Here is a 61,225-nt window from a genome sequence, read left to right as displayed (position 1 = left end):
TTCAGGGCTTTGTCTGTGTGAGAACACCTGAGCTAAGGAGAATACACAGGTACCAGTGCCAAGGTCCTGCCCTGCCCTTAGCTTGGCAACTTGCAGGCCTTGGCATCCTTCTAGCCTGCCTGTATATCTTCTGAGGGAAAATCCAGCCAGTGTATTCCTCCAGGCTGAGGCAGTGGCAGAGTTCTGAGGTAGCAGGAGATGCTCCTCACCTTTCCTGATGCAGCTGGCATGCATGTGTGTCTGTGGGATTTTGTGTGGGGGTTTGGAGGGGAGCACTTCAGACACCTGCTCTGAATCAGATCCAGCACGAACCTGGAGGAACCACTGATGCCTGTGAGTGAGAGGATTACTCCATGACAACGAGTTCTTCAGGGATGTGCGTGCTCCCAGAGCGGCACTGAGAGAAAAATCCTTCCTGCCAAGGACTGAATCAGTTACCTTAGTGGTGTTCAGCAGTGGAAAGCTGTGGGCATGCCTTGACAGAAATGGGGAGCTTCCCCTCTTAGAGCCATAACTAAGTTTCTCTTTCATCTCTTTATGATAAATAGCTATTTCTTTACTTTATTTTCTCCTTTCTTGTAGCAAAATCAATGCCACTTGCAAAAGAGATTTTGTATTTTTAAGTCTTGCTGCGAAACTCTTCATGTTTTAGCCCTGTGCAGTTTCATATTTTTAAATATCTGGAGGATTAGGAAAAAATCGTAGTGTTCTTTAAAAGTATCCATGCCAAACCTGTCTTTCTTTATATTATATTGGACATATTGTTGGGAGTTTCAGATTCCCAAAGATGCTTCTAATGAAATCTGTTGCTATCACAAGAAACAAACCAGTGAGGAAAATACTGCAGATGACTCTTTTTGAATTCCAGTTGCAAAATTTATGAAGAATATTATGGTTTAATGTGGTGCCTAGGAGACAGGGAATGAAGTCAGTGGCCCAGATCCTTGCTAGTGCTGTGACCATGTTCCATATACCACTTGGCATATAAAATTTTTAAGATAAACAGGACATAAATTGTAAAAATGAAACAAAACCACAATTCAGACTTTATGACTGTTTTGCCCTTTGCAGAGGGCGTTGGCAGTACAGTCAGGAGAGGAAGAGGATTACACCTGGGGAGCAGTGGGGAGTAGGAGCACCATCCATCTCTTAGGCCACCTCACTGGATGGGCCATGTAGAAAATGTCCTGCCAGTGGCCCTTCCCTGGGGATTGAGCTTTGCTGAGTTGGGTTTTCCTAGGATCTGAGCAGCTGTGGTACTGGGTGTAGCAATGTATCAGAGGCTGAGGCTGCCTTGGAAGCTGGAGGCAGAATTTTGCCACACTGAAGGCTTCTGAACTCTCTCCCTTCTGCTAGAGCACTGATTTTAGAAAGCTGGCATTTTGGACTCCTTAAAAGCATCAACCTAAGAGGTGCAAAACAAATGAATATTCCTTGGGAGGAAAAAAAAAATGCTTTGATAAATAAGATGACAAAGTTAAATAGAAGAGATTTTATCTGAAGGTAAAAGACATTTTTCCAGAGAGGGAAATTATGTACAAACAAAGCAGCTAAAAAAACCTAAAAACTAAACAAATTTGGCTTAAAAATATAAATGAAGAGTTTGTAGAACAACTTGCTAAAGGCAAGTATAAAAGTTACTCATAAAACCTTAGACCACAAGAACTAGGAAGTTCTGCAGGGCTGAGGCATTACCAAGGAGTAGGAGGATCTCAAAAAAGGCCATGAAAGGGTGCTAATGCAACTCTTTATTTGCAGTTTCTCTACCAAGGAGCTCGGAGACATTATTATCCATCCACTTTCTTTTTAAAAATCAGATCTGCAGAGTTATCCCATATTGAATGGTTGGAAGGAGGAAAAAAACTCATATAAGGAAAATGGATAATAAAATCAGCTTGCCCAAGTCCTATTCACCTTGAGAGTTCAGGTATTGAACAACTGTCCCACTAAGTTTGAGGTAAATTTGCCATCCAAATACTTTTTGAACTCAGTCAAATAGACAGGTACAAAATCTTGAGAAGGGCTCCAGAGGGTATTTGTATTTGAGACAACCCACTTTAAAATAACCTAAAAATAGTATTACTTGGCATATGAATAACTCTGACCTAATCTTGTACCATCTTGCACCAGCAATAGTGTGGCCAACAGCAGCAAGGCAGTGATTATTCCCTGTACTCAGCACAGGTGAGGCCACACCTCAAATGCTGTGTTCAGTTTTGGGCCCCTCACTACAAAAACGACATTGAGGTGCTGGAGTGAGTCCAGAGAAGGACAATGGAGCTGCTGAAGATCTGGAGCACAAGTCCTGTGAGGAGCAGCTGAGGGAGCTGGAATTTAGCCTGGAGAAAACGAGGTTCTGGGGGGGGACCTTATCACTCTCTACAACCTGAAAGGAGGCTGTAGCCAGGTGCAGTTTGATCTGTTCTCCCAGGAAACAAGTAGTAGGATGAGAGGAAAATCAGGAAAACTTCCTTCACCAAAAGGGCTGTTTAGCATTGGAAGAAGTTGCCCAAGGAAGTGGCTGTGTCCCCATCCCTTGGAGATGTTTCCAAGATGTGGAGATGTAGTGCTTAGGGACATGGTTTAGTGGTGCACTTGGCAGGGCTGGGTTAATGGCTGATCTTCTCAAAGGTCTTTTCCAATGATTCTAAATGATTCTGTGATCCTATTGTATGATTCTATTGTATAATTCTTATGAGGAAGTCGTGCCTCTTCCCATCTCCCAGAGGTTTCATCAAACTCCTTCATATGTAAATTATCCACTTCGTATAGACTTCTAAATTTCATTAATACTTCTGTCTAGGTCTTTCTGGAAAGAACTGTGAAGACCTTTATGAGGAGCCTCAACTTCCTTGAGATTAAAAGGATTAATAACTACTTAAAGGTCGATCACAGAATATTAAAGAAAGCCATCCAGATTCAACTTCTGTCTCAAAAAACAAGAAAAGAGTCACTGAATGAAATCTTTGGGCATTGTGTTTGAAACAAATAAAAATAAATACTTGGTCCATACCACACGTTATTAAATGACACTTTGCCCACATGGTTAGAGAATAAGTAGAAACAAAAGTCATAAATGGGTAAAAAATAATATGGGAGAAATATTTATCAGGTGCAATTAAAGATAAAAATTGAGATTCCCAGTTATTTATATATATGAGGCCTCTAATAAATGAGGCATACATAAACAACAAGGCATATAATAGGGTACAGAAAAGAAAAGCAAGTGCATCCTCTGTGTCTCAGCTTCTTGCTGACCTATGGTCTTTTCTTGAGGAAAGCACAGACTCTGGAGACATTCAGAAATCTTCTCAGAGAGAATGTTAGTTGGGAAAGGTGTTCACTAGGAATACCAGATTTTAAATTTACTTTTTTTACCAATATTTCCCTTAAAATACCTGCAGCATGAGCACTGCATGGAGCCCTCCCTAGTTTGCATAGCACAGTTACTCTAAATGACAGCATCTTGTTGCCATCATACCCTCACATTGATCAGAAGCAGGACAGGGCCTCCAACATGCTGGCCTCCAGCAAAAACAAGAGTGAACTCCACAGAAGTTGAAAGCAACTGTGAAGCAAAAATCACACTTCTGACTGATGAGATTGATTACATGCGTGCATCCAAAATACATGGAAACTTCCCCATGCAGACATCCTGCAGGCTGTGACACAGCACTGAGCCTCACGTCTTGCTGTGACCTGGAGCAGAACTGACAGCTCTGAATGCACTTTGAGTTAAAGCACTCTAAGGAGAAGGGAGGAGATTACATTGCCCAGAGGATCTGCAGCTGAAATGTGTGTTTGTATCATGGTGACAAAGCCAGGCTTTGAACAGAGATGCTGCTTTCTCAGCCCAGAGTTGGCCCTGACAGGTTGCATGTGAGATGTGCCTTGCAGATATCCTGCCTCCTGCAACTCCTCATGTCCAGGCTTGCACATGAATTCATAAAAGCCCTCGAGGATTTAAATAGCCTGGTTACAAAATTGTATTGAAACACAGATACTGATGCAAATTGTGCAGCCTGTTGGCACTGCATGAATCACGCCGGGCCTTGAAAGAGTCTACATTAATTCCAAGTGTGCTGTATTTCCATTTCCAAACTGTTCTCTTTTCATATTCATATTGTGTGTTGCCTTCATTTAGATTATTATCTTTTTTTTTAGTTTTCTTCTGCATCTGTTAATGTTTTTGCCAAGTCTCTGTATACATATCTAATTTCCAAAGCTTCCCTCATCCTGTTCTGTTTGATCTCCACTTCTTCCAAAGAAATACATACAATGGCAATCAGAAATTGAGATAAAGAAATAAGCATCTCTTGAACTAGCTGTTACAAACAAATTCCTATTATAAACAGAATAAAATAATAAGGAAAGGGTTTTTCCCACTATAAAGTTGTTTTTTTGCATCCCAGATTTACACACAGTGGATTGGTGTCCTACCATTTTGGTCATCCCCACTAATTCTGTGAAACTTGTGCTACCCTTTGAAGGCTGTCTCCGATTTCCAACTTTGGTGAATCTGATGCCTGTGGAGATTAATGGCAAGACATGCAGCTTTGCATGCTGCAGGAGCTGCCATGAAGTCACTGTTGTTCGATGCTTGCTTCCAAAAATTACAGAAGCACTTCATAAAGTTGTTCATAAATCCCTGGAAGAGCCTGCTGGGTGAAAAGTTCATTAAAAGTCACATTCAATTAACAAATGACTGTCACAGCCAGATGTGTATATCCTGAGGTACAGTTTAATATATGTCAGACACAGACAACATGACAGACTAAATGATGATTAATGCTTAGCTGACAATTTCACAAAGCATCACACTAAATAAAAGAATGACTCTGAAATCCTAATTTACATAGCATCAGCTAACTTGGGTGAAAACATGAAATAAGGAAAAATAGATGATATTCAAAAAAAAAGGAGAAATGCAATGTGCTTGCAGTCATTCCAAGTCTATATTTCTGTTTGACCCAGCTGGGGAAAAAACCTCTTGGGTCAATAATTACACAAAGATTTTGTTTGAAGTAATGAACCAAAGCAACAGAGCTGTAAGTGCATTCCCCAAAAGACAAAAAAGGCAAGGTAGGGTGTAAAATGTGACTGACTGGGCTTCTGAAGAGAAACAGGATCACACAAAGGCTAAGAAGACCCAAAGTGGAGGTGTTCATGAGCCTTTCCAGAGATTTGTGAAATGTCCTCCAGAACTAACAGATATTATTGTGATGTTACAATAGAAAGACAGGCAGCTGAGACTGTGCTTCCATTATATGAATGTGCTGGCAACAACACTGAGTAAAGGATTTCTTCTGCCTGCTTCACAGATGGCCATTTTAGCTCCATGTAAAGGTGCATCATGTCCCACAAATGGCTGTGGGCTCATACTGGATCCAGGAGCAGCAAATGGAGCATAGGGTGGGCCACAGGCATTAGTGAATATTGCCAGAGGGTTATCATGAAAGCATGGTCTCCACTCAAGCTCTGCTCCACTGCAACCATCAACACGTTCTCTCATGAACTTGATACTTCTGTAAGTGTTTTGCAATATTACTGTCTCAATTTTTATTTTTTAATTTTTTTTTTAAAGTAAAGCAAATAATAACTTCTCTTTCAGCTATAACTTCTCAGCTCTGGGAATTTGCTTAGGAGAACTGCTCTTTTCAGATGGCAGACCCAGCTAAATGTTTGGTGTGTGTTAACGTACCCAGCTCACCCTGGTCATCTTGAAAAAGCTAAGTTGTTCCTCAGACTTTTGTTAATTAGAGAGCACTCTTTAGTTAGCAGTGTGTAAAGGAGCTGGAGCTTTTAAAAGGACACATTAGCAGGACTCTCAGTGGCTGCAACAGCTGGAAGAGCAAACAAGCCCTGAGATGTGTCAGTGATAAATGAAACACAAATCAGTAGACAGAGAAAAGACAAAAGAAACAGCATTGGGGAGAATTATATGGTTGTCATCACAAGGTGATTGGAGAACTGATATGACAGGCATCCAAATACATCACTATCTATTAATTTGAAGTTAGTTGTCATTTAAATTTAGAATCTGAGTAATCTGGACTAAAATTTCCAGATAGAGAAGACAATAAATGAAAGTAATTTAGACAAAAGGAAGTCAGACAATGGAGTGGACTTGAATCTGAGTTCCCACTTCAGATGTAGGGATCACTATGTCAAGAATGATGTAAGTAGTAATAAGTTTGCATTGTGTCTTCCTGGGAGGTACTGATTTCATGGCTGGCTGAGAGACGTCTCCAGGGAGAGAGCATGTGCATGCTGAAAGGCAGAAATAGGAAAATGAAATAGAGAAAGAACATTTTGTCTTAAAAAAGGAAAAAAAAAAAAAAGGTCAAGAGATGTTTAACAAAAGAACCTCTCAGAATGAATCAGCTCTTTGGAAGGCATAAAGTTATCTTTACAAAACAGACTGTTTCTGTGTATTCACCACTCCTAGTTCTCCACCTAGGGTTAGGGTTACACCTAGGGCTAGAGCTATGCCTAGGTTTAGGGTTTAGAGAACCACAAAGCCAACACTGAATCTGCAGAAGTCATGCCAAGGGAAACACAGGACCACCACAACGTGGCTCCCTCTGCACCTTTCTGCTTGGCAACAGCCTCACCTTCAGTGATTCAGTGAATTAATTTCTTTCAGGAAGTTTCTCAGAAGTTCCTCACCAACATTACTGCAGAATTAATCTTTATAATTCAGTTGTCAAGCCCTGTGACTGATCATCTATAGTCCAGTTCTTGCTCCCTCATTAAATGGCCTGCGTTTCAAAAAGACATTTTCCTGTAAAAAAAAAGATTATCGCCTAGTCACAAAATTAATCTCAAATTTAAGCAGCCTTGAATATCAAAATTCTTAACTTTGTGTTCATTAGTCTCAGGAAGTGAACATGTCTAGGTCATAGACAATGGATTTGGAGATACAGGCTGACCCTTTTAAATAACCTTGTATAAGATTATCCAGGCTTTTGTAAAATGGGAGAATTAAAAAATCAGAAAATCTTTAAGATCTTTAAGAGAATGATGGATATGGAGGTCCAAAATATCATACCAGGTAATGAGACTGTAGAGGAAGAGATTAAGGATGGAAATATCTGAGATTTGATCAGTTCAGAGCTAGGCAATTTGAGCAAGAATCTATCCAACAGAAAAACCATCAGTGAAGGGTTGAGGAGAGAGATGAAGTTTTAGAAAGCAGAACTGAAATATGTGTCCCCTGATGGTAATTAAAATGTGAACTGTCCAACCAAACCTATCAAAAGAACTGCAAGAGGAAATCATATAAATAAAACAAAAATTGGGTGTGATGAGGTGGTGCCAACTACAAATCATGTTCTTATCCAGAGCCTTTGAACAGGCCTATCTCCAATCTATTTACACATTATTAGGCTGCCAGAGCAGCACCTCCATTCACAGATTCCCTGATTGTGAGAACAGCTGCGATGATTCACACATAAGTTTGATGAACACAGAAATGGTGCGCGCGGTCTTTCCGTAACTCAAACTTACAATGAAGTTCCTTCCTGCCACAATGATTTAGCAACAATAAAGGCCTAGGTTACTGTGGAACGCAAAATTTTCAAATCATCACTTTGTAGGGGACACAGCCTGCGGGTTTTTTGGTTTTTTCCACTTACATAATCCCTGAAAGACACATTTCCTCTAATTGTCCACTAGAAAATATTACTTCCTCTTCATTTTTGTAGGCACACTATGAGACAGTTTACAATGTGCAGAGATGGCTGGTCTTCTACATTAAGAAAACATATTATTTGAGGGGCTGTCATTGAAAAGTTAACTTGCTATATTGTTTAGAGTTTATGCAATGTTTACTCACTTGAATGTGCTTTTAAATTTAATAGAGTTGCTACTATAATCAAGTCTCCAAATAAAGGACGAACAATATGGTTCTTGCTACATGGAAAGCACTAAATATTGACTTACATATATATTCTGTTGTGGTTTCATGCAAGAGAACAGGGAATTTCCTCTACTACACTACAGATGTGAAATATGCAGCAAAAAAAGATTTTTCCCAACCAGAAAGCCTGACAATTTTTTTTTTTTTTTAAGTTTGTGTATGTGTGCATGGGGTGTTTTGTGTCTTTTTGGTTTAGTTAGTTTAGAACAATACAACTTGATCATGAGAGAATAATGTCTGGAATCAGACGTGAAAAGAACAAAAGGAAAAAATGCTTTTCATTGAAACACTTATACACAGTGAAAAAAAAAATTCCAAACTTTAGTTTTAATTAGCACCTATTAAAGTACAGCTCCACATCCAAAGCAAAAGTATGACAATATCTTATTCCAAAAAACCTAAATGCTGATATCAAGATATAACTTCCATTGGGGTTTTCTCCATTTTTAAGGAGCTTCTAAGGAAGCTTAAATGTGAATTAATCTCCTAATAATTTTGCTCTTAAGCATTAACTGGATAACCAGGTAATGTGACAGATTTCAGGAGCAAAAAGTAAAATACATGGTACTAAACATAAACAGTTTGAAGGTGAAACTACCTTAGACTTGGTTGTTCATTTTTGTTGTACATTTTTGTTGTACATTTTTGTTGTAGACAGTTCTCCTTCAAATTCATTATATTTCTATTTCATCTAGGTTTTCTTTCTCTCCTAGATCACACAGTGAAAATTGAGGAGGTGTTGCTGCCTTAAGACTCCCTTCCACAAAATCCCCATGAGATGGCCACAGATGTGCCAGCGTAGGAGTACAATGGATCTATAGTGTGCTCCCTTTTATTCATTCCCTGGAGCATGAAAGTTTCTGGGTCTGATCTTTTTCCTTTCCTGAAGCCACCTTTAAAAGCCTCACTTTTTCTAAAATGGCATAGTGAGTCTTGACATGAGAATGACAGAGTGATCCATGAAATGGTGCCAGCCTCCCCAGCTCAACTATCTATTGTGCTTTCTTAAGGAAATGTGCATAAAGACTTGTATAAATATGAGTTCCAGCACTTATACTGTTGCATATGAAAATACCTGCTATAACTAAATTAAATGATAGGAATGTTACCTGGGGCTCAGGACAGCAGCTGTCTCTAGCAAAACTGACAAGGATAAAAACATAACACTGTAAATTCAATCTATAGGCATGGTATAATAGAAAATATTCATTATGGGTTTCATGTATTCCTTTTGCACTAATGTCTGTGTTTTATATGAAAAGATGCTGTATGCTATATATGCTGCATATTTATAGGCCCAAACTACATCACACACATATTGGACACCAGACTGTGCCTGCTTGGATGTGCAAGTCCAAAGTCATCCCATCCCTGGCTAGATGGAGCTCTGAGCAATCTGGTCTACTGAAGGGTCCATGGCAGGGATATTGGAACTAGAGGACAGTTAAGGTCTCTTCCAACTCAAACCATTCCATGATTCACTCCAACTGATCATGACCTTTAATCCACCTGCACCACCTGGACCAGTACACTTGGACCTTTCTCTTCCACCATCCTCACTGTCCTAAAACTGTACCTGACCTCCTTCAGACCTGTTATATCATCTGCCTCACTTGACACACTGCTGGCACAGATTTTACCACTCCAGAAATAAGACAAATTCCATTTTATTCTTTTTCTTGGAGCATTGAAATTGAAGTCTGCCTCTGTTGTTGAGTGGCTTGGAGCTGGCTCTTCTTACCTCAATTTCAAGTGGGTAGGCAAGAACATTTTTATTCTCAAGCTCTGGCTCACTGCTCAGAGCTGGCAGAAAATCTCATTGCCTTTTTTAATAGACCTTCCATGCCCACCTGAAATAGGTTTGCTGCAAGGAGATAGGCAATTTCTGTCTTGGCTTAAGCCCTAGAGTCAAAATAGGAGTTAATCTAGTTCAGCATTTGGAAGGTTCATACCAGGGCATGTGTGAAAACAGTATGGCTGCTTGTGGTAAGACAAAAGAGAGAGCAAAGAGGAACTGGCAGAAAGTATGAAACAAAAAAAGAAAATTACTGTAGTCCTGTGTTTCTCATAACAAACTTCTATATGCAGTGTACTGAACCAGATGTGTGCAACAAAACCTTGCTGTGCTTGGTAATCTCAGAAGGAAAGGAAAGGAGGAAATCAGAGAGTAAATCAGTGCTGAGCATATTCCAAAACAGTCACAGAAATACCAATGCTTCTGAATGCTTCCTCTAGCCCATGGCTTTTCCATCATTGCTACAAAGTGGCTGCTCCAATACCATTATTCCAGTGCAGAACACCATGAATTATGAAATTCAGATTTAGCAGTTAAAAAACACTGCTCCAGAAACCAACCTGTCAAGCCAGAGAAGAAAAATGGCAAAAGTATTTTTTTTCTGACCAGTATTTTCTTTCATGGTATCAAATAAGTTTAACTTTGGCTTCTGCAAAATAAGTAAGTTGTTCATCATCACAAAAAAGCAACCGTTGAAAGAGAATTTTGGCTCTAAACATTCTCTCAAGGGTTTTTTTTTTTTTTTGTTTTGTTTTGTTTTGTTTTGTTTTGGTTTGGTTTTTTTGTGGATTAGAGTCTCCAAATTAGGCATGATTGGCCAGAGTGGTCTGCAAGCAGGAGGTCCAGAGAACCAGACAGTTCAGCTGAAGTTAACAGGACTGCAGACGAATTGTTAACAGATTAATTTAGGCATTCATTGCTGAAAACATTGATTCTTCTTCCTGTTTAAAAACTGGTTCCATATGAAGTCAAAGTATTCTGCAAATAAACTCTTGATTTGCTTCCTTGAATGCCTTGATTAGTATATCCATGGTGTGTTTTACTATTAGGCTATATTTGCACACAGGCAATTTGTTCCACTCCAAGAAATAGCAGCAAACTGTTACAGCTTGCCAAGAGATCATACCAACAGCTTAACAGATTGAGAGAGCAATTTGCCCATTTAGTACACAGACATAAATCTTTACACCTAAGAGCTTTTTTTAAGGGCCAGGACTGCTCACTCCTACACCTGAACCTGCCACCAACACATGTACGGTTGTGCTGGGAAAGAAGTGGCAGTGAGGAAGAACACTTGGATTTACAAATGTTGACTTGAATAGTGTTGCTCTCTCTTAAGTGAGTTTACACACATGCAGGGTTCATGGTGTAATCCAAACTTTTTATATTCAGTCCTCCAGTGCTTGTGGCTGATTGATTCATACATGTACAAATTCCAGCTTTGCCTTCCTCACACAAGTGCAGCCCTTTGGTTGAAGGATTATGGTCAACTTGTGTCCCTGATGGTCTGTCAGGATTCTGCAGAGGAGGGATCTTGGTACAACTTAGCAAACTGCAGGTACCATATTCCTTTCTCCAAAACCTTCTAAAAGCAAGAGCAACGACAAATTTCAGCACTACCCCCCACAAATATGCTCAGAGGGCTGGAGCATCTCTCCTACAAGGACAGGCTGAGAGAGCTGGGGTAGTTCATCCTGGAGAAGAGAAGACTCCAGGGAGACCTAATGAGGTCTTTCAGTAGTTAAAGGGAGCTTTAAAAAGAAGTGAGAGGGGCTTTTTATACAGGCAGATAATGACAGGACAAAGGGCAATGGTTTTAAATGGAAAGACAGCAGTTTTAGGTTAGCTGTTAGGAATGAATTTTTTACTCAGAAGGTGGTGAAGCACCTAAACAGGCTGTCCAGAGAAGCTGTGGATGCCCCATCCCTGGAAGTGCTCAAGGCCAGGTTGGATGCTGCTTTGAGCAACCTGGTCTAGTGAAAGGTGTCCTGCTCATGGCAAGGGGCTTGGAAATTAGATAATCTTTAAGGTCCCTTCCAACTCCAACCTTTCTGTGATTGTATGTGAAAATTATTGCTCTATTTTTACCTAGAATTATTAAGTTACAAAAGGAAGAGTCCTTTTATACTAATAAGAGAAAACTACAGATAGTTGCTACAACTCAGTGCAAGTAAGACACTTAGCTAAGAATATCAGGAAGGCTGCACTAGGTCAGGGTAAGTATCTCTTGCCCAGCATTGTGTCCCTGAACAAGCCCAATAGCAAATGCTTCACGAAAGAGTGTAGCTGAAGGACAAGCAGGTGGTGATAGCTTTGCCATTCCAGTTCCAGCAATTACCATTTTAAGGATTTTCTGAACAGAGACTGGAGCTGGACAATTATGCTTAATAGCCCTTGATGGATCTTGCTAGTAGCTATTAATCGAAAAGGGAGCCTCTTTTGTCATTTTGTGACTGATTAGTTGCTTTGAAAGCTCTTCGTGAGGACCTTGTGTAAGGCTTTTTTTAGAAATCTAGGTAACTGCAGAAGCCAAATCACCCTTATCCATACATTCACTAACTTTTTGAAAGAATGCTATTAGGTTTCTGCAGCATGTGTTCCCAGGGGGTGAAGCTGTGCAGATGCCTCCAGAGCCTTTGTGGCACCATATTTGTTGCTCTCTATTTTCTGGGACAACTCCCACAGCCAGTTAAGTAACAGCTAGTGGTTCACAACATGTTCACATCTTAATTTGTTCAAAATAGCTGGTAAGCTGCACAATGTTATTAATGTCTTCAAAATTAGCCACAGTGCTCAAAGAATTAGTCCTAACAGCAGAATTATCACTATGTTCTCGCTTTCTTGTTCCAGTGAAGTGCTTTTCTGGAGCAAATACTAAAATCCTACATCTTTGCTTCCTCATTAGCCTTTTAAAAAGATTGGAAGCTCTGTATTGACACTCCTGAATGGCAAACTTTATTCTTAGCCAAAACTCATAACTGAGGGAAATATGTCTTAACTGCCTTTAAGAATGAAAGAAAGGTCATTGACAAAACAGACCACTAACAGCTGGTGTGAATCAGTGCAGCTCCAATAATATCCCTGCAGATATATAAAAATAAATAAAAATATTATCTTCTCTTAAAATACATACATTTTCCCTAACAGCTCTGCTGGCTGGCTGGCTGGCTGGTTGGGTGCATGGACATATTTTAAGGGTTATTGAAAAAAACTTATTTCAGTGATCAACTGGCTTCAGATCTTGGCCACCTGGGCACACACACTGGCTCATGCCCAGCTGACTGTTGACCAACATCCCCGGGTCCTTTTCCACCAGGCAGTTTTCCAGCCACTCTTCCCCCAGTCTGGAGCACTGTATGGGGTTGTGACCCAAGTGGGACCTGACACTTTTTCTTGTTGAACCTCATCCCATTGGACTTGGTCCATCAATCCACCCTGTCCAGATCTCTCTGCAGAGCCCTCCTGCCCTCCACCAGATCAAGACTCCCCCCCAGCTGTGCCATCTGTACACTGAGTAAGGGACAACTCAGTCCCCTTGTCCATATTGTTGATAAAGACATTAAACAGGAGTGGTCCCAGTACTGAGCTGGGGACACACTGCTTGTGACCCAAACTTGTGCAGAAAGCTGCCTTCAGCAAAGTCCCTGAGGTCTCTGGAGACTGGGCCTGCCTAATGCAATGCCACTGATGCATCCTCAGGTACTCTCAGGCATCTCACCTGGGTGAACCTTCCAACACACAAGACAGGGTGATTTTGAAGAACACAGATGGATTTTAAATTCTTGCTGGCTGATGAAAAATAAGGGTAATAAATCATTCCTTGATGATTTCCACTTGTTTCTTTAGACCTATGCCCAGGATAAGTGATACAAACACAAAGCTTTTCATGGCTGGACCAGTAGGGAAGATGGGAGTAGACTGAAAGTTGTCAGTACTGGGTTTTAAAGGCATCCATCACAACCCGTGACAATGCTAGCAGCAGTCTCCAAAATGCCAATTATTTAGAAACACTGAAGCATACTATGCTATACAAATTGAAGGGGGCTGATTTTATAACAAATATTTCTGTCTTTTCCAATTAAGAATGTAGCATTATGTAGTGATGTGAAACTGTCATGTTAATTTACCTTTGGAGAGATTTATTCCAGGCACACAATACAGTTACAACAGTAATAGAGTAGAAATTAGTTTTTCTCTCTCACTTGCAATGACTGTGATGGGGCTTAATACGAATGTTAATAACAATCTTGACCCAATCTGCATCTAATCTTCTGCTGCTATAAATGGAGTGACAGCAATTTGCACAATCTGATGATATTTTGTTCTTTGCTTCATGACACTAGCTGTATAAAACAGTTTCAGATTATTCACTCATTTCTAAAGAAGGATTAAATCCATACACATTTACAAAAAAAAAAAAAAAAAGAATGTTGTTAATCAATTTTTATTCAGTCATGTATTTTTCAGGATGATAAAAAATCATTTTAGAAGCATACATGATAATGCTGTGCCATTTAAACCCATTGCATTGTTTGATTTTGATCTGCATAAACAGGTATTGCTAGAAGAAAAAATGACAAAACCCACAAAGAGAGAGATAAAGAGGGACATTTATTCTATACTTCTATCTATTTGAATCCATTAGACTTATATCTAGGTCAGTCCTTGAATAATATGGCCTCTGAATTCCATTACTTTTCTGATATCTCTATTACAAGTCCTTGCACAGTCCATAAGAAATAAGAATTTCATTCTTTTGTGTTCCACTTCTCTCTCACAATAGAGATTGAAACCTGGGCATTACAATCTGTTGTCACAGACATTATTTCAATATTACTTTTCATTTAGAGGATCAAGGGGAAAAAAAAGGTGGGTTTTTGTAGTTTTCACTTGAAAATGACATAAAGTAAGTGAAATGTAGAAGCGTACTGTGTACACAGATTCATTCCAGATTCATTCCCTGTAGAGTATTTTTCTGTTAACATTGTTGAGATAAAAAACACATCTTCTCATTGCCGATTTCCATTTGGACTCTTCCAGAGAGAGATTTCAATTCCTTAAGTTGCACTGCCCTCTAGGGGAAAGGATCTTTAGCTGTAGTTCCACGTCCACGCCGCGAGAACAGCAGCCGTCCCAGCTTTTCTGCTCCAGTTTTGGAGCACGCTTTGCTTCCTCCAAATGTTATGCTGATGCTTGGTATGAGTTCGTCATGAGTAGAACAAAGATGAGCGAAGCCCCAGTACAGCCGTTTTTTACTTGCATTTTTATTCCCTTACACGTTCTATTTGTGTGTGTGATGCCTTGCCTAAAGCATTAAACCTGTTCAGTAGTGAATCTTGTCCTATCTAGCTCACCCTTCCTCTCAGTGGTCTGGGGACACGGACTCAAGAGACAAAATGGGCTTTTCTGCTGGAAGTTAAAGCTTGTGTAGCCATGTTTGGCATCCTCCACAACGCAGCTTTGGGCTCTCTGCCGATCTGGTGTTCACTGAAGAAGCTGGTCACAGTTGCTTGTACAGACCATGAAACTGACAGGTGGTCTCTAGTTCGGAAAAACTACAATTTTCCAATAATTTGCTGACAAAAAGGCAGGTTTTAGGAAGAAACTCCCAAATAAAAATAAAAATAAAAAAAAAAGTTATTTCTGCTATTTGAGTGCTATTATTTTCTAAAAAGAAATAACCAGAGGGCTAGTCAAATAGTGGACAACTATGATTATCATATTCATACAGACTCAAAAGCGTCACAGGGAAGGAAGACATCACACTGGGGAAGCCATCTGGAACATATATCTGGATGGGATGAATTCCACCCCCCTTCAAATGAAGTAAAACTGGTATTTCACAATATAACTGAATGCTGTGAGGCAACTGTATGACTTGAAAATGGAATCAAATTCCAGAAGAGAAATTCCTATAGCAGATCTTTTCTCTTTTACAATTTCTTAGAAAAGATGTGTAGTGAAGGAGGAGCAGGACTTGGTTCAGTGAAGTGTACATAACGCTTCAGTATCTTTCCCCTGTAGATGCTCCAAATAAGATAGCAGAAATAATGACTGAATCAGAGAACAATGATGGGATTTAGTATTGGGAAATAAAAGAGATCAAGTTGGTATGGAGAGAAATAGGCTGCCATGGCTATCAGAAATTCTTGTACAGAAAAAGAACATACTGTGAAAATTGCAGGAATACTGAAGTGGAAAAAGATCAGTAGCTAATGAAAACTCATCTCTGAAGAAGATTAAGGGCTTCACAAAGGAGAGGGAATGGAGATTATGCATTCATCACATGAAGCAAGCTGCAATGTTAGCTGTGAGCTGATGCTGTGCCTCAGGACCTCCTGGCTGCTGTGGTGGTGCAACGTGAAAGATGAACAGCACACTTCACTGGCTCAAATTAGTGCACAAACAAAAGTGAACATTCAGAATTACTGCTGTGCATCTACTGGCTGAACTAAAAGTACTCCAAAATTTTTCAATGTCCACTAATTCTGTGTACTTAACCTTTCAAACAGCTATAACCATTTTATTAATTATTCCCACTTTTTATCACTAGGCAATTGCAGCCTCAAACCTTCAGCCTGCAAAAATTCCTTCCAAGTCTTTTCATGTTTGATTCTGAAAATAGTATTGCCTTTAAAATCAATTACAAAGGATAGATTTAGCAACATCCACAGATAAATCCAATCTGAGCCCAGCATGTAGTAGTGTAATGACTGCATGTTAGTAAGAAGGGAAAATTGTAAGAGAAAAAAATGTTCTTAACTTGTAAAATGATGTATACTGCTAAGTATTTTATTTAAAAATCCAATTTCTTTATGTATTCTTCTTCAGTGTCTAGTTTTGAATGTTAAGACAATGTTAGGAATGTTAAGAATGTTAAGACATTTATTTTACAAATGAAAGGGTTGTATTTTTCAGCTGAGAGTATCCTAGGTATTATAATACCCTCATTATTAAGTATTTTTTAATAAATGTATTTAAAAGTATATATTATAATGTCTATATTATTCAATGTATTACCTAATTTTTCTGGTCCTTGATTGATTGTTTTTTAAAGATTTTTAGGAGCTACTTTTTCTTTTAGAACTATATTTTTTTTTCCGTGGGCCTTTTTCCTATTTTAGGGCTGTGTTCATCTACTATGACCAGTTAGGAATTTCCATACGAGCCACATAACCGCAGCTAACATCTTTGCCCACAGAGAGGGAGGGTCTGCACCTGGCCAGGGGTCTTTGTGAGCTGGAAGTGCGACTTTTAGCATTGGAATGGACACATGGACATCAAATACTCTGCCAAGTTCATAACGTATCCATAGACGTGCATCAACACCTTGATTTACTACATCCTTAAAGCTACCTCCCAGATGTCCTTGACTATCTGGTTTATTGACATACAACATTTAGATTTACTACATCCACACGTGGCTCCCAAGGAGGAGCTTTAAGCTGCAGCTCCCGGGTGTTCCTGGCTGACGGACGCTGCCGGCTCCCCGGGCCAGATCTCCTTTCCGCCCGTCAGGCCCGCAGGTGCGCAGAGAGCGTTCCCTGCCCTCAGGAACATCCCGGCTCCATGACCTCGGCCCCTCCCGGCGGCAGGCCGGAAGTGACGTGCCCGTGCCGTCAGAGCGGCCGGAAGCGCCGCGGGCAGCAGTAAACAACGGCGTCGGGAGCCGCGGCCGCCGCTTCCATCTTGGAGGAGCCCGAGCCCGAGCCCGCCGGGGACCATGGGCAGCGTGCTGGGCCTCTGCTCCATGGCGAGCTGGGTAAGGTGGACGCGGGCGGCGCGGGGGTCCCTCCCTGCCCTTCCCTGCCCGCCGCAGGCTCGGAGCCGGCGTTCGGTGCTCCCCCTCCTCCTCCCCTCCCCACCCGGGCCTCGCCCGTCGCCCCCCCGCGCCTGTGTCACCCGTGGCGGCTGTGGCGCTGCCTTCCCTCCTTCTCCTGCGGCACGGGGAGGCTGCGGGCCCCTGCCCGGCCCCAGCCGGGCCCCAGCCGGGCTCTGTCCGCCCCGAGCGGCCGCGGCCCCGCTCCCCCGGGCAGGGCTCTCTCCCCGCCGCTGGAGGGACGGGCCCCGCCGAGCTCCCCCCTCTCGGGCTGCTCCCGGGATCCGCACGGATCCGTCGGAGCTGCTTCGCCGGCGCTGTGGGGAGCTTTGTCCTTAACCGAGGCCGGCCTGTGGAGCTGCTGGGCTCCGTTTAATCCGCGTTCCTGTGCGGGAGGTGTCCGCTGAAATCACCTCTCCCCGAATCTGTAAAGAGTCTGATCAAATGCTTTGAACTCCAGCGTTTATTTCGGGAAAATCAAAACCAGCACGTTTCCTCGATTCTAATATCTGTTTTAATTCCCGTTTCTTACGGCTTTGTCTTGAGCAGCTCCACCCTTGGTAGCATCTTTGTCTCGCCGAGCCGTCCTTTCCTCGCGGCACAGTAATCCGTGGTGATGTGTCACCACCGTGCTGAGACAGCACCGTCAGGTGCTTTTTGTTCATGGCAAACAGTAGATTGAGATGGCATTAAAACTGCTGGCACTATGCAGGAAAGCAAAGAAGTTATTAAAGAGTCTTCAACTGAGGCATTGGTTTTTTTAATTCATAAGTGATACGTCTTTCCAAGTCTAAACCCTGTCTATATGGACACATTTAAGTGGCTTGTGAGTTGTTAGATGTTTGCTGTAAGAGTGTCAGTGGGATTGTGAAAATCTGAATTTTTCATACAAAAAATATTGCACCATACATGAATTAAATTAAATTACCTATTATTAAAGCATTCATACACTCACTTCTAGTGATATAACAAAACCTCATATTTATTTAAGCTCCTGTTTTTTGAGATATCTGATTGCATGGGCTTTGGCTCCTCTAATACAGAGTGACCTTTAATTAAGAGAGATGATCCATAATCCCCTAATCTCATGTACAAATTATACAGAATTATCGTAGAATTGGAAAATCTGCATAAATTAACTTCCAGGCTATGATTATAAATAATCAACTGGAACACTGATAATATGCTTTTAACTAATTACTGTCAGGGTTCATTTTGCTCTCATTAACATTTTAAGTACTACTTAATGGTGTAGCCAGTTAGGCTTTAATTACTAACTGGACATAGTTAACATTATTTTTAATTATTGTCAAATACTTCATGACATTGTGACTATAGGCTTTAATTCAAATACTTCAGTTAATGTATACTGCATTTTCAAGTTCATAAGCAGCTTTTCTGACAGCTTGTTTGTATTGGTAGTGTATGAAGAACCGCTGTCGAGTTGCTCTTGATTGTTTGTTTCTCTACAGAGAAATTCAGCTAGTGGCCTGTTAGATAAAATGATTTACATGAGATCATAATCCTAATTAAATCAGATTTACTGTGAGTAGTTAACTTCTGTCCCTTCCTTTAAAGGTCTCAATGAATCAGAGTGGGTACCTTTTGCTGGTATTATTTTTCTCTTTCCCCTGATGGTTTTAAAGTGTTCATTTTCTTTCCACATTTAAAACCACAGCTAATCAGCACTTAAAGCCTGTACAGCAGTTCTGAATAGGATTCTGTCCATGCTGGTTTCTGAGGATATGTCAGTACAAACTCTGTGGCTTTGAGAAGGAAGCACACCGTGAGGGAGAGGGAGCAGCTGGGCCAGGTGCAGTGGGGCTGTGCCACGGCCAGCAAAGTTCCTCTGCCTGTGAGGTCGCTGCTGTCAGTGTTGCTCCTCTGCAGGGCCGTGTGTTGTGCTGTGCAGAGCTGCTCTGCTTGAGGCCCCCTCCTCCGGCCTCATTCTCTGCTCCTGTCTTCTGGGCTTTTGTGGTGTTACTGCTGCATGTTACTGCTCTGCAGATCAGCATTTTTAAGAGCAAGGGGAGCCTGTCAGAGAGATGGGGTGAGGGCAAAGCTGTGAAAGCAGAGCTGTCTCACCAGAGGTCTTCTGCTCCTGACAGCCTAGATTGGTAATGCAGCACCGTTTTCCCTCTGCTGCATCTTGTCTCTATTGGTCTCTTCTCTGAAACAGCTGAGCTGCTGTTTTGCTCCTTTAATATTCTTTGTCAAGGCAAAGATCTTTATTAATTCAGTGTCTTTAAGCTTAAGAGTAGGGATGATGTAGCTAAACTCTGACTAGGCCCATCAGGGGCTTAGTGTTTTTGTAAATAGTTAATTCAATATATAATCATGTAGTCATTACTCCAGTAGGAAGATTATGTTTGATATTAAAAACTTGCTCTCTGTGCATCAGGGGCAGTAACATTTGACCTTCCGTGGTTTTGTGGGGTTTTCTGTCTCCTTCAATATACATCTTGTTACGTGTTCCTCGTGCAATTTCCACTGCCCTGGGGAATGAAGTGACTAGATTAGCAGGCATGAATTAACTTGCCTGCCCAGCTGGCTGCTCCCAGAATAGGTGTGTGGGTTGTCTTTTCTTATTTTGCCTTAGTAAACACCGTTGAGCTGCTTATTTGTCCTTAAAAATGTAAAGAAATATGAGTTGATAGGTAAGTAAAAGAGTTTCTGGAAGGCAATAGATTTTATTCAGTTGTGTCTGAGTAACTTTTGTCTAAGCTTCCTTATGGAAGCAGGTGAAAAATTAATTGTAGAGTAACTTTTGTCTGCATCTGCGGCTAAGCTAAGACACACCTGGGGAGTTAAGCTTTGATCTCCATGGTAGTATCTTGCTGTTTGTTACTACTGAAATTTTTGTGGGAGGCGTGCTTTAAATTTAGGAAGAAAGTGGCACAAACTCACCTTGTCTCCTCTGCTGATAGGCTGAATTCCATGGGCTGAGTGTTTTTTGGCTTCTTCTTTTGAAGTCTGTAACAAGTAGTTTTGCCTATAGTATAACACTGTTTTGTTGGAATGTTAGGTGTTTTATTCTCTTTTGCCAAAGAAAGAGAGAATTGCACTGTAACGTGCTTCCTTGTAGTAGCCAGCTTGTATAAATAGTGTCATGTTTCAATAGGTGTCTCTTGTTCAGAGATGTACCTGCGTGAGCTGTTTAGGGACAAAACATTTCAAAAGCTGGTGTTGGAGCTCAGACACTCCAGTGGAGGCATATGGCCTCTCTTGAGGCACATTGTTTCCCAGTGAGGTGGAGACAATCATCTTCATTTCAGCTACTGCAGGTCTCTTCTGTCTGTAGAAGCGTTCGTGCTTCTGCTTCCGCTGAGGCAAGGAGCAAATTGCTTGAATTATTTAGGTATTTAACAAGCAGTGTAACACTGGGATTCCTTGCAGAAGTGAATTTTTTAACAGGTACTCCTGGCCCCATGTTTTCTGCAGCAGATGAGCCTAGTCACATTTTATTCTGCTAAACTCAACCTTTTATTCAACGGTATGTTTAGAAATATTAATGCAGACAGAATTAGTTCAAGAAAGTAATTTTTTGAACAGAGAAGAGATATTTTTCACTGGAAAGGTTATTTGCATGTGTAGAAAATAGTGTAAGACAGTAGTACTATAAAATTCTGATGCTTTCAGAGACAATATTTGCCATACATTTCCTGCTTACGAAGCACAGGTGCCCCAGTGTAGTTGCTTGCAGTTGTAGAGCAGTCTCAAAGGTCCACTTACTACGTCTTTTATGGAAAAGAGGGCCTGAGTGGGATGATCTGGTACCCTGTCCAGTTGCATCTTGAAAACCTCTAGTGATGGAGACTCTACCATATCCTTGGGGAGGTTGTTGCTGGCACTGTTTGCTCCCACTCTAAATAATTTCTGTATTATATTGAGGTGAAACTTTCTATAATCAAAACCTTCATACCAACAGTACCGAGTGAAGGAGAAGGTAAAAGAGGGACGATAGAATAACTTTTACATACTGAAATACTTAAAATGAGAATCTGACTAGTCTCAGTGGTTTAGCAAGACAAATGTAATGGTAAAGTTTGCTCAAATGTAATGGTGAAGTTTGCTAACTTAAAGATGATTCTGTAGCATAGTGGAGTGCAAATTCTTGGCTCCTTGGGAAAGAACACGTGCCAAAAAGGAATACAGGGAAGTTATTTAAAAGATGAAGTTTGTGGGTCTAGTGTGTGAGTCTGGTTGAAACTGTAGGAATGACAATTGGCCTTTTCCTGAGGGGTTTTCAGGAGGCTGCCAGGAATGTTGTGACAGTCTGTCTGCTTTTTGTGGCAGCCCCTGGGACTTTTTGGGTAGCAGTGGACTGCTGGCATTTTTGGTTGTCATGTGACTAAACTGCTGAGAACTCTTTCTGACACATGCCGGTCATACCAGGTGATTGGCATGTCCAGGTCATGTGGCCTTTTAACTGCTATCCTTACCTGACTGAGTGTCTCTCATGTAGTGATGAATACCTGTGGCTTTGGTCCCATGGTGGAGTTGCCCCTGGCTGTGTGCTAGAGGAGAAGCTGGGTTTTTAACCTGTTTCTATATCATTCTGTGTCAGAGTTAGCATGGTTTGTTGTAGCTCAGAGAAGGGCAGTGATCACACTTTCTGATTGTACCTCTTCTCCTTTGGCTAATGTTTACTTGTGAGATCTTACCTTTCTTTTACTTCCCAAATTGTCACTCGGCAAGTGGCAGAGAATTGTTCCCTGCTTCCCAGCCCTTTCCTGATGAAATAGCTCCCTTTTTTTCTTTCCACACTTTTCTTTGTGAAAATTAAATTTTGGTAAATTTTGTCCTGTATAGTTTTTTTTCCCCTTGTAGTATTACAATTGTACATCATTCCCATCCACTTTTGCTGTTGATATTTGGTATCAATAACACATGTACTGCATATTTGCACTGTTCTTACTGTTTGTAACTTCTACATTGCCTAAGTTAATTTTGCAGACTAACAGAATTATGTGATACATGAGTAGCTGCTAATATGAAATAGTTTGCAACCCAAGATTTAGGTTTTATCACTTGTTTTTTGTGTTTTGGAAATATTTATGGCTATTTATGGATTGTATCCCTACTGTGCCAGGTGCTGAAAGTGTACCTACATGACAGTCGTGTTCCTGTGGGGTGTTTGTTTAATCTTTGTAGCTGTGGAAGGCAGGATGTAGTTGATAACAGAAGCAATCCTTGCATGTCATTTAGCTGAAATGAAATAAAAGAGAGCAAGTGGTCCTGAATCCAGTCTTCATTTCTTCTGAATGGCTAAGTGATTACTCCTGGCATAGCACTAATTTCACTGTGCAGCGGCGCATCAGGAAGCGCTGTTGTTTGGTGGCTCTGTAACGTGTTGCAGTGACTTAATCTGCACCAGTGGTGGGATGCACAGGATGAGTCATTTTCCATCATAATATCTGATGATCTGCACAGCCTGATTAAATATTGAAATCTAGTAGTCCAAAGCTTTTTAAATAATTCATGTTCTGTCTTTCTGTCAGATACCATGCTTGTGTGGAAGTGCCCCGTGCCTGCTTTGCCGATGCTGCCCCAGTGGAAACAACTCCACCATAACTCGACTGATTTATGCCTTCTTCTTACTTCTTGGCGTGAGCGTTGCCTGTGTGATGCTAATACCAGGCATGGAAGAGCAGCTGAAGAAGGTCAGATTATTTATTGCTAACATTTTTGGTAGAACAAATGTCACAGATAGTAGTAACTGACATCTTGAAAAGCATGGGTTTTATTTGGAAATAGGTCATTTTGCTACCAGCTGTGCTTCACAGTCACCATTAATTTGTTTGTAAGTCAAATAAAGAAGTTGTGGGAAGATTCCCTCTGTTGACGAAAAGCACTGTTTTGAGGTAAAGCCTCTTCTTTAAATGATCAGAGCAGAAAAAATTTTGCATCAAACAAGAAAATTCATGTATGTGTAGCTTCAAATTAGGTATTATTGAGAGGCTTGTATTTACAGTACTGAATTTATTTTTATTGTGGTTGCAATTAAAAAAAAATAACCACACTCTAGTACGTCTTCTAGTTTCCTTGTGCTGTGCTAGTTAAAATTCTATTTTAAAGTCTGCCGTGCATAACAAAAATATTTTTCACTAATCATAGTACTGTGTTTTCCACCCATGGAATTAGGAAGTGTTTGTAGGTTCTTACAGTTTATTAGGTATATGAAGATGTGATACAAAATTGAAGAGTGGTCATCTGAGTTACAGTAGAGCTTACAGGTTCGCTGAACTTGGGTTGAATGTACTTCTGTTCTGTTTTGCAGAGTCTTGTTTTTTTCAGTAGATAGCTTTGGTTAGGCATGATTTTCATGTTTTTCCCCCCCAAATGATTCATCTCTAAATGTTTATTTTAAGTTGGTATAGTTACCACATTAGAGCTTCAGTAAGAGCCATGTTAGTCACCTGGGAAAGAAAATTGCAGCCTTCTGTAATATGATTTGACTTCTAAAGATGTTGCTCATGTCCTGGTAGTGACTGGAGAGAATGTTCTCAGCTGTTTCATATGGAAGTTATGGACACACCTAATTAATGGTGATGGTACTTTTTTGGGAAAGGCTATGTCTGTTTTAAAGAGATGTAAGCAGACTGCCACCTCCTAGATATGTCATAAGCCTGATAGTAACTGTCAAGCCAAATTTAGTTCCCAGATCTTTGATTATCTCTTGATTTAGATCAACCAGGGAAAACTGCATTTCTTTGAGAAGTTCTGAAATTGCTAGTAACATAAACAACCTGTTAATAAGATCCCTGTCCTGTTCCTGGAAACATTCAAGGTCAGGTGAGATGGCAACTTGATGTAGTTGAAGATTGCGTTGTAGAGGAGTTAGTCTAGGTGGCTTTAAAGGTCTCCTCCAACCCAGACTATTCTATGGAAAGATTTATTTGATATTATTTTATGCTGGTATGTAGGCGTTTTTTTCCTTGCATGTGTTTGATATTATAGTTGGACTGTAGCTAATGATGCAGTCCTTCAATACCGTATTTTCCAAGTGTTAATAGTTATGTAATGTTGCAGTATTAATGAATTGTGCATTGGAAATCTATTAATATAGTTACTGACAGAAGGTCTTTTTAAAGATAACTGACATGTCTTGTATGTATCACAGATTCCTGGATTTTGTGATGGAGGGTTGGGCACAAGCATTCCTGGTGTGCAGGGCCATGTGAATTGTGATGTCCTGGTTGGCTACAAGGCCGTGTACCGCGTGTGCTTTGGCATGGCCATGTTCTTCCTTCTCTTCTCCTTGCTGATGATCAAAGTGAAGAGCAGCAATGACCCCAGAGCAGCAGTGCACAATGGGTAAGATGCAGAAATGAGTGCTCAAATGAGTTAGTGATTAGTTTTTATTTCATTCCATAAAGATTTTTTTGAGAAATAAAAAGATTTAAGAGCATCATCTCTTCTATGAGAATTATATTCCTCTTAACTATGAAGTTTGTAAGAACGATTGTTCTTTTCTGAACAGTTTTCTTTTAAAGGTTATAGCAGTTACACATACATTTTATACATCTATATAGGTATATATCTTTTATCTTTGTGCTACCTTTTCAGTTGCCCCTCTGCAAAAAGAACTGAGTTATGCATCTAGTTTCTGGCTATCTGGTAGATTTTCTTTTATTTTTTTATTTTAGTTAGGATTATCAGATGGAAGAATATAGTGCAATTTCAGCTTGTGTGTTGACACAAGTGGTAGTTTTCATCCAGGCTTTGCTTATGTGTAGTGTAGCTCCTTGAACCAAGGAGATGTAAATACTTGTAAGAAGGCCCAATGCTAAAAATCCTAAAACCATTTATGGTGTCTAGTCTTGGTGGTCACAGTGATTGCTTAGGCTACTGCTTTTTCAAGGTGACTGTATTTAACAGAAGCTGTAAACTTCTGAGCCATAAAATTTTATTTTATATTTAGTATAGTAGGATTAAACACGTCTACCACAAAATGAGAAAAACTTCAAATTATTTCCGTAGGGGAAAATAAAATAATTAAGACTCAGCAGAATATTACTTTGTGTACTTACAGGATATTTGGTCTAAAGAAAAAGAGAGTGCAGTATTAAGATATGTTAGCAAGAATAACTCAGTTCGGCCTTTTCCTCCATCCTGCTTCAAGAGAAAATGCTTGTTCTGAGCAAGAAGAAAATGGTTCAGCTACATTCTGTATCAGAGCTTTGGTGTTTTGTTTTGTTTTTTTTTTTTTTTTTTTCTCTCCAGAAAAAGGCATGTGGTGATTTTAGATGATGTGGGATGTTTTTTACCTAAAATTGTTCTTAAGTGTTTGGGATCTTCTTGATAACCTTATTTGGAGTTTTTGGAGTTGTGCTCTCTAATACAAATTTAGGTACTGTTTATGCAACCCATTGCAGTTTGCTCTTCTTAGCCAATCTAACATCAGACTAGAATAAAAGGAAAAAATTATGTTATTTAACTGGTAAAATATTTAATAACTTTACTTTCAACACTTCTGTAATAACTTGTTGCTTCAATAATGAGCGTTACAGTGAACTTTATGAAGAGCTTTATCGCTTTTGATTTTTGAAATTGTGTGTGTGCTCAGTAATACTTTCAGGTGTAGTCTATCAGTGATTTGAAATACTCTGAATACTAGATTTTTGCATATATGTGTACTAACTTTCTCATGCTTGCATGCAAGTTAAAACCAGTAGTATGATCTATAACCAATGTTCACCTTCTGTGCTTTTTTAGTGGCAGTCAGAATGGTTTCTTGCCTTAGGTTTATGATAACAATAAAAGAAAAACAATTATAGTGTATCTATGAGAGGGTTGCTGGCTTGTACAGAATGCACAGCAGCTTTAGGTGTTATTTTAGGTGACTGTTGTTTTCAGTTGTGAAATGAAATAAGGGGTAGACCATTAAGATCCTTAAAAAAGTATAGAATTAGAGATTAAGTATATACAAACTTGAACCCATTCTTATTTCTGTAATTGAGAATGACATTGATTAAAAGAAAAGTGGATTCTAAAATTAGTTTTAGTGGGGGTTGTATTGCACTGTAAACGTTTCAACTTAATTCAACTTTCAGATTGGATTTAGTAATTTCTCTAAATCCCAGGGAATTAGTTCATTTTGTGTCTGTATTCTACACTTCTGTCATCTCACATAGTTCCTCTCCACACAACCAGCGCTTGTTCTTCTGGTCTCCATCACTTGATTGAAACAGCCGGCAGGAGAGATTAAACTTGTTCAAAGTATGGGAAGAAATGGAAGGGATAGAAAACTTGAAAAGTTGACAAGTGTTTGACATTGTGGGGGTGTGGTACATATCTGTGTGCTGTTATATTCAGTTTTGAAGTGTGTGTAGATGACATCATGTCTGTTTTTGGAGCTGCCTGTCACTGGGATCAGAAAAAACAATCTTTACCTCCTTACAGTTTTGTTGGCATAACAGTTTGAAGTTCCCTGTGCAGGATATATTTATACAGTTAGTAATTGAGGTGAGTTTGGTGTATCTTTGGTGAAGGATATTCCCTTGTATGCTTTCTGGAAACATCTGGTCTGTTTTGATGATCTGTGAATGCATACCTTTTACTGGAAGAAAAATTCCAATGTTACTGCACTGAAACAGGGACTTAGAACTTGATTGTGTCTTTTCTGTGCAGGATAAATAATTTGCTTTTGTTTTTGTGATAAATCCTCATCAGCTGTAGGCCTAAAGAATCTGAAGTTGAGTGGGAAGAATCCAGACTTTTGTATATCTCTCTCATGTAGGAAGTGAGCCAAGACTGGTAGGGAACTCCAGCATAATATTTTATGTCATTGTAGGCACCAACCAGACCTTTGATATTAAAAGCAGGAAGAGATTTTTTAAACCCATTTTTCTGATATGCAGACAATTCAATCAGTAATCTCACTGTTTTGGTTCAAAATATTCTCAGGAAGAAAAATAAGCATCTTATAACTGCCTAATTTGTAATTCACAAGTAAGAAGAAACCTTTGGGAAACATGTCAAGTTCTGTTTCAGTCTAGCACAGTTTAAGCATAATTTTTTAGAGAACAAAAATTTTGGGCAGATAAAATTTTTGTCCTGCTTCAAGTGAGGCAAGTTAAGAATGAGCAAGCTGAAAAAAACCAAAAAACCAACTCTTAAAGATGTGTATTTTATGTGTGAATTAGACCTGCCTTAACAGTTGCCTTATTTTTTTTATTTCCCTTTAGATTCTGGTTCTTTAAATTTGCGACAGCACTTGCAATTAGTGTTGGAGCTTTCTTCATACCTGAGGGACCATTTACAACTGGTGAGGGAATATTGTCTTCCTCTGTATCATTGTGCAATCATATTTAGTTTCAAAAAAAGTAAGTGCATGCTGATGCCATGCAATTTTAATTGTAGCTGTGTGACTGTAGTGCCTTCTCTGTGTTTAGGGACACTGAGATGGGGGTAAATCTCATATGGTTCTTAACTGTTTATTTTTTTTTTTTTTTACTTCTAGTGTGGTTTTATGTAGGTATGGCTGGGGCATTCTGCTTTATTCTTATTCAGCTGGTCTTGCTTATTGACTTTGCCCATTCCTGGAATGAATCTTGGGTTGAAAAAATGGAGGAAGGAAACTCAAGATGCTGGTATGCAGGTAAGGAGGGACTGTACTACAATCAAGTTTTAAATTTCATTTAATGTACATTGTGTTAAATAAGTTACTCACTGAATAGTTCAATTTACCGGTGCAGAAAGGGCTGCTTCATGCATAAGTACCAATTTCTCAGATGTGTAGTTCAGCTCCATTGATATCCTTCTGATGTCAAGTTAAATAAGAGGAAGCAGGGAGAGGTGCAGCAGCCTCTGAGTAATAAGAGCCATTCCCTGGGCTTCACACAGGAGTTTCACAGAGTCACAGAATGGGTGAGGTTAGAAGGGACCACAGCAGCTCATCTCATCCAGTTTCCCAGCTCAAGCAGGGTCATCCCGGAGCACATGGCACAGAATTGTGTCCAGATGGTTCTTGAATATCTCCAGTGAGGGACACTCAGCATCGTCTCTGGGCAATCTGTTCCAGGGTGCAGTCATACACAAAGTAAAGGAGTTCTTCCTCACATTCAGGTGGAGCTTTCTGTGCATCACGATATCAGAGAAGTGGCAACTGCAGCATTTTAGTTTTTTTTTTCCTCTTTTTGCAGTCACTGGTTTTGCTATCCCTTTAGTGCTGATTAAAAAAAGCAAGGTAACCTGTTAGTGCTGTGTGTTGAGTAGAGTCATCTCAAATAATTGTTTTTTCTGGTTGCCAGTCAGTCATTCTTTGGAGGTGTATGTTGAGTGAAAGGCCAGGGTAGTGAAGGAGAATACAAGTCATCTCACTGGAGAGATTATATTTTAATAAAGTATTTCAGATGTTATAATTTAGGTGTTTCGAAAGACAACGTGGCCTGTCTTCATTCAGTGGCCACTTCTCTATTTAATGTTTTTACTAAGATGTAATTTGGAAATGAGATTCTGTTTTAGCCTCTGTTGGAGAAGTATTTCTTCAGTTTCTTATTTAAGCTGTTAAGCAAAGTGTGTGCGGTACAACTGTATTCCTTTATCCTCCTTGCTCTTCCTGGTTGCTGTTAGAGCATTGGAGAATCAAGCATGGCTCCAGGATTTCTATGTATTGTTTGTTTTTAATACTTCACAGGCTATTTGAGAAATTCTTTTACGTTTCAGTGCCCGGAACTCTTGTTCTATATTGTATCCCACACTTGATAATCATGCAGTATTATTCCAGTGCTAGTACTTTCTGTTATTAACCAGTTAACTATGGTTTCGTTTCTTCACAGCTCTGCTCTCTGCTACAGCTGTCAACTATCTGCTGTCTCTAGTGGCTATTGTCTTGTTTTATGTTTATTACACTCATCCAGAAGGTTGTTCTGAAAACAAGACATTCATCAGTGTTAATATGCTCCTGTGCATTGGTGCTTCTGTAATGTCAATTCTGCCAAGGATTCAGGTACAATTTTGTGTTGCTTCCTATTATCACAATAAAATCATGCCTGCAACTTTTGATTGCCTAACTTCCCTGTTTTGTGACTCCTTTGTGTAGGAATCTCAGCCAAGATCTGGTTTGCTGCAGTCTTCGGTCATCACAATTTACACAATGTATTTGACTTGGTCAGCTATGACCAATGAGCCAGGTAAGTGTGGTAGCAGTGTAGAGCTTTTTGGGTGACCAGTTCAGCAGTAAATAGTACTCCCACCTCTTTTGCAGGGCAGCATTAGAACAGGGTAATAGAATGTGCATGCGTTAGGACTCAGTTGTGTGTGCTGCCATGAGCCAGTTCTCCTGAGGGATAGGAAGGGATGGGCAGCAGTGAGGGAGGGCGGGGTCTGCATGGCTGGTCCAGGCAAGCTCCCTTGAGACAGGGAGAGGGAAGCAGAGTGGCACTTCTTCCAGGGTGTGCTCACCTTTTACTCCCCCCCAGGCCATGCTCCCAGCAACAGTGTGGGGAGGTATAAAATAGCAACCCGGCCTTGCCCACACATCTCTGAGCTCCGCCCCCTCTGCAACCAACATAGTAGAATAAGGTATTTCCCCCCTGCTTATATTGCATGTAAGAATTTCTGATCTTTACTGGCAGAACTGCAGTATTCTAAAGCTTAGACTTTGCAGATCACTGCAGCTCTTCTGAGGAGTCTAGGAGTTCCATCTCTCTACCAGGTTTCACATTTTTTAGATGACCAAGATACTACTGATTATATTTTTTTCAAACTGGATTTATATGTTTATATGTTTATATTATGTTTATATATAATCTTCAGTTATTTATTGTATGTGGAAACAGTTGAATATTTAAAAAAATAAATAAGTGCAGAAATTTTGGTGATTAAAATGAATCACCAGATATTAATTTTAGTGGTTTTAATTGGGTCCCTGACCCTTTTGTCTTGGTTATGGACAATCTTCTGTGCTTCTGTGTCATGGAATACATGAGTCATCTAATTCAGGCAGTAATTATGGGAAAATAAGACTGTCTACTACTTTAACCTGTTTCATCAGTGTTACCTGTGGATGCTGTGGCTTGGGAACCACTTATAATAAACTGACTTACTGGCATTGTTTTCCAGTTCTGGGATAACTCGAGTACCCTATCTATAGAATGTTTTTCAAACTTGTTTTCTTACACAGTTTATTATGCAGAAATTTTCATTTTGTTGCACCTAATTATGTGAGATGGAATAGTAAAGCAGTAGATGCATATCTTACATAAGTTCAGAATCCTTTTATCTGCTCGAAGAGACAGATTTTTATGCCATGTACTGTCATTTCCCTGCTCTAGAGAGATTCAGTAGGCTAATATTAGATTCAAATTTTACTTAAAGACTGTTACAGTCACGAAGTTCCTTTCTATTTCTGTACATTCAGCATGGAAATGTGCTATTAAATATTTGTCCTGTTCTTGTTTTATGTAAGTTCTAATGCAATTTCCCTTACAGACAGGCGCTGTAACCCCAGTCTGCTGAGCATCATTGGTTACAACAGCACCACCATTCCAACCCAAGGTCAGGTAGTGCAGTGGTGGGATGCACAAGGAATTGTAGGACTGGTTCTGTTTTTGCTGTGTGTTCTCTATTCAAGGTAAGATTCCTTTTAAAAAAAGCACATTAATTTGTATAACTGCTTACTGTTGGGTATTAAATTGTATTTAATAATTGTATAATTTAATTGTACAATTTAATAATTGTATAATTGTATTTAACTGTACCATGTCCTTTCCTGTCAAATCCAGCATCCGGACATCCAACAACAGCCAAGTTAACAAGCTGATGCTGACCAGTGATGAATCAACACTGATAGAGGATGGAATGCCCAGGAGTGATGGCTCCCTTGATGATGGAGATGATGTTCACCGAGCTATAGATAATGAGAGGGATGGAGTTACTTACAGTTACTCCTTCTTCCACTTCATGCTTTTCCTGGCATCACTGTATATCATGATGACACTTACCAACTGGTACAGGTATTTACATTCGATTAGATGTTGTGCTGATAAGGAGCATACAAGATGCTGTTTTTTGCTGGACAAGGAGGCACAAGTTGTGTGCTCTGGAATGTGGGTCTTGAGGGGGCCTTCTCAAGGGAAGTTACTGTTTGAGTTACAGTTAGGGAACTGTATTTGAAAACTAGCCAACCTTGTTCAGAAGCAGCTGTCATATTTTCTAGGATGATTCCTGTAATTACTGAACTGCTAAAGCAGATCCTGCTGAAGTGAATTTAAAGTCTTAACAATTAAAAATTAATAAGCACTAGGCCTATGTCTGGTACAGAGGGCTAGAAAAAGGACATGTTATATCAACAGATCGAGGGGGAGGTGTTTCTTCTCATCTCCTTAGCTCTAGTGACTCCTCCAGTTCTGGGGCTTCCCAATAAGAGAGAGACATGAACATACTGGAGAGAGTCCAGCAAAGAGCCATGAAGATGATGAAGGGACTGGAGCATCAGTGATATGAGAAGCTAAGAAAGCTGGGACTGTTCAGCTTGGAGAAGAGAAGGCCCGAGGAGTGTCTCACCAATGTATACAAACACCTGAAGCAGGTGTGCAAAGAGGATGGAACCAGGACTTCTCAGTGGTGCCCAGTGACACGGTCAGAGGCAGAGGGCAGACAGTGAGACACAGGCAGTTCCCTCTGAACATCTGGAAACACTTCTCCATTGCTAGGGTGACTGAGTACTGGCACAGGTTGCCAGGGGAAGTGGTGGAGTTTCCATTCTTGGAGATGTACTCCAAAGCCATCTGGGACAGCTGGATTTAAGTGTCCTTGCTGGAACAGTGGAGCTTGACTAGAGAACCTCAGTGGTCTCTTCCAACCACAGCCATTTGGTGACAGGGCTTGGTGGAAGGAAATTACATTGTCTGCTTCTTGAAAAAAGTGCTCACAACTAAATAGTCCTCCTGTGTGTGAACTGTTGCTAACAGCTTGATAAGATGTTCTTCAGAATTAAAAAATACAAATTAAGGTCTCTAGTTACTTGGCAAAGAACAATTTGTATTGAAAAAGTAAGGCTATGAGGTACTTTCTTCAGAAATAACTCTTAATAGATAGTCCTGCTGTGGATTTGATTTGTGGCCCTACTTGACATCAGGAAGATTAATTTCCCTAGATGGTATCCTTTGGCAAGGCAGAACACATTCTTTGTATCTCTGAGTGCTATCTATTGATTGTCTTTCTGCAGATTTGTTAGAGATTCCTTGTAATTACTTCTGCTTCTTGGCAGTTTCTCATACTGATTATTTTTTGTGCTGCTGTTGTTTTTCCACCTCCTGTGACACCAATGTATGAGTAGTTTTTGTACACAGACTTCACACCAGTCTGTTCTTGTACAGACAGCTGTGAACTTCCTGGAGGAAGGGTCCTTTGAGGTGTGAGTTGAAAATCATCTCTTGTGAAAACAGTGTTTAAGGGTAGCTTGGAACACAAGTATGTTGTATTGAAAAAAAAAAAATCGCAAATGATCCTTTATCTTTTCCTTGGTTCACAGCCCGGATTCTTCGTACGAGACAATGACCAGCAAGTGGCCGTCCGTGTGGGTGAAGATCTCTTCCAGCTGGATTGGCATCGTGCTGTACGTGTGGACTCTGGTGGCCCCGCTGGTTCTCACCAACCGCGACTTTGACTGAGCCGTGCTGCTCTGGAGGGAGGCTGTGAGCGCCACGTGTCCCTGAAACAAACAGTATTCTGGGTAATAGCGCGGGTGTAAATACGTGTGTGTGTGCGTGTGTGCTGTCCAGGTAGTATTCCCTGCTTTATCCTGCATGATTACCTTGAATCATGTCTTGTCATTTCATTAAATGACTTTTTCTAGCTGAGCTCAAATAACGGTGGTTTTCATAGGATTACTCCTAGTTTGAGTGCTTTGGGAGCACGAGATGTTAAGATCAAGAACTTTTCAAAGTATGTTTTTTTTCCCCTCAGTTGCATTAAATAGTTGTAGGAAAAAAGTGCAAGTGTTAATTAGGGTAACTAAGCAGTGCTACGTCAGGCTTTGCAAGTAAAGGAGGGGCTGCCTTTGATGATCCCTGTTGCCTTGATTCCAAAGTAAGCCTTGAGTAAATGTTGTTAGACTCAAAGAGGAGCATGTTGGGGTTTTACTGGACATGTTGCAGCACTTTGGCACTAACAGCCTGACCTTTCCCATGCTGAGGTCAGCAGGACCTTCAGCACAGATGTGAGAGGGGGAAACTTGCACCTGGAGCTGCAGAGGAGCCAGTCCAGTGCGTCCCATTGCACACAGGAGGACAGGCACCCTGGGGAGAATTATCCTGGTATCAGATGCTCAGAAGCATGTTTTTAAGGCACCTGTTTACAATGTGCATCTACATATTATTATTGTTTTTAAAAGTAGTTTAAATGGCATAGCCGTGCTGTAATTTATTGCTGTTTTGTGTGCCACTTTCTTCTTGGCTAAGCTACAATCACAGAGTTTGCAAGGAGCCGGGTGGTGAAAGTTGTGTAAGCCCTTTGGAGGAATTGAGTATTGTGATAAAAAAGTGGAGAGAAAGAAGCACTGAAATTACAATAACTAAAGGAGGAGGTTTGCATTTACTGAGGCTTCCAACTGAAGCGTTTCTTAAAATATTTGGGGCTCTGAATCTTGAAATCTTTTACTGTATTAGGTATTTTGCTTGATGTCCATTGCCAGAGATGGCCTTGAGCCTAGAAAGTCTAAATCTAGGCATAGTTCCTGTGCAGCTACAAAATCTTAAAATGCTTTTGTGCTTGCTGCTTTGTAACTGAAGTTCATAAGCTGCGTAATTTCTGTTACTTGCTACAACTTGAACCTAGAGCAGCCCGACTGGGAGTGACCCTGGAATCTGCAGTAGATGCCATGTTCATGTCTTTCTGTGGTGTTTGTAACTGTGACTTCCTGTTGTCATTCTCTAAGCTTTTATTTTACTTCTGCACCTGAACACTGATGTTAACGGCAAAAGTCTGACATGTCAAGTCAAACTTGAGACAGTAATGGAAACATTAGTAAAGGCTTGTAATAATTTGGAATATGTTGTTACCTTATTAATAAATAAATTTGGATGAAGATGTCCCATGACTTTTGATGTGTCATGCTGCTGCCAGATGTGGCTATTGCAAGGGTTTTTGTAACCTTCTCATCCCTCTTCTGGGGATGCTTTATAGCAGTGTCAGGTTCTGAGGAGAGCTGACAGTGCTGCAGAGCGCACCTGTGAATGCCTGGCTCTTTTGGGAGGTCACATGTAGCCCCTTGGGTAAAGTTCTGTGCCCTTGGCAGTTGTGTCCCAGCAAACAGACATGCCTTCCACCTGCAGCTGCATTCCTGTTTCATCAGCTGCTGCCGCCTCACTGGATTGCACCTGTTTAAAATTGGGTAAAGCACCTGAACACCACTTCTACTACAGCAGTTCCAGATCCTGTAACAAAGAACAAGTTGCTGAATTCAGAAGATGAAAAGATTGCTTTGTCTATGGATTCAGGTCCTTGTATAAGTGACCAGATTACTCCTTTGGAAAAAAATTTTAGATCCATTGCTAAGTTCATCAGGAGCATGGTTTCTGTGTTACATTATGAAGTTTCTGAAAGCCAGTTTTCTCTCTTTGTTCAGTTTTTGTGCTCTGGAGGTTCTCACTTTATTTTCAGTTACAGTTTGACTTACTGTTTATATAAAATTCAGGAGCTCAAGCTGAGATGATTTGGTTTAAATTGTGTCAGCTGCCCCTTCACTCAGTGGGGCAGGAACCCCTCTGGCTCTGTAGCACAAGTACACCAACTCATTGCAGCACCTGTCTATTCCATGAGTGCAGTAGAGGACACACAGCTTGGAGGAGGGGAAGGGCTTCTCCAACAGGAGAGTGATGGGGCTCTACCACTGCTCTCAGGAGGAAATTAGAACACCCTTTTGTGTGCTACTACTGGGACAGAGTTTGCTGTATTAAACATTTGTTCTGGACGCTTACCAATAAACCCTTCAGGCTAGAGATAAACAATTTCCCAGAAATTGTGCACAGCAGACCCTGCACAGCTACTATGACAGGAGACCAGGCTGTTAAATCCATAACCACCTGGCACACAGAGCAGGAGACAAACTCTTGACAAGTATCACACTTAAGTAACATTTATTTTGTCAGCATAGATGGTCCAAGTTAAAAGTACTCATGCAGTCATGGGGCCTGGCAGCTGTCAAGAACTTTTCCCCAGTTTGTGCTGTGTGAGCACTTCCACTGAAGTGAAAGTAAGGCAGAACCAAGATTTAGCAAGGTACAGGCACTTTGTTCCCAGTTGAAGCAGGGGAAAAAAAAGCCTACATCAGGTCCTGGTCCCCCACCCCAAAAAAGCCTTGTGTGTTAAACAAAATGTAAAAAATAAAAACCCCAAAATACAGAAAGTCAATGTTCCCTAACCATACACTACTAGTTTATGTCATCATATGTAAGACAAGAAGTATAAGAACCCATAAACCAAAGCTCACTATTGACAAGTGTTGGTTACCTGCGGTACAAGCGATGTGTGCAACACCAAGTGTTCACAGCAGTGCAGCAGTAGCCTGGCTCAGCAGTGCCAGCTGTGCCTGGTGGCTTGTCTAACTCCAAAGCTAAACAGCTGCTTGTATAAGATAGGAAAGGTACTTCATATTCCACATCTGGTTACATAAAACAGTGATTTACAAAAAACTCTCATACCAAACATTCTAAATAAATAGTTCATCTTCATGACTATATACAGAGCCTCCCTCACATCAGTTATCCAAGAAGGACATGTCTGTGTCCATGGGGGCTGGAGCAAGTTCGCACAGGTAGAACAGCGTGGCTTCGCTCGCCTCTGCCTCCGTCAGCGGCTCCAGACGCACCAGCTTGCTCTGGGTGGGCTGGGGATCCAGGCTGCTCTCCAGGAGCTCGTCCCCTTCCAGGGGTTTTTCAACAGTGGAAGGAGCTTCAGCTGTGAAGCTCCCACTCTCAACAGCAGAGCCTGGGCTCCCGTCGAGGAATGCAAGGAGTGGAAACGCTGTGTAGTGTATCAGCTGCTTATCTATGGGGAAAAAAATGCCCAGAATATCAATTCATGTGCCTTTTAACATGCAGAAGGAAAAAACAAAATACAACCCACAGTACTTATTTAAAGAATAATTAATCAAAAAATAAAAATAAAGCTAAATAAAAATAAAGATAGGTGCTTGTCCTTTTAAAGAATTACTGTGTTCATGCATAACATTACTTGTGCAGATTCACCTGCAAAACATCAGTTTCTCTGCATCTAGTGCAGAGCAAAAATCTAAAAAGTAAATATACTAATTATTGTGTTTTGGTTATTTATCAGCATAACATAAAACCAGATAAGGAGCAAATAATTGAGATGGCTTTTAGAGTAATGTTCAACTGTTGAAGTTGATCACTACAACAAACCTGATCTGGGCTTACTACCTTGTGTTTCCTGTGAAGCCGCTGGACCAGCATTATTCTTGTTAGTTTCTTTTCCCTTTGTCTCCGTCTGGAAACAAAAGCAAACTCTTAAATAAAATACATGGTTAAAGCCTGTTCTAATGCCATTGGAAAACAGCTGACCAACTACTACAATGCCACTGGAAAATAGCTGACCAACTACTACCAAAAAATATTTTTATTTGTGATAAGATGTAGTGGCATAATCAGTATTACCCACACTAACACACCTTGGCTGAGAAAACATGAAATGGAAACACAGGCTACAAAGCAAAAACCAAAGTAATGCTTTAAATGAAGAGGACAAATTTAAAGTGCTACATCATTGCTCCACTGCTTATTATTATGTTTCTTTACAGATGAAACCATTCTGATAGAAGTGCATACCATGTCTGCAAGTAAAAAAATCTCAAGGGATACAAAAGTCAAGAGACTGGTACAATGTAGAAGTAAATAATACAAGTTTTAAAGGACATTACTAATTAATTAGGGTGCTTTTTCCTTTGCTGTTTAAAGCCCAACAGGATGAATCTCAGCTGCAGTCTTCCTATTCTCATGCAAGTCTTAAAAGCCAGAGCACAAAATGCCATGATTCCAGTAAAGAAAACAGCAAAAGATGAGTGAATTTTGCATCTCTCACTACTGTGTATGTTGAGCAATGGATTTAAGACTTACTTTGGTATTAGTGATATGATCATGATCTGTGGGATTCATCTGCACAGAACTTGTAAAAAGCTGAATAAGACAAAAGACATCAAGTTTTAGGTATCTCAGTGTTGCTATTAAGAATACAAGACCATTGCTTCTGCATGTGTGAGAATAACCCCAGTACTTATTCTACCCTCTATGAGGACTGGAGTCTATTTACAGGTAACTACTGCTTTTACGAAGAAAATCTAACTTTGGAGCACAATGGTTTGGAATTCCATGAATCTTGTTCACAAAGGAAACAACTGTATGACATCTAACACTATTTGCTGCAGTCTTAAAACACCAATTTCTTCTGGCATTGCTGCATGGATTCTGTCTAAACTATGGATGAACTTAAGTTGCACGTGAAACCAAGCTGGAAGGAGTCATCAGTAAGTGGAAGCAGAGCTGCTTTTAAGAGGGATCTCAGTGAAGTGGGAGAGGGGCCAATAGGCACTCCAGCAGGTTCAACAGCCACATGTCACCAGGACCCAGCAACCTCATGCACTGGCCCAGGTTAGGGTTAAGGAACAAATGGAGAGGAAGCAGCACCCCAGAGAAAGGACTTAAGAGTCATGGCAGAGAACACCTTGCCACCATCCAGCAACATGGCCTTGCTACAGGGAGGAAGGTTCTTTTTAACCCCAGTTCATTGAGAATACCACAGATGATGTGCTGAGTTATTTCAAAGCAAGAGTATTAATCAGCTTGACATCTAAGTTCACAATAAATATAACCATTATTTCATTAAGAAAGCCATTTTTCAGTAAGAAACTTAAGCATTCACTTGAGCAGTGGTATAGCTTTAAGACTTATACCAGTGCTCCAGAAATTCATAAATATTTATAACTTTGCTTTGTAAAGGGAAGGAAAAAAAGATCATTTGTGATTTAAATCCATATTAAACAGCAACAATACATACAAATGTTTTCTATAGCCTATTATGAAAATACTTAAAATTAAGTTAAAATTACATCAACCAGGAGATCTGGATCTATGCTGAACTGTCGTCCTGACAACATAGCCTGGAAGTCCTCTAAACTGCAGTCGATACTGTCCAGATAATCCAGAAGTTCAACTCTAGAAGGCAAACAGTATTTTATTGCTATATCCCTTAATAAAGTAAGAAAAATCCTTAAGTAAGCTTTACATAGATGTACACTACATGCATCTAAAAATCTTCACCAGAAGTAGAATGAACTAAGTCTTTCACAAGAAATGACCTCTGGAAAAAAAATGAAGACTTTTAGCCTCTTTACAGGAGAACCCAAATCAGCAGGCAGGTGCTGTGGAATACGTATCACAGGAATCACATCAATCTAACACTATTATATGATACTAGCAGAGATGCAATTCTTGAAATGGGTCTAATCCACCTGCAGGAGTGACAAAAATTAATCCTGACAGTTTAAACAATCTCCACAGTATTACACTGCCAGGTTAAGCATCTCAATTCACTCACTTAACAATGAAAACCAGAGGTTGCATCTTAAAATACTTAAAATAGAAGGATCTTCAGAAACTGGCTGGAATAACAGTGGCCTGTAGGTTTAAAGTTTTCAGTAGAAAGTGCTATTCAGTTCTTTTCATTTAAGTCAAAGAATCAGTTCTAATACTTGAAAAAACAAAAGACCAGACTACTCACTTTCCAAGAAGATTTATATTCTGTGAAATTACTCCATTTTCATTGAGTATAGAATCCATCACAGAGACTGGGTCTTCTGCAGTTAAAGTTGACTGGTTATTCAGCTGTACAGCACTTGACATGAGTGGGCTTGTGCTGTCACTGACAGGGCTGACTGGATCATTACCTGGGACAGCAACTGGTTCAGTGCTTTTATCCCCTTGAATTACAGGGGCATATTCATCTTCGTTATCATCTTCCACAATTACAATATCAGGAGAATGGTAGCTACAGCTACAGCTGTAATGTAAGATAAATTAATTACAATATTTCATACACATTTATATTGATATTATTCCACAGGTTTAGTTACTTCTCACTTTAGTCAAGCTACTATCAGGAAATAAACTTTTCTAATGCTTTTTAATACTAAACACAGCAAGATACTCAAAATATCTATTTTCCATTGATATGGTTCTGTAACGATCAATACAATTACTGCAGCTCAGTTAGCAGACACTGTTGTGCCAGACCACAATAACCAACTGCTAAAGAGCTACAGGAACACAGACACTTCTGTCCTTAAAGCAACTATAAGCTTGCATATAAATGTCAAGTATGTACAAAGTGAACCAAATCATATCAGGTCATCAAACCAGACAGACAGCATATATTTTGCATATTTCCTGTTGAACAGCATCAACTCTGGAGAAGCCATAACAAAGCATCCCAGTGTACAGGTTTGTAGTTAACCTTATTACTCATACCAGGAATGAAACCTGAAAACCAAGAGCGAGCCTCAACTGATTTGCTTTCATCCCTATTCTGGTTCTTAACCCTTAAGAAGCTGTTAGTTATGCTGCCTCTCTATCACAGCCTTTTTCTTGTGAAGCTTTTCTATCAGAGAATGCATTCCCAGGCAGCAGAGAACAATGGTGAATGGTGCCAATCCAAAAAGCTACATATAGTAAGTTTTTCTCCTTGAGGCATAATACAGGCCCTATCAATCCAATGCAACACAAGACAAAAGTTCCACCTAAATCCCTGGAGTAAGTTTCAACCTGCTGGTAGCTGAAAGAAAGATGAACTTCTGTAGTACTCGACTACAGACAGGAAAGAATATAATCACAAAAAACAATTGGGACCATAAAAACCCCTGAAATTAATGGGCTTAATGTAAAAACCATACCAAAACCTAACAAACACCACATGTAGATTATTCTCCACAAAAACTAGGGAAATTGTTCCTGTCTGTACAGATAACCAAAAAGTAAGAAGACTTCTCTTACTCTGGCTTTAGCATATTTAACTATTATGCAATAATACAGATTGCTTTCATCAGTTTCAATCTATCCTCCTGATATTAAAACCCCAACAGCCAATTAACTATTTTGGAACAAATCCAGAGGTCAATAAATCAGAAGCTAGTGTGAATTCACAGATAAAGTTTCTATTTGTGCAGGAGTGCTGAATAATTCTAATAATTAAAAAAATTATTTAAGACATCTGAATTAGTGCATATTATCCAACACTGAAAGCCATTTATCGACACACACTTCTTGAGATTTCTTACTTGGAAGAATCTGAAGTGGTATCTTCACTTGTTTCTGGTGTAACAGGAAGATTTTCTTCATCAGCCATGGGATGTCCTTCCTCAACCACATCCTCAGTGACATCATAAATAACAATGTCATCTGAAATCTGTTCCCTTTGTTTTAAGCCCTCATTTCTGTTGAGAGGTACCTGAGAATTATTTAAAAGAGAGTCAGAGCACAGAGGGACCATGAGCTTCAGCATTTTCTCAGTTACCATTGTATATTACAATGCTTCACAGCTAATGAAGTCTAAGAGCTTTCCTTCACCTTGGAGATTATAAACTGTTTGTATAGATTTATGTTTAATAAAAAAAGCCATACAAGTAAATAAACAAGCTGAAGAATAACAGCTACAGGAAGAAGAATTTGGCAAATACTACAGGTGTGGAAATAAAATTATACTAGCACTGTCACATAATAGAACTAAAAATATTAAAACAGTGACTGCTGTTTAAAGCGTATTTTGTTATAAAGCTATTAATTCTAGTGCCATACTAGAACAGTTGTATTAACAATTTCCTCAACAATCATTATTTGGACAGCAGAGGACAACTTTCAGTGGTGTGACTCATTCAAATGTAACAGGAGCATGATATGATTTTGCTGGGTTGGATGCTGCCTTGCAGAGCAACACACCAGACCCTTGTCCCTGTATGGAGCCAGCAATGCCACATTCCCAGAGATAACAACACGTGATATTTCTAACAGCAGTATTCTTAAAAGCAAACTGCTTTCAGGAGGATTATGTCAAGCTGTATTTAATATACAGGTTTAGCTTCTGAAAGGAAACAACACAGCCTATCACTTCTACAAGCTGACAGCTCTCAGTACACAGCTGCGTTATAGTCTTCATAACTATGAATTTGATCCATCTGCCCACCTGCACTCCATCATAACAGAGAGTACCCGTAATAGAAAACTTACATGGTGGCTACTGTCAGCTGGTTCTTTCACAATTTTCTGAAATACATTTGACTTTGTAGGTCCATTTGTGTTCAGAAGAAGAGGCCTACATGAGAAAGAGTAAAGGAAGAAGGCCATCTCAAATCCGCCTCTTTGGTAATTAGTCAACAAAGCCTGTCAGTTTATCAAGTAGACAGAAAGTTTTCAAGATCATATTTACCTCTTGCGTTTTAGGCTCACTAGTTGGTTATTCTGCACCAAGGTAACAATGAATTGTACAATCTGTAAGAGAGAGAACACTACTATTGGTTGCTCTACTTTGCAATTGTTTCTCTTGAATACCAAGGCATCTTATAGCAAACAATGCAAATAATAAAATCTATACATAAACAGCAGAAGACTTCCTTTGTATAGTAACTTTTATACAGAGCTGTTCAGAAAACATAAATATCCAGGTAAAAACAGTGTTGATAATATCTAAATAGATATTCAATTGTTAAAGAAACACTTTTCACATAGCAGGTGGTAAGAGCACATCATCATACACAACATCTTACAATTCAGAGAAAGACATGCAGCAGCTCAAACCAATAACAGAATTCAAATTAGCAATGACAAAGGCATATCGGAATGTGGATCATATACATAACCTGTATCTGTAAATACTGGTTCTGTTGAAAGGCATTTTTGACAGATTCAGAAAAAAAGTTACATGTACAACTAACAGTATTCACCAGCTGTCTTTCCTTTTTAAATGTTAGCCTTCCTTCTCTTATGTTTTAAATCTAAGGCTTTAATGTATGTATCTGGCTTGAAAAAACAGGGAAGAAAAATTCAGTAAGTCTCTGCTACAAAGCTACTTGCAGTGATGCCCTTTCTGATACATTAAAAAACCAGATCTATAAACAATGCATTTATATTAGTTTTGGTAGACCATAAATCTAACTGTTAAATAATCCAAGTTAACCTGTTATCAATAGGTTCCACTCAATTATCTATTCTGGTAACTAGGAATATACAGTCCATGGGTCGGTTAAGTGGGGCAGCAGTGAACTTCCACTATCTTGTAATTCTTGCAGTGAGAAAGTTTCTCTCAAGATCAGCTGACACAGAGAATTAGACATCTGACTCCCCAAAAAAAAAAAATGGGTAGGCCATATTAAGGATAACCTAATCACTGATGTAGGATGTTCTTGAGCCTCTGTCTCTGAAAATGTTTACAAGACTTTGGCCTTATTTTCTGCTTATGCAATGAAATACCCTGAATGTTTGTATCACTAGGGTTTGTTCATCATATACACCTTGCTATTTTTTTAATTAAAGAGAGATTTGACACTATGAAAAGCTGAGTGAGGGCAAAGCAAAGCACATGGCAAAGCACCCGTACTTCAGAACCACTCACTCAAGCCCACAGGACACTTGAAGGAAGCCTTACCTTTCGAATAACTTGCTGTTGTTGTAAGTGTTTTGCTCTCAGTTCTGACACTTCCCTCCAAAGGGATTCATTCTCTCTGTTCAAAAATGATGATTTAAAAGTCACACTAAAACTAGTTACTAATTTTTATTAAAGGTCAGTTAGCTTCATTAAAACTCTTTGAAACGTGTTTCTAGATTAGTGGCTGGTGTCACACAGGCAGCAAGCAGCCTTGGAAAGTAACTATGAAACAGAGACCCAAACACAACAAATAGCCTGCAGAGAATTTCCATCTGCTTTAAAGGGGAAAAAAAAATACCCAAATTTGGCAATAATCATTACCCATACATCCAGCATTTAAAAATTAACTAGCATCATTTAACAGTTACCTCTATTAGCTCCAGTAAACAGGCATGTTAGGTGATAAAAAAATAACAGGAGCATGTCAGAGGTAGCAGTTTTCATGAAACACAGCCATTTTAGAAACCTTGGTTCTTCCAGTATCCACAGGATTCCAGTTACTGAGACAGTGTAAAAACGGCCATATTATAACCACGAGCCTTGTTTCCAACCGTGTATGCCATATTAAGAGGTAGATAGTAAGTACCAAAAGCTTCAATGAATATGGGCAGACAATACACCACTCTCCTCTCTTTTGTAGTTTAATTTTCAACACAAAGAAGCAAACTCCATTGGTGCCTAGATTTTTAGGAAACCTTAAACTAAACTTAAACTTTCAGAAACAGCAGCTCGCTCATAAAGCAGTATGATGCAGGATACTCTCACTCTTCAAACTGCTCCTATGTCCAACATACAATTTAAGAGTACAGCTTCATCACAAAATTAAGAGCAGAGATCAGGGATTCTGAACTTTCTCAACTTTTTCACTAGCTTTATCAACCACGTCTTCTGATTTAGCTCCAGTTTCCACCTCAGTCACTTTAAACTGATGGGATTACATAATGGATGTCAAAGACCAACCACTATGTTCTCATCTCTACAAACTGTGAGTTCATTAGCAACTGTCATTTCAATAAAAGCCAGCCCTGCTCTGGCAGTGGTTTGGACCTGTTGGCCTTCTGAGGTTCCTTTCAACCCAAATTCGTATAGGATTCCAAAAGGGAAAATGTGATTTTTACTCTAGATTGGCCAGATTCTAATAAAGACTATGCCTCAGCAAGAGAAGTTAGCCTCTGAATATTCTACCACTGGAGTGACTAGAACTGAAGTCTAGAAATGAGATAATTTACTTCTTAAAATCTGAACTAATCAGTGACTTCTGCCACAGAGGCACACTGTCATGAGACGTTCTACTGGAAGAAGAAATAGAAGCTCTATAATAGAGTTTCTATGAAGGTGATGTGACCTTATGCTCCTGTATCTTGTCTGTATCTACATATTCTAAAGCATCAAGCAATTTGTGACACACTGTTGAGAATAACTCGTAATTTCTAAGAAGACAGTAATGAAATTCAAAAAAACTCTATTTACATTCGGATTTTCAATTCTGTTTCTCTGTCAATGAGGTAACTAATGAATTTCCAAATTAGATTTCTAAACACATTTTCATAGTTATTAACTCTTCCACAATGTCAAACAGTGGGGGAATGAGGACAAAAACAATGAGCAAAGACATCAATTGTCCTACAAAAGTATTATATGCAAACTGCACAAACCAAACTCTGCCTCAAACCAAATACAGTAACTATTTCAAACTCGAAGACTAAAACCAGCATACTTTATACTAAGAGCTAATTTAAGTACTCAGACTCAGCAGCTAGATGGAACATTAAAGGTGATATTTATTAGTTTACTACTAGACAGTTCAGCAAACACCAACATTGCCTATTACTTTTTATAATATAAGAAAACTCATTTTTAAAGCAATTTTTCTATTGAAGTTTATGTTTCTAAAGCAGTAATGGAAATTAGGCAACCAGAAATCAGAAGACACCTAGAATTAGGTCTTCATCTAGTATCTAGTAACACAATTACTCATCATTAAGGATCAGATACTGATGAAGCAACTTACCTCTTCAAAAGAGACAACTGAGATTCAATAGTTGTTTGTTTTATTTGCACCTTTTGAGCACTGCATATTATTTTAGAGAGATCTTCCTGACGTATCTTGTTTTCTTCAGGTCTCGAAGAAGAAACCTTTAAAAAGTTAGAATTCTCTTAACTCAGGCTTAACTATTATTCTCTTTTGGTGATCAAGTATTTTTTCTTACTAATGTTGACAAAATATGCACTTAATAATAAACCAAGCATCCAAAAACGCCCAAAACCAGCAACACAGCTGTCACTGCATTAGCTTTAGTTGTTACAAACATTTGTGTACACTCTGACTCTTCAGGCATTTTCCCAAGTGCTCCACTTCATCATAACTGCATTACAATAACCTGGTGATAACAACGGCATCACTCTGTGCTGGTTTTGGTTGGCGTGGGCTAATTTTCTTCATAGTAGCAAATACGGGGCTGTGTTTCGGACTTGGACAGTTGTGCTGTAGTGCTGGCAGTACAGAGATGTTTTAGTTACTGCTGAGCAGTGCTTACCCATGGAGTCAATGGCTTTTCTGCATTTCACCTCACTCCACCAGCCAGCTGCCTGGGGCTGCACAAAAAATTGAGAGGGCACACACAACTGGGACAGTTATCCCCACCTGACCAAAGGAGAATTCCATACCATATGGTGTCATGCTTAGATTATAAAACTGAGGGAAAAAGAAGGAACTGGGGGGATGTTCAGAATGATGCCATTTGTCTTTCCAAGTCACCATTACATGTGATGGGGCACTGTTTTCCTGGGGATGGCTGAACAGCTGCTTGCCCATGAGGAGTGGTAAATTAATTTCTGGCTTGGCTTTGCTTGTGTGGGTAGCTTTTGCATTACTTAATAAACTCCCTTTATCTCAACACATGAGTCTTCTTACTTTTACTCTCCCAATTCACTCCCACATCCTGACATGGAGGGAGCGAGTGGCTGTGTGGGGCTGAACTGTTGGCTGGGGTTAACCACCACATCCAGTTTAATCTGCCATATTTCTATTTGCCATCTATATCCACTTGACTCAGTAACAGCAGAGCACATTTCAGAAGCATAACAAACATAACAAACGTGTTTATAGCTTTGCCCCATTCTTTTGGGTGCAAAGTCTAATGCTTACAGATACTTCTGAAACAAGCTATATAAATAAGCAGTTTCTTATATTGCTGATGGTGAAGTCAAAGCATGCTCTGCACTTCTAATACTCATTTGCAAATTGTCATATTACATAACTCATGCTTTTCTGCCACCAGTGAAACTCTACTATAATGACAGAAAAGTAGATAAAAAAGCTGTGTCAAATCCCCCAAAATATCTTTAAACAAGCTCAAGATATAAATGAAAGCAGGGCAGTTTGTTTCCATAAAATGTGAAGTTATTTGCAGTCACAATCCTGCAGCTAAACTTGACGTGAACTTAGCTATTCACCAATACAAAACAGTACAGGTTTTTCACACAATGGATTTTCACTAACCTTCCTTTTAATATGCTCCAGCAAGTCCTCCCGGCCCTGCCTAAAATATGCATGTCGAAACTCTACTGGACCGTCTCGCTCCAGTTTGACAATTCCAGAATCAACGTGGACAACTTTACGGAAGCCATCTTTAAAAAAAAAAAAAACCAAAAGAAAAACCTCAAAACCCACATTAAGAAATTCAAAGTATGCTGCCCCAGCTATCCTGTTACCAATTTTGAGGATAAGACAGTAACCTAGATGCAGAGAACATGAGGCCACTGCTCAAAGGAAATTATAACTCAACTTTTATGTACAGGATTTAGAACTGTACTGGAATGCAAAAATCCAGGAACTTACACATGTTTAACTGTCTGACAAAGCTTGCCATGTTGTTATGCTTGAAGTACTTGGGAAGAATCTCTTTTGCAAATCTCTGCTCATCCAACACCAAGAAACTCTTTCCATTCTAAAATGAGAGAGACACATTAAGCTACTTAAAAACCATAGCAGAAAACACACAGGGCTTTTAGAATTAATCACCAGATTGGAATGTTTCCTTTGTGCATGCAGCACATTACTGATCTGCTTGCCTACAATTTTCCAAAACAAAAAGCGTACAAACCTTGCAGTTGCAAAGCAACTGAGCACTATCAATTTACATCACTACCTGTACCTGAAGGGGAACACCTCTACTGTTACACACTGCTTTATCAAGTTAATAAATACTTGTTTACCAGCAATTATCAGTTTCACTACATTACAATACGTCAATTTTGAATGTAGTTTTGAAGCCCCGGTAAGGAACCTTAACAAAGAATCTGAGCAAGGAAAAAATACCAACAACCAGCTGACAGTCCCATCTGGTTTTCAGTATAAAAGCACGCTTGGTTTGATAGGACTTGTAGAGCAGATGCAGCTGTCAAAGAGGTGAGGATGTCCACTGGGTTTTGGAGTTACTCAAAAGATAGCCACCTAAAGCAAAATTCCCCTTCTGGAATGCCAGCTGTGAGGGAAGACTGATCTTTTACTTAATCCACAGGCTTTAACCAAAATAGAAGGATCAGCTCTTTGTTCTTCAATGACTGCACTCCATTTAACTAAAAGGCAAGTAATTGGCAGAATGCAAATTACCTACTTCAAAATGGCTTAGTTTTTGTCTACATATCCACAATACCCTCACCCTGTAGTTAATAAAAAGTCTTATTTTCAACAAATGTCAACAGTTTTCCTGCATCTTCTTAAGAGGTGCTTTTAGTTTAATGAGTCACTTTTCTTATTCTCAAATGCCAGCAGTTCTATGATCCCAAGAAGCTTAAAGAGCCAACTGTAAGACCACATGAAGGTCCTTGTCCAAAGGCATGTGTCTTTATTTCAGCTAGGATAGAATTATTTTTCTTTTTCAGTAGCTGATAGCTAAGTTTTAGATTCAGTGAGAGAATGTTGATAGTAAGTTGATGCTTTAGTAGTTGCTGAGCAATGCTTACTCCAAGTCAAGGTCTTTTCAGCTTCCCAAGTGCTGCCAGCAAGCAGGTGCACAAGGAGTTGGGAGGGTGCATGGCCAGGACAGCTGACCCAACTGGGCAAAGGGATATTCCATACCAGAGAACATCATGCTCGATATATAAACTGGGAGAGTTATCCAGCAGGAAGGCCAGCTGCTGTTTTCAGATGGGCTGGGTACTGGCCCACAGGTGGTTAGCAATTGTACTGGGTATCATTTGTTCTTCTTGTGTTTTCTTTCTGTTTTATTACTTTTCTCATATACTTTACTTCATTTCAATTTTAAATTATTATCTCAGCTCAGTTTTATTTTCTCTGCCAGAGTGTGGGGAAGTAGGCAAGTGCTGGAGTGGTACTTAGGTACCAGCAGGGGTTAAACCACAACAGCTTGTTCCTGCAAATCAGCAGGGAGCATCAGAAACAGGATGCTACAAATGGCTCTCCACTGGATGACTTAGGTGCTTAACACTGAGAAGACAGACAAATGAAAACTTCTGGTAATTCCTGCCTACCTCCTGCTGAGAATCAATCAGTGGAAGAAAAAAGGGAAGAAAAAGAAATGGCAAGAACAGACTATTTTAGCCAGTGTTGTGTGTGCAATTCACAAACTGAAGGTGCTGAACCAAGTGACACCACAGTGACCTGTAATACCAACAGATACAACTCCCAAGTGGTGCCTCACTTTATCATCACTTTGACATTGTCCAGGCCTAGCACATGAAAATCTGGGAAACACATCCATGAGCTCTTGTTGCTCTGACAGTAATTTACAGCAAAGCTGTACAGACATTAAAGCCTGCAAGCTTCACTACACAGCTAAATACGACTGCCAACCCCTTGTGCCAATGACTACAGCAGTCAGGGAAGTGCTTCATTTGGTATTCCTCATCCATATCACAAGTAATCCCAATACTTCCATCACATAAGAACTGCTGGTTGCTAATAATATCAACTTTGATGGGTGGACATTCCCCTCTAGAAACAGCCTTGCAGAGTCTCAAACAATTATTTTTACTGATAATTTAAAAAATAACACAAAGATACCTAAGAGATATTGGTGTGTTTACTTGAGATAAACATAAGCAATGGATTTGGAAATTCACTATTAAAAGCATAAGGCAGCAAAACCAGCATTTTTAAATGCAGACAACATCAATCTTCATATATCTTTAAGTATCTCTCTTCCAAAAAAAAAAAAAAAAAACCAAAAAAAACACAACAACCAACCGAAACAAACCCCAAAAACATCACAAAAACTAAACAAAACAAAACGAAAAAAAATAATAAAGAAAGAAATGCTGCCATAATCTACTGAGGCCTCCTGCTTTCCTCTTTGGGCAGTTTTTGCTGAAGGTACTGGTAAACCATTTTCAGTTAAAATATTTAAGACATTTCATTATTTCTAAGGCATTTTAAAAAAGGAGCTCTCAGTTAAGCTTAACTCAATACCACTTAAAGATATTGATACGATTTGAGAACAAGATTTTATTGAAAACAGCATATAGCAAAAAAAATGAAGTAGCTATTAATAAAATACGTGCTTAGCTTTTAGCACAACTGTCAGTGATGCTCACTGTAGCAATCTGCCAGCCCTTCGCCGCACTGTAAGAAGCCTGGTGCCCAGCCGGACTTCCCGCGTGGCCCATCCCGTTCCCGCCACCGCAGCAGGTGACACCTGGGAAGCCCCCGGCCATGCCCCACGTGGCGCTCCCCACCGCCCCTGCGGGATGCGGCCCGCGGGCAGCACACAGGAAACAGCAGCAGGCCAGAGCGCGCCGCTCTCCGCATGCTCCGGCTCCCCGAGGGCGAGCCCCGCTCCAGGGGTACCCCGCTACCCGCGCTAGAAAATCCCCCCGCAGCCCCACGCTCCCGCACGCCGGCTCCTGAAGCGCACGGCAGCATCCCCGGGCTGCCGGGCCCCTTCCCTCCCCCCACGGACACCAGAGCCCGCTCGGCCAGAGCCGCCAGACAGACACTCCCCACTCCGGGGGGTGCCTGGGGACGCGCCGCCAGGGCTGGCACCAGAGCTCCTACCCCACGGTTAAACACGGGAGAGGCTGAGGGCCGAGGCGAGCCGGCCCCTCCCAGGCAGCCCAGCCCGGCCCGGTCCGAGCCCAGCCAAGCCATGTGGCGGTGCCCGCATTTTCGGTCCCCCCACACGCACGCCGAGCCCGCGGCCCCGCAGGCCCCGGTGCCCGCCGGAGCGCAGCGCAGGGTGATGGCGGGGGCTGTGCCACACGCGGGCGGGGAAGGGGTGCGGGCGGCCGACCTGGCTCCAGGTGATGAGCTGGTTGCTGGGGGTCTCGCCCAGCAGAGCCCACAGCTTGCTGAGGAAGGCCGGGACCCCCGGGCTGGCGAAGGGAGGCGACGGCTGCTGCGGAGGCTGCGGGGGCGGCGGCGGTGGCGGCTGCTGCTGCTGCTGTTGCTGCTTCATTGTCGCTCGGCAGCCTCGGGGCCTCTGTCCGGGGAGGGAGCACAGCCAGAGCGGGCTCGCCCCGCCCCTCGCCCCCACCCCGCATGCGCCGCGGCCCCGCCGCACGCGCGCGTGCCGGCCCCGCCCCTTCCCCCTGCGCCTTACATAACGTCCCCACGTGCGCCGCCCTCACGTGTCACAACAGCGCCGGCACGGGGGGGGGACCGGGCCAATAGGGGCGCGCCTCGCTGCGGGGGGCGGGGCCGCGGCGCGCGGGCGCACGTTCCCGGCGGGACGGCGGCGCGTGGCGAGGGGCGGGGCGCGGCTGAGGGCGGCGGGCGGTGAGGGGGAGCGGTCCCGCTGCTGCTGCCGGGGAAAGGCGGGAGCGTGCCCGCAGCGGGCCTTCTAAGGGCTTATAGCCCAGCCTCGGGTTTGCGAGCCGGCTGGGAGAGAGGTGAGGAGCAGACAGTAATCTCAAAAACATGAGTACGCACACAGGGCGCATGCACAACAGGGACATCCAAGCCGACTCTCCCCGAAAGCATCTCAGGCAGGCCCCAAGCAGACCCCTCTGCAAGGCAACTTCCGTTTAGACTTCAGACCCATCAGCTACTGAAACTGCGAATCTCAAGGAAGACAGCCTAATGAATGGTGAAGTGGCACCAAAATTATTTTTTTTTAATACTCTACCAACTTTTGCAAAACATAATGACATATCAACTGCACATATTTTTTAAGAAGTTGTTCTATGGAACTAAAATCAGTATTTTCACAACAAACCATCAACTGGTAGTATTTACTTTGTTGAAATTTCTCCAAAAAGTCTCAAAGAATCTCAGTGAGTTTTCACTGCTTCAGTTTGCAGTGAAAATGAAGCAGAATGGCACAGGGAAGATTACAGAACTTTTAGTGGGGTAGCCTGCAGGAAAATAAAGTTCAATATTTGTGTTTCAAGCTGTATATCACACAGCTTCCCTTTTGTCACATCATTAGCAGCCTACCACAGCCTATAACAAACCCTTTGCCTGACGTTCACTAGATCATTCCTAAAAGAAGTCACAGTTGCTAACTTTATGGCCCAGCTTTTCAGGATCAGTATTTGGAATGAGAAAGGTTAAAAAAAAAAAAAAAAGTTTTGAATTTAAATACAAATTTACAGTAATTTTTCATCCTGACATACATGTGCAGCAAGCTCCCACTGGATTCCATTTCTCTAGATAAAAATTCTAGATAAACAGAGAGAAGAATATGGGTGACAATCTGGACACAGTATTGCTCGGCGTCTTATATTTCTTGTTCACAACTTCCATTTGAAAATAGAAATTGATTTGCAGAATTGTTGGACAGTAGTTCAAAAGGTAAAACCCTAGATTGCCTTGGCTGAGACAGAAGTGGAGCCACACAGGTTTTTTATTTCTCTAGTAGACTGAACATCACCATGGTGAAAAAGACTGCCATGTAACCTGATTTCCAATGTCTTAGTGTTGAGGAAAGTCTTTTAACCTTTCTAAACCTCGGTTTAGGAAAAAAATTCTGAAGCCTTAAGGCTTAAGAACTGGAAGTTACTTATTTAATATTTAACATAAAGTGTTAGCAATGTACAACTGAAATAAGGCTTCTGTTAGGTTTTTACTTTGCTGTCTTACAAGGTCTCAACACAAGGTAATTGCTGGCCCCTGTTAATAAAGCTTTTGGTTACATTATTTTACAACCCAGCCATTGCAAAACTCAACAGTCTTTAATCTGGGGCTATTTGACTTCTCAGTATCTTCATAAGCAGTGCTGTAATCTTTTTCCACACTGCAGTAAAATTTTCCTCCACTTAGCTTGCAGAAATCTGGTAATTATCAGCTCTGAGACAGGTCAAGCTATTTAAATCTTCCCCCATGCAGTTCTCACCCTCCCCTCTCCAGAAAAACAACACTTGAAAAACTCTTTGGGTATTGGGAAGCGTTGGGAATTCAGATCTCTTCCCATATCCCTGAACTAACCCCTCAAGCCCCAGCAGATTCTGTTCCTCCTGAGCCTCATTCCACCTCCCTTGGGCCCACAGTTCCCCCACATGTCAGAGTTCCAGCTAAGACCTGCTGCTCGGGGACTAAGGGAGCACTGCCAACAGAAAGCATCTGATTTCCAGAGCTTTTTTTCCACAGCTTTCATGGAGCAGTTACATAGTTAGCAGCACCTCAAAACCGGGCAGAAGGCCAAAGAATAAAGTTAGATAGCTGTTCATATCACTGTCTGTTTATTTTGACATCCCATATGCCTAAAAAATCCCATCCATCACTGGTCTCTTCCTCTCATGCTCAAGCAGCAGGCAGTCCCACAGCATTCCCATACTCTCTTATAGTAGCTTTGGCAGCTGATAGTCTAGTTTTTCTGTGCCTTAAGAAAAATAATTTGGGATGGGGACTCTGTTCCACAGCATATTTACAAGTAGGGGTCACAAAGCAGCCCTCATGTAACAATACTTTTCTGACAGGAACCTGACTTTCTTCTCTGACTTCCTATTTTCTTCCCCTACAATAGAATATGCACAGGGGTCAACAACCCTGCTTATGCTGTTGGTCTGGCTCTTGTAAGTCTGAAGTGCAATCTCTGTGAATACCAGTTACAACAGACCCTGAGTAAAGCCTGAGTCAACTCCCCAAGGGACACCAGTCTGCAGATTTTCCTTAAGACAAACAGCACAATGCAAAACAAGAAACTGAAAATGACAGGAGAGACAAAGGCAGGGTGATAGATTTCAAGGCAATACCCTCTTCTTTTTGCAACCACTAGTTCTCCTGCCTGAAAGGCCAGCATTTGAAGGTTGTCTTTATTGATTCATCTGTATTGATCCATATGAAAACAAGAGACAAATCAGACGCTGAGCTTGCACAAATGTTACCCTGGAACAAGGACAGGCAGCCAGCCACAAGTAGGCTGTCCTGGATCAAACACTGCAGAGCACCTCATAGCCAAATTTGATGCAAACCTTCCACCTTAAAAAAATTATTACACTGCTTAACTAACTGAAAGGATTCCTGAAAGTCCCTTTTCTGCATATACTTTTATTCTCCTTGAATCAAAAGTATCCCTAAGAGGTCTAGCTTTAAATCAATCATCCTTGATCCGAGGATGGTCTGAGATGTCTGTATCTGTGATGAAACCAGCTGGAATAGGCAAGGTAGAGGACATTTCAGAGAGCTTCTATAGAGATTAATCTTCCAAAGTAATATCCATTCAGTTAGTGTTATGCCATCCTTGTGCATCTGATTCAAGTATCACTCAGTGTTTTGGACGGCTAAGGTGATTCATTTTCCTTCTTATGCCCTGCAGGAAGAACAGATGGCACAGTGAGCACACAGGATATTTAATAGACAGTGATAAAACAAAGGCTGGCATCAAGTTTCAAAATTAAGCTTTGATAATTGTTCCCCACAGTATATTTAAAATTAAGCTATGATAACTGAAACCAACTTCCATTCATGATCAATGGCTTTTCTTTCTTGAAAGGAAAATTCAGACCTACATTCATATTGACTATGAACCTTCCAAGATAGCTTGCTTTGCAAGTAGCACAGAAGTGGTATCTATCAATTTATTATTTGCTCATGTGTGAGGAATGCTTGAAACAGATTTTCCCAATGGGATAAGATCGTCCATACACCTTGAGAATGCTTGGTGTTTCTTAATAGACTGTTTTCTCGTAATATGAGGAAAAGTTACAAACTTGGAAAAGGTGTATTTTAAACAAGCTATAGCATTGTTCAGTTGAGATAGCATTCAATTAAACAGAGTATTGAAAAAAAATCCATATTTAAGATGCTTGAAGCTGTAAAAACACCCCATCTTAAAAAAGGAGGCAAAATAATATCTGAGTTGAAACCCATTTCTTAACCTGCTGACAGTGAGTTCAGACTAAATTACCTGATTTTCAGGGTTTTCTACAGAGTTAATCTTTATATTCAAGCTTTTGAAAAGATGGTAGATTTGGAAAAAAGAGGGAAGGCAGTTCTATGGGTGGTACCTGGCAGAAAACTTTATAGAAGTTTTAGAGCAGCTTGCTGTGACCATGTGTTGGTAATTATGGAAGTTCAATGGTAAGGAAAAAACCCAAAGTATTTGTGCTCACTTGGTAATCCAAATTTAACACAGTTTTACTCTAAAATGAAAAGTAGATACAAAAACCTATTAACACAATTTTCTCTGCTTCAAAGAGGATTTTGTTACACAGAAGTTCTGAACATTGTGGCAATGAAGGGCTCATAAATCAGAGTAAAGCAAGAAAATGAGCATTTATCTCACCTGAAGCTAGTTTATAAACCACATACTACATCCATGATTTACTTATTCTAAAGCCTCCATTTCATGCAATTTCCCATTTCAAACATTAGAACCTCCATAAAATAACTGTTTGTCAGCTCAATTACTGACCATGGCAAAGCTTTCTTCAAAGAAGAATGGCCTTTGCATTGGTTTATTCTTATCAAAAGTACAGTGGAAATTCTTCTCAAAGTATCAGTAAGCAATCTTAACCATATATTTGACACAGAAAAACAACAACATTCTTATTAAATTATTAGATTAGTCTGCTCTCAAGGCCATTCAAAGATATGATTTGAGTGGATAAAAAACCCTTCTCTGTGGGTGTGGAGTCTGTCATATCATGTCTCCTAGTGCTAATCACCATTTAAAAAACTCTCTTCAGCCTGTTTAAAACATAAAACACTGAGACTGAAAACAAATCAAACCGGTTAATCTCTATCTAATTTACCTGAATCTGAATAGGTGGATCTGTGTCTGTGCCTAATCTACTGTTCTAATTTTTTGTTCAGGCTCCTATAAATTTTTATAAAGGAAAAAAAATATTACTTGATTTCCAGAAACATGGTCCAAATTACTAGTTTTCCTGTATTGTCAGAGACACTAGAAAAAAAAAAAAAAGCAATGATTTACTGTAGTTTCTGCAGGATTCTGTTATTTCCTTCCCAGTTTGGTTAAAACTGCTGTAGCAGCCACGCACCACGGTTGGGTGGACAGGTGGTGACTGAAATGCTATCTATACTGTGACTGCACTTGCAGCTGTCATCACTGCTGTTAAGTTGGTCAAATGTAACCAAGCCCTTGTTGAATGTGCATCAATGTTGTCTTCCATGCTAGGCTGCTTATTTTTCCCCACACAAACTGACCATTAAGTTGAAAACCCCCTGCAACTGGTAGTTTGTTGTATTTTGCAGATGTAAGAATTCAACATAGAGCATCTTGACGTCATAGGTCTGGCAGATTCTGTCTGTGGTTTGCACATATTTGGTGCCTTATCCTGGAATTTTATTGTAGTCTCAACACTGTGTCACTTCCTCCTCTTCCCCTGTTCCAGATAAGAGCTACAGTCATACCCTGAAACCACATATTTTAGGGACATTACAAATAAGTTAATATTCACTAGACTTCACTCCTCATCATTAAGGTCTGTCCTTCAGTGCTGGGGTGCAGTTAAATACTCTGTTAGAGTGCCTGAAAGTCATGGAATTATGACTGTAATCATAATTTGCTGTATGAGCAAAGCGCCTGAAAATTAGAAAACCATGGAATCATTTAGGTTGGAAAAGACCTTTTAGGTCATCAAGTCCTGCCATCAACCTAACACTGCCAAGTGCACCACTAAAACTTGTCCCTAAGCACCACACCCACATATCTTTTGAATATCTCCAGGGATGGGGACTCCACCACTTCCCTGGGCAGCCTGATCCAATGTTTGACCATGTTTTCAGTGAAGGAATTTTTCCTAATACCTAACCTGAACCTCCCCCGATGCAACTTGAGGCCATTTCCTCTCGAGGCCATTGCTTATTACTTGGGAAAAGAGACTGACCTCCACCTGGCTATACCTTATTTTCTGGCAGTTGTAGAGAATGGTAAGGTGTTTCTTGAGTCTCCTTTTTCCAGGCTAAACAACCCCAACTGCTCTTCGTAAGACTTGTTGTCCGGAGCATTCACCAGCTCAATTGCCCTTCTCAGGACACACTCCAGCACCTTAATATTTTCTTGTAGTGAGAGGCCCAAAACTGGACACAGGACTCAAGTTGTGTCCTTACCAGTCCCAAGTACAGAGGGGCAGTCTCTGCCCTGGTCTTGCTGGCCACGTTATTTCTAATACAAGCGTGGCATTACTGGCAAGTATTATGAACCAGAATCTGTACTCTAAAAGCTGTATCCTAAGTTCTTTTTTTACCAAGCCTGTAACACACACAGAGGACCACTAGGAAATTTGGCTTGCACATTTACTGATTATATTACTAGAGAAGAGCCATTAACATAACAGTACTTTTTCTCCAAAAGAAACAAAGACTTTTTCCATGTTATTGAGAAACTGCTGTCCTTAACTTCATCTAAGTACTCCTCCTTCACAGAGAGGACACAGCAAGAATCCTAAGGATATGAAAGGCTTAATATCCTTAAAGGAAATATAGAATAAAGGTCCAATAGCATTTTTCTCTTCCACCTGCCTCCCCTTTCAATGCAGTGTTATTCAATGCTTCTCATTCCCTTACTGCTGTGCTACCTCCCACACTAGGTTGCAGTAACTATTAGATCAAGGCATATTATATTAAACACACACACAAATCATTCTTTGGACATCTGGGGGAGGATAAGCTTTTAACCTGTATCAGTTCTATAATCCAGTTGGAGTAATTCAGATCCAAAAGCAGTTGGAGCATCCCAGCCAAAACAATGTCCTAGCACTGGAAATGAAGAACTAAGAAGCTAGTGTTAGAGCACACTATGCCGTGGGATTCTCTCCTCCCAGCAAAGGATTTGTGAAGAAGTAAAGAACTACAAAAGCAAGACAATTCTATTTTCAAGTACTTAAAGTACTTGAAAACCAATCCTGACTAAAGCAGATCTCAGGCTTAATAACTTTATTACATGGACTAGCTCCTTTTCCCAGCTATTAAATAGACTACTCAAAATTCAGTTAGCTAAAAAAAAGTAAATTAAAAAATAGTTGAAAATTTTATTTTTACTGCTGTAAGACCTGCAGTTTAAAGATAACAATGAAAATGCTCATTTCCTGCATACATTTCTGTTGAAGCCTGTAGGAGATATTGTGGATGTAAAATGAAAGCATTATTTGTGTAATGGTTTTAACACTACCCTGAAGGCAAAATCAAATCTACTCAAACATGTAGCCATAGTAACCATCAACAAAATCTCAGGAAAACATTGTTCATTATTCCTATAGACCTGAAATTTTAAATTAAATTTTAGAAGAAATACTAATAATATTTTGCTGTTAGATCTGTGGATTTTCTTTAGAACAGGGGAAAAAAAAAATCTATGACAATAGCAGTTTATAGCTATCACTAGTTGAAAAGGGTAAAATCCCTCTGTTTTATCTGCAGTTGCCAGGCACTCATGAAGTGCAGAGCTCCCTTTTGGAAGGCTTCAAGGCAGAAAAGGTCTTGAAGAAATGCAGCCTACAGGCTCTAATCACATTTTGTACATATTGACTTTCTGTGAAGTATTTTCTTACACACACTGTGGGGAGGGGTATTTCTACTTAACATCCATAGGACAGAGCTACCAAAACCATCATATGTATGAGACCAGTACTTCCAGCTCCTGACCCTGTGTTCTATGGTTGGCCTAGCCAGTGCCATTCCATAAGCCAAGCAGCGTCTCTCTGTAACCAAGTAGGTAACATATTTGTTCATTTTTTCTCATTATCAGGCCTTGAAGATCCAGTGAACCAAGCAGACAAACCAAAGAGATTTCTTCTTCCCCTCCCGACCTATCTCAAGGTTTCTGGGCACCAGGATAATTACTGCCTTCCCTGCCAGCCCTGGAGGCTCCAGGCACCCAGCCAGGGAGGTGCTGTTGTTGACCCTGAGGGAAGCCTAACAGCACACAGAGCTATAATTACACGTTGTTGTATTATAAATGCTGTATTAGGCTTCTTCCAAATTGGACTACCTTGATTATGCTTCTAGAAATCCAGTGCCATTCTAGCAATAAATTATTTGATATACTTATTATAATAGCCTGCTAAGATAATAAGGCTTTAGTTGTCACTACAGGTTATTGTAGTCATCATTCTGCCTAAGATCCCTAAAAGAACCTGTCTGTCCCCTTAGCATTGCAAGACACAGGTATAGATATCTCAGTCTGTGTGTATGCTATATATATATCTCATAACAGTGGAATTGCCTGTTGTTAATGGAGTCCTCTCTGCCTGGACCAGACACCTTTATTTCAGACTCAGGGGGACCCCAGACAATTTGCATCCTGTATCACACATGTCCTACAAGTTCAGCACCTTGCTCCAAATGCCAGCGTAGGAAGTGAACAAAGTATTCCATACTATCAGCCTCAGAAGTTACCAAGGACACTGTTTCTACTATAGCCCAGTCAGCTCAGCTGCCCTGGAAAATACTTTTTCACTATCAGAATATAACAAAGGATAATGAGACTTTCCTCTCTTCTCCGAAAGACGCAGGGGCTCTCTGGAAAAGCTGCTGTTACCTCAGTAATACACCAGTCCCCATCCTGCCCCAAGCTGCCAAATCAGTTATGGTAACAGCTGGGCTTTCCAGATTTAGGGAGTGTTAGTTGTAGGACTCCAGCTTCTGACTCATCCTCACTGACAAGACAGGTGGAGAGGTTAAAGACATCTGACAAAGGCATTTTGAGTCACCCCACTATCTAAAGGATAAAATCAGTATGATTTGAATCAAGAGTCTAACCCTTTAAATACTCATTTGAGATAACTCATGTAAGCCATCATTGCTATGCTTATTAACCAGCACAAGGGTTTGAAGAAAAGGCTGCATCATAGAAGAAATGAATATAAAAGCAGTGAGGTAGGTGGACATGCTTTTTCAAAAAAGCTTGGCTACCCACCAAGATTTGGATATTGATATGCCAGAAGTAACATATTATGCACAGGTATTTAAGACTCATTTTCCTGAGCATTCTTACAGAGAAGATCCAAATGTGGATGCAATGCTCATTTAAGTGTTAAAGGGTCCTAACATATTATCTGTTGTGGTGATCCAGATGAAGTAGCATCAGTTCTGCTTGTCCCTTCTTTCTTGATGTAATCTAGGTTTGTGCCAGTCCGCTCATCCCTGAGTGGCTGCTGCTGAGAACAGTACCAGTACAAAGCTGTTTGTACTGACTCAAAAATGCACAGAATTCTCCCTTCAAAACCTTTTCTACCATAAAGGAAAAGGAACTGTTTTAGAAGACACTGATACTAAATACATAAGCATTAATACTTACAAGACTGTGGGCGTATGCAGCTCTATTTAGATACTGATCTGGATCTGGTAAAGAATACAGTGATATTGCATTGAATCAACTGCTTACTCAAGACTTTATTTTAAAACATACATAGGCGTGGTCAGACAACACAAATTTAGCTATGGTGTTACTGAATTAAGCATGCCATACACTGACAAGAGAAGATTTTTTTTTTCTTTTTAAGAGGAATAAAAGGTTTTGTTGCTGCATAAACAAGTAAAGGACCAACTCTTAATTTATGGATTAAAGATTTAGGGCAAGAGTCAGAGGCTGACAAGTAGTGTATATGCCTGGTCAGTTCTGTTTACTATTTTATCTCTTTTCTAAAAGGAAAGCTTCCTAGGGCAAGCTGTCAAAGCAATGGTAAAAATGGAAAGAGCCATTACATCTAGCCTTACCACCTGTTTGCTTTTTCCACTGTGGGATCACAAGATCTATGACTCTTGCTTAAAAGCAGTTTAAGTTCAAGGCTCCACCAGTAGAAGCATTACTCCTAAAGTATGCTCAGAAATTCTGGGGGGCCTGCTGCAAAAACTGCAGGCAGCTGTAAGTTTGTTAGTATTTTTAGACCAATAATTACTGAGGTAAAGCAAGAAATAGCAACCTCTGCTGCTTTGTAAATATATAGTGCTTTATACCATAGCATCCCAAAATAATGGTTTTGTTTTGGGTGAAAATTATCAAGTAGAAATCACCCACCTCTCAGAAAATTTAACTTGCTAGCTGAACAGGAATATATCCTCTTTCAGGCTCTTTCATTTCCTAATGTCTTGGAAAACAGAGTCTCTCCAAGTCTGAGGCAACACATTTATCACTGACTGCCCTAACCACAAAATTTTGCTCTTTGCTTTTCACAAAACACAAGTTATTCTACCAGGAAAAAAAAAAATTCCCCAACAGCATTCTCAACAATTGTTATAAATGCTGATTTTAGATTACAATACAAGATTTTTAATTAAAAAGTAGAGGCTGTTCGATTTTGCAGTAGTAGTGGAATGTGTTTGGGCAAAGCACACCACTAAATTTTATGTTTGATTTTTTTTGTTAAAGACTTAACAGTATCTTAGCATTATCATTTGAGGTACTCTAAAAACATTTATAGGCAGATGAACTGCAAGGAATGTGACCAAGGAAAGCCAGCTCATGCTGTAGGGTGGAACAGATAGTTCTAGCATACTAAAAATAAAAAGCATTAACACACCATGTGCTGTGCAACCCCAAATTATTTAGAAGTGTTCTAATAAAAGGTAAATGTGACAAAATATCAGACCTACTGAAAAAACAACCAAAAGTGACTGAAGACAGCCACATGCCTCGTTACATAAACTCAGCAGAACTTTCAACCAACTATT

The 61,225-nt window shown here is 40.3% G+C and overlaps 2 protein-coding genes across 3 annotated transcripts; one reads left to right on the top strand and one right to left on the bottom strand.

The window, feature by feature from the left end:
• Positions 1–17,160: 17,160 nt before the first annotated feature.
• SERINC1 (serine incorporator 1) lies at positions 17,161–34,570 on the top strand. Its single transcript, XM_056487918.1, has 10 exons — positions 17,161–17,478; positions 23,037–23,198; positions 24,659–24,852; positions 27,726–27,805; positions 28,001–28,138; positions 29,319–29,488; positions 29,582–29,672; positions 30,973–31,114; positions 31,266–31,496; positions 33,017–34,570. Exons 1-10 carry the CDS (start codon positions 17,440–17,442, stop codon positions 33,153–33,155), a joined length of 1,386 nt encoding a protein of 461 aa, XP_056343893.1. The 5' UTR covers positions 17,161–17,439; the 3' UTR covers positions 33,156–34,570.
• Positions 34,571–35,604: 1,034 nt separating this feature from the next.
• HSF2 (heat shock transcription factor 2) lies at positions 35,605–50,713 on the bottom strand. Of its 2 annotated transcripts, XM_056487917.1 has the most exons (14): positions 50,442–50,708; positions 47,030–47,138; positions 46,691–46,818; positions 45,200–45,324; positions 43,189–43,264; positions 41,974–42,035; positions 41,775–41,859; positions 40,829–40,998; positions 39,443–39,555; positions 39,277–39,352; positions 38,606–38,711; positions 37,617–37,676; positions 36,924–36,990; positions 35,605–36,531 (listed from the first exon to the last, which is right to left on the bottom strand). In XM_056487917.1, the coding sequence occupies exons 1-14, from the start codon at positions 50,604–50,606 to the stop codon at positions 36,242–36,244; spliced, it is 1,632 nt and encodes a 543-aa protein (XP_056343892.1). In that variant the 5' UTR covers positions 50,607–50,708; the 3' UTR covers positions 35,605–36,241. The 2 variants fall into 2 exon arrangements, with proteins under 2 accessions (XP_056343892.1, XP_056343890.1); XM_056487915.1 differs by having other exon boundaries at positions 39,277–39,555; positions 50,442–50,713.
• Positions 50,714–61,225: the final 10,512 nt, after the last annotated feature.

The sequence above is a fragment of the Oenanthe melanoleuca genome, chromosome 3, assembly GCF_029582105.1.
Source record: "Oenanthe melanoleuca isolate GR-GAL-2019-014 chromosome 3, OMel1.0, whole genome shotgun sequence".
NCBI lineage: Eukaryota > Metazoa > Chordata > Aves > Passeriformes > Muscicapidae > Oenanthe > Oenanthe melanoleuca.
The sequence above is the reverse complement of the archived record's forward strand: the minus strand, read 5'-3'. Positions and strand labels throughout refer to the sequence as shown.

Excerpts from the sequence above, each read along its gene's own strand:
- SERINC1 (XM_056487918.1), top strand. The coding sequence starts at position 17,440 with ATGGGCAGCGTGCTGGGCCTCTGCTCCATGGCGAGCTGG. Across the intron at positions 23,199-24,658 it reads TGGAAGAGCAGCTGAAGAAG|ATTCCTGGATTTTGTGATGG; the intron begins GTCAGATTATTT and ends TATGTATCACAG. Across the intron at positions 27,806-28,000 it reads TGAGGGACCATTTACAACTG|TGTGGTTTTATGTAGGTATG; the intron begins GTGAGGGAATAT and ends TTTTACTTCTAG.
- HSF2 (XM_056487915.1), bottom strand. The coding sequence starts at position 50,606 with ATGAAGCAGCAACAGCAGCAGCAGCAGCCGCCACCGCCGCCGCCCCCG. Across the intron at positions 37,677-38,605 it reads ATCCAGATCTCCTGGTTGAT|CTTTTTACAAGTTCTGTGCA; the intron begins GTAATTTTAACT and ends TGTCTTATTCAG. Across the intron at positions 36,991-37,616 it reads ATCATATCACTAATACCAAA|ACGGAGACAAAGGGAAAAGA; the intron begins GTAAGTCTTAAA and ends TTTTGTTTCCAG.